Source organism: Echiichthys vipera (assembly GCF_963691815.1).
Source record: "Echiichthys vipera genome assembly, chromosome: 13".
NCBI lineage: Eukaryota > Metazoa > Chordata > Actinopteri > Perciformes > Trachinidae > Echiichthys > Echiichthys vipera.
The window spans coordinates 10,959,040-11,013,396 of NC_139838.1; the positions used below are offsets into that span (position 1 = coordinate 10,959,040).

The 54,357-nt window shown below is 42.8% G+C and overlaps 2 protein-coding genes across 2 annotated transcripts; both read right to left on the reverse strand.

Annotated features, from left to right (window-relative positions):
• Window positions 1–563: 563 nt before the first annotated feature.
• On the reverse strand, window positions 564–35,663 carry trit1 (tRNA isopentenyltransferase 1; the record flags this gene model as incomplete). Its single annotated transcript, XM_083926290.1, has 11 exons — window positions 564–1,150; window positions 1,866–1,983; window positions 2,748–2,857; window positions 11,477–11,554; window positions 11,707–11,819; window positions 15,849–15,960; window positions 16,134–16,276; window positions 18,187–18,341; window positions 18,642–18,740; window positions 21,247–21,387; window positions 35,505–35,663. The coding sequence occupies 11 exons, from the start codon at window positions 35,661–35,663 to the stop codon at window positions 921–923; spliced, it is 1,458 nt and encodes a 485-aa protein (XP_083782416.1). The 3' UTR covers window positions 564–920.
• Window positions 35,664–36,459: 796 nt separating this feature from the next.
• Window positions 36,460–43,759, reverse strand: myclb (MYCL proto-oncogene, bHLH transcription factor b). The gene is made up of 3 exons (XM_083925035.1): window positions 43,558–43,759; window positions 42,048–42,740; window positions 36,460–39,686 (listed from the first exon to the last, which is right to left on the reverse strand). Exons 2-3 carry the CDS (start codon window positions 42,694–42,696, stop codon window positions 38,896–38,898), a joined length of 1,440 nt encoding a protein of 479 aa, XP_083781161.1. The 5' UTR covers window positions 42,697–42,740; window positions 43,558–43,759; the 3' UTR covers window positions 36,460–38,895.
• Between the last annotated feature and the right edge of the window lie 10,598 nt (window positions 43,760–54,357).

Here is a 54,357-nt window from a genome sequence, read left to right on the forward strand (position 1 = left end):
ACTGCAGTTTTCTGGCACTTACATGTTGGCTTCCTTTTTCAGCCCCGGAGGATTTTTACCCCCCCTTATTCCATTCAATTGTCAAGCAAATTTAAAATCACACTATAGTTGTTAAAAATGAAGCAAATAAGGCACATTTCCAGCAACTGGTTTGGAGTTAATACACTAGGCTACAGCGCAGTTTGGTCAGAAGTTGGTGTTATAGGTTTCACATGGCAGGCATCCACCAGTACACAGAGTAGAAGAAGTAGAGGCTTGCACCCCGAAACAAAACAAGTCGTCTTAGCCAGCTAGCAAACCCACCTCAAGCGAGCGTCCAAACGTTTTTGCGCAATTGAGGACGTTTTCATTCAGCTTTTCTAATGCAATACTTCAAAATTAGCGTAAAGATACATTTATGAAAACACAGCTAGCGATACAAAACACATCCTCCATTGAGTAGAAACTTCAGCATCCTTTGGTTTATTGAACAATTTTAAAACCAAGTGAGTCAAGTTAAAGTGCATGGTGGTTCAGCTAAAGACAAGGCAAAGAAACTGAAATCCTGACATGCTAGCATGTGGGAAACGGAAGAAACCAATAGTATAAAATTATCGCCGCTTCATTTAAAAATAGAAAAATATACTTTCTTATTGTAAGCACTGGGAAAAAAAGAGTCCTAAAAAAATGTATATTTTTCTGCACATGGCAAGTCCTTTTGAGTCCAGAATTTTGAATCAACAACTCTACTATAAAATGAACCGCTTCAAGGACCATACTTTATTCATTCCTGTATCTACAGGGCTGAGAACTCAGACAAATAAAAAGATTTCTCTGCAGAATATACAGTTCAACTCGACTCTATGGGAAGCAAGAAAGTAGTGCAGAACAGTGGTGGAAACCTTAATGAAGATGTACGTAGTCCAGACTCTGAGTCACCCTTAAAATGTCACAGGTACTTCCTTATGTGTTGTCCTGGTGTCTTGGGAAGATTCCTGAGAGGTTTCAGTGCAGCCTGGGGCAACAACAGCACAAGAGTCTTTTGAGAGGCTTTCCACAGTCCCTGCAACAGAGGCAGGAGGAGCAGGGCTAACCTGGGATGGGTCACAGTCTAGAGCGGTCTTTCTCTTCTTCCTCACATGATAGTGATGCTTTTTGGACTTCAGGTGAGCTGCAGGTAGATGAAAACAAGCAAATGACACTTGAATATATTTGAAATAAGACCTTACAGTTTCATCTCAGTCCATCCTGAGTCCCAAAGGTGGTCAGGTTTGTCAACACTCTTTATGACACTGTGGCATTCTTAAGCACCTTGCAGGACTTTTAGCTCTTCGGAGGCTTACAAAGTAGGTTGTTTATAGTAAAACTGAAGTGGTTTGTATGACCTCTGCTTCGATAACAATAAGTAGAAATTGTTTAGTGATTTAAAGTGCCTGTCTCTTTAAGACCCCTTCCATAAAAAGCCTGCTGTTATTGGTCAGCATTTCTGAGTGTCTCTGCACCATTATTGCAGTCGGGGAATGACCGTGGCAGCACTTTCTACCTATTTACAGTATAGTTGTGACATCACAACCGTACAGAAGTCCTGACAGCTCGTTTAAAAACAGTTTCTAAATACAGGTTGTGTGCATTTCTCTGTGGATTAAGTGTTTTGATATTTTCAAAATATTTATATGGCAGCTCAACCTGTTTTATAATAGAAAAAAGTCATGGAATTCTCACTTTTATAATATGGTACCTTTAAGGTGTGTACTGTCATTATAAATAGTTTATAAATGTGAAAGAGATTTCAGAGTATACATGTTGATGACTACAAACAAACAAATTAATGGCACATGATTTTGTGTGATGAAAATGTTGAACTATGTGGGGTTCGACAGCCTCACCTGTCCACTCCAGGTCACCGATGATCACTTTGTCACATAGGTCACATGTATGGCAGCTCCGTTTGTTCTTCTGGGCCGTCCCCTGTACCCTGATAGGCTGAATAGCTGGCTCCTCATCCTGATTGATTGTGAGAAAACAGTTTTCTTTAGGGTTTTCTTGTAAGTGTCAAAGTTTCTTTTACCTTTCAATGTTTCTCACCAAAAGACATGTGTATCATTGAGGTCTGATATACATGTTGAATGCAGTCCCTTCCTTATAAAATGTTTACAAAGCTTAATTATTTTGTTTTCTTGCAAATTGTGCATGGTTTACATCCATGTCTGCTAACTAGCAGTCTTCTTACTACCAATGCTATTGTTAACATACTGTATTGCTGCCATAAACTGTCAATGAAGAGAAAAGTGTCAAACCAGTGGCAGGAGTAAGTAACGCACATGTGGTACAAACGAAATAGAAACCCAATAGCAAAATCCTAGCTCCTACTAGAGGTCACAGACTCCACAGGGTTCCTTTAATGGAAGGAAAGGTTGGAAGAGTAAGATAAAGTAATGTGAGACTCAGATGGAGATGGAAGGAACAAAATAGGGTGGAAGGAAGGAAGGAAGTAATGCAACGTACAGAAGTATAAAAAGAAAAATGAGACAGCAGAGAAGAGGAAGATGAGATAAAAGGAAGGAACGGAGGACGGAAAATTAGAAAGGAATAAATGGAGGAACAAAAGCAATGGAAAAACAACAACAAAGTAAGCAATGGAAAAGGTCAGAATGATAAAGGTTCCAGGAACAAAAGGCAGTAAAGAAGGAAGTAGACTGGATTTTATCCCCAGTAGATGGAAACCGCTAACAGGAGGAGGCGGCTAGTTTAGACTATAGAGGCCCCACCTTGCTGAGACTGTCCAGTATCTGCAGTGCAGGGTTCAGCACGGTCTCCTCCCACCTCGACACATCTGTCACATCCAGTCCATACACTGCTGGCACATTGTCTCCTGGTCCTACACGCACACACAGGTCAAACACACACCGTTAGCAGATAATATGCATTTCACGAGGCCAACGCGCGTTGCCAATAAACATAATTAAGGTTCTTTCACCGCAGCGTCAGTGCATCTTCCCTCAAATCAAAGAGGTTGATGCACACGTTTGATTCTTAATGTGGTGAGATATATTGACTAGCTAATTATGCAGTTGATTATTTTACATCTAATAAGTAACAAACGGGCTCCCAAAGTGACTAACGTGATACCAGAGAGGATGAGGTGGACTTCCAGATGAAATTTACAGTAGCAGTGATGTGCTGGAGCCGCACCCTGAAGCTCCGTCAACCTGCTGACTCACACTGGCTCGATAATGTCTCTCCCTCCTTCCTCCCACCCTTCTCCCTTGTGCACCATCCCTCTCTTGCCATCAGTCTGGCTTCGGCTTTCACTCACCCTCTCGTTCTCTCTCTCACTCCCTCCCTCTCTGTTTCTATTTTGCATCAGTCAGCAGACTCTGAGCCAGGCCTCAGCACTAAACAGCAGCACCAGTCCCTGCCCTGCTTGTCTGTCTGTCTGTCTGCCCCGTCTGCATCAAGCCCTGCATTGAGTGAAGACACACAGATGCACAGGAAGGATGTGTGCAACTTGTGGAGAAAGTGACTTCAAAGCAACCACAACTTTGTGCAAACAAGGTCAAATGTATGCATACCTGAAGAATAAAGTGAAATATAATGTCCGTTAAGGTTCAAATACACTAAATCATTTCAAGAAAACAGGACTTAAGCCGGTTAATACGTCTACATTATGGGGTTACCTTTGTGTGCCGGCTATGAAGCAATGCTGTGCTCACATATTTCATCTGTTTATAAGTCTTATATCATCTATGAAACACTCGGTGGTGTGCAGCGGTGGTGATAGCTCTGTGTGAGGCTGTAGTTCTGCTTCAAGCTAAATGCTAACATGCTCGAAATGACAGTGGTTCTGATGTTTAGCAGGTGTAATGTTTACCATGTTCATCATAGTAGTTTATGCTAGCAAGTGCTGATTGACGAGTCACCTAACTCCCAGCTAATCCAAAACTGGATAAAGAGGTAAAGCGTGAATGGAGCTGAGGCGGGCTAAATGAAGACTGCAGTCTATGCTAGCCACCTACAGGAGGAGCACCTACCTGCAAAGAAGCCATGCCCTCAATTATACAAAGATTTAAGCTTTAATACAATTTAAACGTGTGAGTTATATAAAAAAATGAATTCCCTGTACAGTTATTATGAAGAGGAAATTAGCTATGGAGACCAAAACTGCTTTTTCTACAAGTCTGTTTATTTCTGATGTAAAGTTTGGCAATTTAACATGGGGGTTTAGGGGAATGCCCTGCCTTTGAAGCCAGCCTCAAGTGAGGCCACTTCAACATTCACTTCATTTTCCAGCCACGGAGGTTGCCGCTTGGTTGGCACTGAGCACAAAGCATGGTTTTGATGAAGGAGGGATTTTTTGACCTGATAGTGCCAGAGGAAAAGTTAGGGAACCTTCAAAGTCCGGAGACTATGAATGAACAAAATATCTTGCCAATCCATCCAATAGTTGTTGAGACGCTGATGCACTGATTGACTGACATTGTCATCAACAGAGCCATGCTGCTAACGTGGCTATACATTTTTTTTTAAAAGAAGCAAAGATGGATCTAGTCAGGAGCCGTTTTCATATAATAAAAATGTGCTAAGAACACATTGATGTAAATGAATCCCATTAACCTGTAAGGCACAACTCAATTATAGCTTAATCCTTTCCACACACAGAGTGGACTGTGGAGTTAAGGGCAGTAGACACCCAATAGACTGGACTTACAAACTCTGCTGGGAACTGTCTGGGACTCGCATCATTATGAAGGAATACAGAACAGTAGCTGTATAGCTGGTCAGCTGTATAACTGCATTGCCTGTGTCAGAGGAATGAGTGTGTGCTGGAGTCTTTACACACCCACACCTAAATTTCGCCCTGGTCCTTGGCACAAGCCACATTCCAACTCCCTCTAGTTTTAAATTTGCATAAAACGTGATGCATTTCATTCATTTCCTGCCGGGGCCAGCTTTGCTTAATTGAATTGCTGACAAAAGTGAAATAAACACAAAGATCCTACAAAAGAATCGTCTGAGCTCTCCTGCACCTGCATCATTTCGCCTCCAAGTGTGGGCTTTCACTATGTGCACCACTAATCCTGACACCGCGTCTGGCATGTGTGTTTACACAGTCAATTTGTAAGTATGTGTTGCTGTTTTGTTTTTTTTAAAGAGCAGTGGATGTTAATCAAAGCCTCAGGTTTCAATGGTGTGGTGCGGTTCTCTCAGAGGTGAAGTCTTTTGTGTTTGTGGCACAATAGCAGGCAGGTGGTGGTGGTGAGTGTCACCTGGCATACCTATACCAGATGCAGAGTTGGAGCTCTCTCCTTTAGGTGCTCTTATAAATACTTAACTTCACCAGCTGCCCTCCTGTGCCCTCTGTTGCTAGCTCTTTCGCCTTACTTTGTTCTTTTATCGCTCTCAACACACACATCCCCCTTCCACAATTCCCTTCTGCGGCCACCAACCCGCCCACTATGCAGAGTGGAATGGTGGTAAATAAAAGGGAGATAGTGTATGGTGGGTTGCCAGATGCTAGATGGAAGCCCTCCAAAACATTCATGTTTGAGATCTGGTGAAATTTAACTCTGCTAATCCACTCTGTAGTGAATGAGGGTTGATAAGAAACATTAAAGGGACAAAGAGCAGGGTGGTCGACGCGCACACACACACACCACACAACACACACACACACACACACACAGAGCGTTGACTTTCAAGCACACAGGGGAGATTGCTTTGCCAACAAGACAGAGCATCCCCTGTTACCCGACAGCTGCTTGCCAGTGTTTTGTGTGTGCGTGTGAGTGCGTGCATGTGTGTTTTTGTGCGTGTGTGTGTGTGTGTGTGTGTGTGTGTGTGTGTGTGTGTGTGTGTGTTGAAACAGTAGTCCACCTGTTGCAACAAACAGGAGTCATTTGCCGCGTCATCTTTGTGTTTGCTGAATGAGGATGTGCGCCTGTGTGTGCTCTGCTATAAAAGCTTAACCACCAGCCTCAGTGCGGCGTCCCCTGGCCCAGCTGTGCTTCTTTGGCTGTCGTCCACACTGGAACATCACAGCTGCTTCTATTCACTCAACAGCCTCCTTCCTCTTTCCTATAGTTCCTCTTCCACTTTTTGTCTCCCTTACCTCCTTCGTTCTCTGTTGTTCATATTTGACATTTCTGCAGCGGGTCAAGTATAGGTCAAGGATATTTCTGTACAAATCAGCCAAATTGATGATTCATTTCATCTGGCTGTTTGGTGGGCTACAATTGGAAGAATTCAATCCTTATATCTATGAACTGGGGTTTCACTCCACCCTCCATTATGGAGTTTCTTGTCCTTCACTCTAGAACTATTACAGCTGCTATCATCAGTGTTTATCATCGTGATGAAGAGAATAATAACAGGCCAATCACGACCATCTATCTCATGTGGGGCGAGTTTAAGACAATGTTCGAAATTTAGTGACTGAAAGTAACTGAGGTTCTCAGTCCAGCGCAGTTCACCAGGCTCAAGAAACTCCGATCAAACTGTCAAACAAGCAGCGCGCCTCCATTATGAATTAAGATTCTGTTGCCTATATTGGCCTCTATTGCCTAATTTCTCACCTCAAATGTTTTCATAAAGATATTTTAGTGGTTGCTCTGATTGGTTGCCAGGCCAGACAAAAAGTTCTGAAAATCAGATACACTACAAACTCAGCATTGGAGGGTAGACAGAGTTGAAGACCAGCTAAAAACGGGAATCATTCAGTACCTAAAGAGCCATATTTTGACCTCATGGGTAGGTTAAGACCAAAAAAGAAGAGTGAATACTGGACTTATATTCATCAGGTGAACACAAACACGACTCCAAATGAATGATAATGTTGCTCATTAAACTCCTGGATGTGTAAATATGCAAGTTCACCATATGAATCTAAAAGGTGATAATGTGTCAATGCTACGTTCACAGCCTCTTTCTGCTAAAGTAAATACAAATTAGAAGCTAATTTGGCAAAATAAAATGTGAATCGCGAGTTTCCACCAACCTCAACTACCTCTGTTAGAATGTGTTTAAGAGAATTGAAGATTTTACCATCAATGGAGCAGCATTAACGCTGCAACATTTTGGAATTTTCAATGCTGCTTGTCACCTGAGATGGCAGTTGTGTTTTTTAATGAATGACTTTGTCTCGCTGATTCACATGTACCCTGTGGTTTTATCATAGGCTGCTTTAAGTGATAACCCTAACACTACGACACCCCTGCTATTTTTATTCTTTATTCATGTAGGTTCCTCGTGGAGTGACTGCCTTTTTGTCTTGATTTTTTTTGTCCTTCATTTTTTGGCAATTCCACTCAATGCATGGCTGTAGAGATACCTTAACACTGCATCTCCTTTAACCCTTGGTGTCATTCTCATCTTATCCAACCTCTCTCGTCTCTCTCCCCCTATTGGAGGTGACAGAGAGGTCTCAACTCTGCACCCCCCCCCCACCCCCAACCCCACCCCCGGGAGGGGGTTGCATTTGTGTGTGTGCGTACATCAAAGCTTCACACTTGCTAGAAAACAACAGCGTAAACTCACCCCACACCTGTTACCCCAGCTGGATCAGATTACCTTCACTCTCCATCTACCCAGCTACCCATGTGTCGTTCCTGTCTCTCTCTGTCTCCTTCCCTCCATCCTTCACTCACAGACCCCTGTTACTTAACACTCATGGGGCCTGAGTCCAACTACACCTGTGTATCCCAGTGACAGACAGTGTTTGTGCTTTTGTGCATGTCTTTGGGGGAATTAAATAAAACTCTGAGGGGGCTGGCACTTATTAACATTAATGTAACCTGAAATTACCATTTTCTTTATGCGCAATTAAATCTACTAATTAACCAATCCCGACACACACACACACACACACGCACACACGCATACACACGCACACACACGCACACACACGCACACACCCTAAAGCATACTCCCACATACAGACGCACTTAAAGGCAAGACAAATTAAGAGTGATTTAATTTAAGCTGGCTGACCTGGTGCTTAAATCCCCACAGCAACCAAAGTTGAGTCTTTCAAGAACCACGTATCTAGCTGAAAAGTATTTCAGACACTGAACGCCCACCTGCTCCCTCACTGACGATCGCTGAAATCTGTGGACTGTAAAACTAGGTTAAACTTGTGCCTTCGCGGCATGTGGTTCTGTGTTGTGTATATTTACATGAAGCGTTCAGGTCGCTTTCTAGCTCCTCTAACCGACTTCATTGTGTCTGCCTGACTGAGGCTCTGTGTCATCTCAAGTTCGCCTTTCTCTTTGAACCACCAGTCTCTATATGCTTGGGTTGGTCTGTGTAGCCCACTGTGACCCTGTTGCCAGAGTTTGTGTGGTCGGGGGCAAATTCCCAGGAGGTCTGTAATGCTTCAAGAGATTAGCCTGCTCAGCTGAGGCCAGTCGGCGTCTGCGTGAGTGTGTGTGTGGGGCGAAACTGAAAAGAGGTCAGCAGTCACAGCAGGGGGGGGGCGAGGTGAACACTGACGATGCAGATAGAAAGGTGGGATGAACGGGTTTAAAGACTATAGATTCATATTTTTCACAAATTAGACATTTTCTGTTTTAGAGAAAGCAGCACACCATTATAGGAAATTGACTTGTTTGTAAGGAATAACTTTTGCTACGGTCACATTTCAAGCAATACTAGATGCAAAAAGGAGAAATAACCATAAACCTATGAGTATATTATTTGGTGTAACTATTAATTATCGAGGCAAAACACTTACATTAATATTATTATGCATTAATGGATAACATCTGCAATTCATGCAGCTTGAACTTTGCTATAGCTGCGAATAATATATAATGCTAAGTTCACTGCCTGTGATCTGTCTGCTGAGAACAGCCTCATGGAAGTAATATTTACTATATGTGATATACTGTGTATATATATATATATATATATATATATATGTTTACTGTATATACGTATACAGTATATAAGTATATACCAGTGGTCACGCAGCTGGTTACGGAATGATGTGATTTGGGATTTCTAATAAGGGCATGTAATAAAAAGTAGGCTATTTGTTGTTATAACATAATGGGATTTGTTGGTATCTTTCTTTGACAGTAGCTGACGGTATATTTAGAACTGTAGTTTCACTTTTACAACGCTGTATCAGACTGCCGGACTGAGCCGCTAATTTATTAATTCCACTGAAACACTTCAGCCGTTGTCTTAGTCACACATGGAGCGTGTGTGTCTTGCATCTGGTGTGTGTCTTGCATCTGGTGTGTGTAGACTGGTCTGTGTGTGTGTGTGTGTGTGTGTGTGTGTGTGTGTGTGTGTGTGTGTGTGTGTGTGTGTGTGTGTGTGTGTGTGTGTTACAGTTGTCGATTTAATGAAGAGAGAAACAGTCTATGACAGCTCACCCCTCAGCCTGTGAAGTGCATGATTTATGACACCGTGAGATAAACGATAGAGCAAAGTATGAAACAACAGACATTTTTCTATCGCCATAAGAAACATATCGTCATATCGCACAGCTCTAGCTGAGAGGGATTACTTATTATTGGCCCAGCTGGAGCTGCTGCGCCAGTCTACTAAAAAATCGACATGCCTACTGTGAAGTGTGACCACCTGTGAGTGATCGTGACGGGGGAAAAGCTCCGTAGCTGCCGCTGCTCGTTGGGGAAAGAAACCGCAGAGTGACAGAACAGGGTCTCCAAACACAACGCAAGTCGTTTTTAACAAAGACAAAGTCTCTGGGGATCGGTAAAGTCTCTGGATCAGTTCAGAACAACGAAATAAAAAACTTGGAAAATGCTCCGGTGGATGTTTATTTTTCAAGATCGCTGATTCGCTCATTTAGCTGTCAATCACAAAAGGATTCCGCCTCAGACAGCTTATCCAATCATCATGCAGAAGCAGAGCATCCGGGCCAGCACACTGCCCCATAGACCCCCAGAGACGCTGAGCGTCTGATGGACGGGACAAAGCCCAGCATTTATCCAATGAGTGTCTAGTTTCCCTGCAGTGGAACAACCCGCTCTACGCTTCCCCATTGAAGTCAGTAGAAGCTGAGCGTCCGACTTTGTAAAGCACTGTGGATGAATGAGAAGGAAGTTGCTCCGGTTACCTGTGATAAGTAGATGATTCTGAACAAAAGATGAAGGCTTTCTAGTGCGTATTTAGTCAATGAAATGTACACACAGCAGTACATATTTCACAACCTTTTTTTTTTTTTTTTTGCTGACATTTTAGGGGAAGCTGAGCTTCCCTTGCAGTCATAGAGCAATCGCCACTGCTTGAAGGAGTGCCAACACATACTATATCATAACCAATAGTTGTGCTTTGATACTAAGTATTTCCTGTGAGAGAGAACTGTCTTAATAATTTTTCTAAATCGAGTCTAAGCAGGGTCTTCAATTACAACACACACATGCATGCGCAAAAGTACAGACATGTTCAGACAGATTAATGCATATGTAAATGCACAGGAACACATGTGATGAAGACCATATGGTGTGTGCAAGGCAGTCAGAAAGAGGGGTTTTGAGGTTTAGGGCCTGGCGTGTCCTAAGCCACTTGGGCCTAACAGGATTAGGTTGCTGGGTTACTACAGGGCATACTGCTGGTGGTTCACAGAGGTCAGTTTTCCATTTGGGACACTGAAACACACTCGCCTTTATATACATTTTGAAACATGTCTGACATCCAGGGGTTGCAACGAAGGTGGGAAATCACCAGCTGCCAAACATTCGTTGATTTTGGCAATGTTGGATACATATATCCATCCTGCAGTGCCAGAACCAACCACTATAGTTCATTTCTATGCATGTGGCACCACAAGGGACTTGGTGCTGGAAAAAAAACATTCAAGGGTCTTGGTGTATTTCGGGGAAGGATCTTGAAACATCATCCACACTATAACTTCACTGCAGCTTACACATACTGCATAAAATCAAATCAGAGTTTGTGAACAGTTAATAAATTAATCTAATGGTTTCCACAATTTGAATGTAGTGTTATCAAATGTTCATTTATTTCTAAGGAAAGAATCGAAATGCCATTTTGAGATATATGGAACATTTCATTTACATATGGAACTTCTCGTTGTGAATAACACTAAACTAATAAAGGCTTGTTTTGAAAGTGACATCGTGCCCCAGTCCTGCTGTACACCTAGACCATGAATATATACACACACTACACTCTGTACCCTGGAAATAAAATACGGTGTCTGAGAGGCTTATTGCGTGTGTAATGGAGTGGATGAATCTCATCTTGTCAAGAGAGTACGGTTTGCTAAGGAACTGGACTGTGACACACACACACACACACACACACACACACACACACACACACACACACACACACACACACACACACACACACACACACACACACACACACACACACACACACACACACACACACACACACACACACACACACACACACACACACACACACACACACACACACACACACACACACACACACACACACACACACACACACACACACACACACACAGAAGTGCACTCACGTTTGAGGAAGCGGTTACGGACCCATTTATTCTGTTTGCGGGCGTAACGCCTCGTAGCAATCTTCAAAGCTTCTATACCTAGAAAGGGTTAAAAGAAGGCTGTTATAGATGAGAGGGAGACAGTAAAAAAAAAAATCTTTAAATAGATTCTTCTGGTTGATCAGTCAAGCAGTCCACCAAACGGTGAATCTACCACCATCTCTGTGATTTTGATCAGGTATTTCTCTGACCTTTGTCTCGCAGTGAGTCTTTCTCCTGCTGGGTGCTGCTTTCAGGAACGGTCAGGTAGTCATGAAATTCCTTAAATCCGATCGACTGGAAAATCCCATGTTGATAGTTCTGACTAGGAGAGGAGAGGAGATGAGCAGAGAAGGAGAGAGGAGAGGAGAGGAGAGGAGAGGAGAGGAGAGGAGAGGAGAGGAGAGGAGAGGAGAGGAGAGGAGAGGAGAGGAGAAAAGAAAACTTTAGCCATCAATAAAAAAAAAGATTCAGTCTCCGATTTGACATTTCTAGACACCCAGTGGTGACTCATTCCACCTTCTCCTCCTCCTCCTCCTCCTCTAACTCTCCTTCCCCAGAACAAAGAATATCAGTCTGAGCAGCTGTGTGGCCCTTCGGGGTACAAAGTGACAGAATGACATTAAATGGAGAGCAGAGGGACCTCCAGGGTGCCGAGACTCAGCAGCCTGACCGGAGTGACATCAGGTTGAGGCCCACTGGTTACCTCGTCAGACAGTAAAGACAGAATATTTCCATCTATGTCAGACCATATCACCCCTATTTGAGCATTACTCCCTGTCCAGGCCCATCTGTACCTTTTCAGATTTAAGTAATAGATCCACAAGCGGTGTGTGGGTTTAGTTCAATGACCTGAACCTTTTCTGATTTTTTCTGTGATTGTAAAAGTAGTAGGGGTCAGCTGTTGAGACATTTTTTTTGCTATCGCTACAAGAAAATGCTCCCCACCCCATCATAACAGTTGACTTAATGGATGAAAGATCCGTCTGCACTTATTTAATGGAGCACAATTGTGCTTTCAGTAGGCTTTCAGATGGTCTGGAGCATCAAGATTTTTTTGGGGATGAAAATCTGAAATCCCTTGGAATGCACTTTTAAGTCCGTCCCTAACTTCAGCTAACTGATTGGACTGCATTTATATACAGTAGCACCTTTCTATCTCACCTGATAAAGCCCTTTACAATACAATTCTGTCTCTCATTCACTCACATTTTTACACAGTGTCTTGGTCAGAGACACACAGGAGGAGCCGAACCACCAACCTTGTGATTAAAAGGTACGATCTGCTTTACCTCCTGAGCCGCAGCCCAAAAATCACCCGTCTACTGTCAAGTCAGGCAAAGTGACAGGCTTCACTATCAGACCATGAGGTAAAAACCACGCCTTCGCTTTATCCTGCACTGCCCAACAAATTCTGGTAAAAAAAAACCTCGAACTGATCAAATTTTGTTGATGATAAACCACACCCCATGTTTGAATATTGAACTCATACCTGTGCTTTAAGCCTGTAGCCTCAGCTGCTTTGTCTGCTAGCACATCCTGCTCACATTATACTGACAACCACTGCTGGATTACTGTGATACTAAAGGCAAGATCTAAAGCTGTAAAGGAGCGCCTTTTCTGTGATTTACAAATCAGGGGGATTACTGGAAACGTGTGGATGCCATTTGCATACTGTATGTTTTGAGCGCATCTGTTCACACCAAAATACTACTTTCATATATTTCTTTACATCCCTTATATAAAGAGCTATTTCAGAGCAGTCGGTCATGTTCCCACAGTTCTCATTGGAAGAAAATCGCCCCATTTAAAATTGTACCTTATTGAATTTCTTCAGATAATTTCACAGAATTCACAGCTGTGCGATTATCTGCACAGTTTATGATCATTCTTGGTTGATTTTTACTGCCGTCATGGGCGGGATGCACTTTTTACAGATGATGTATTGTGATAATGTTCTGGTCATTACACTGAGCATGTAAGGTGGAAAATGACTTAGATTGACCTGTTTTCAGTTTTTACCCTTAATACACAATTTTTTTTCATCATCTTGTTGTCTCTTTGTAGAGCACTTGATTGTGCTTCTTAACAGACTGCAGGAAAAACATTATAATAAAAAGAAATTGCCATTTTTGGTCCGTAACATACACTTGTAACAGAAACAAGTGAAGGAAATAACAAAAATAAATCTGGCTAGACGGGCAGAGACAGAAATTTGAGAATAGCAACAGAGCACAGGAAATGTAGAGTCAATGGAGGGAGAAAAGGAAAGACAGAGAGGGGAGGGAGAGATTTGACCTTGATGTCTGGCCACAGCAGCCAGCCGTGGATGGAGACATGAGGGTAAAGGAGAGAGAGAGAGATAGACAGACAGAGGGGTGGGAGTAAAGTGCTTGGGTGATCAGATTGCTGAGAGGGCAATAGTGCCAGAGATAGAGAGAGAGGAAGAGGAGGCGGAGGGCAAGGAGGAGGAGGAGGAGGCTGGTGCATGAGGTGAGGGGGTGATGAAAGAAAGGAGGGACGAACGAAGGGAATCGGAAGCTTCCTGGGCACCGTTCCACCAATGCATCAACTCCCCGCAGCCACACCCCATCACACACATACAATATCAATATCTGCTGCCAAGAGAGACCCACAGCTGTGTTCACACACTGTATCTGTTTCAGACAGCAGTGACACACACATACATGTTTATACATATGTCATGTCACATACAGACAATAGAGAAGTCTTAATCAAATTGGTCAGATTCCCCCGGAGTTCGGTCTGTTGTAAGTATTACCAATCTGAGTCTCCATCCATTACCTCGACGAGTGACGTAGCTCTAGTGTGCTACTGGTCATGAGGTTACTGCTAAGAAAATGCCAGGGACAACATGGTAATTGTGTAAGCGATCGATCTTGATAATATTAACATTATCTTCAAATGGCAGCTGTAACAGAAAACATAGCATTGTGAGTCATTTGTTCCAAGGCCAACAGAATGTCCATTCAGTGTTCGGCAGACTGCCCTGTTAGTGCTATTGCCCTACAGAGGGGGCTTATCTCTGCAATTATTAATAATCACTAGACATCCTGAAGAAATATCAGTCCCATCTGAACCAAATTCACTCCAGTGTGGGCTGTATCTAAATTGGTCTGCAGGCCTTTTGGAAACGACAGCGTACAGAGCAGAACGACCTGTCAGAATGGGAGGAGAAATAAATAACTGGATAGCTGCTTGGCCCGAGTTCACTTCCCTCCTATTGCCCTGGTTACATGGAGGGGAGGAGTCAAGTCTGAGACTGCATGTCTGGATCATTCATTTAGATAGGAATATGAGAATGCGATCTATTTGCACGGACAATGAACCCTCGTAATGCTCAACAGCAATGAGGACGGCCCGGGCCAAGTATGACACACGTTTGTGGCTCAGACTCCAAATCTAATTCTGTATCTTTTGGCAAATGCGTGTGTTTCTGGATTTTGGTTGTTTTTGTCATCAAATACGGTAACATTTAGAAAGATAAAAAAATAGTGAAGAAGGTAGAATTGGGGCAATTGTGACATCGGCAGCCTTGTGTGAATGTGTATGACTGCTGTATGTTTGAGGAGGTGGTCAGAGGGGCCGTAGGCGCTGATTAGCAGCCACGCTTCCGTCAGCAGACTATGTAGTTTACCACCACCATGTATGTCTGTGTGAATGAATGGAACCTGGACTCTGTAAAGCGCCGTGAGTACTGAGAAAGGCACTAAATAAATCAAAGCCATAAAAATTGAATGAATATATCAGATATCAGTGATGGCTGAGTACATAGCTGGTTGTTGTTTTTTGGGGCTATTCATTTTATTTTGGTTATTTTTGTTAATTAGAAACAAGCATCAGCTCCGCAGACAGCTGCTCATCAGGCAGCAGGGAAAAACAGCATTTATTGCCAGTATATTTTTACACTTTATTCTGCGAATTAAAGGCGCTGTATTTGACCTTCTGAAAATGAATAGAGCAGTGAACAACTATTTTCTATGTAGAGATATAGTGGAGTAATGCCATCCCGAGCTGAGAATGAAGTTATTCTACCTCTGTGCGTTGTAATCCAACTTTCTCTGTATCTTTTGATAGACGGTCCAGCCACATGTGCATGTAAGTGCAAGTGGCCATTAAAAAGATGTTGGTGACGTATTGAGGTGTGGCATGTGAGATGCACATCTAACAACCCTAATATGTAGCCCACATGTTTTTTCCTGAAGCAAGACAACCATCCAGACAGAATGTGAAACAATGACAATATCTGACAGCACAAAAAGATAATAATTCAGGATCGGTTTGATTGTGTTCCTTCAGAATGGTGGACATGTTTTGCAGCTCATTTGCTAACCTGTCATCCTGGACTTTCTGCTGATTGTAGAGAGCATGGAAGTCTCTGAGCTCCTCTATGAGTCCAGCAGACAACATCTCATCTACACGAGCATCCAAACGCTTGTCTAGAGCTACAGGGGAACAGAGAGGATAAATAAAACAGGGGCACCATCAAAATAAGACACACACACATAAAAATGATCCCATGCTGCGCTGAAGCTGCCACAGCAACATTGTCATTTCTGTTGTTATGATAAATAGCAGTGACAGTAACATGTAAATCCATACAGTGCTCCCTTCTCACCTTCCATGTCAGCATACAGCCAGAAGATGCAGGGGTCTGGGTATCTCAGTGGCCCCCCCAGTCCATCGCCTCCATACTGCCCCCTTTGTTCCTCCAGCCAGCTGCTATGGGACAAGCCTGTCTCCTCATGGATTTGAAGACTCCTGTAGATAACACATATACAAGCAGATATGTTGTGGTTAAATAAAACAGTCAAAGTTTTTCACTGTGTAGACCCAATATATTTACCAGTCACGACAGCGTGGCTAGTATTGGTTTCACCTTGTGAGTGAGTGAGTGAGTGAGTGAGTGAGTGAGTGAGTGAGTGAGTGAGTGAGTGAGTGAGTGAGTCGTCGTGGCAAAATGTGGTCCTGGAGACAGCTACTGTAGCAGGAACCAACATACTGTAGAGGCAGTTTTGAGTATTATGCCAGATTACTGTCTGTGGCCAGATTTTGTCACCGCAATAGTGTTGCAACCATGCAAGATGCAGTCACAAAACATTACAGGTGTGTAGTTGAAATCAAAATGAAGGTTTAAAGTTTAAAGCTGTTGTCTGAGCAAAGGCACCAAATGTAAAAAGGCAGAAAGTAGGTAAGCAACCATTGCCCTAACCACTTTACATCTCTGGCCCGATTTGGCTTCACGGCTGGTGTGATACCATCATAAGATTGTCTCTAGTTATTTTTATGCTTGATAAAAATTTCGTATGAGCTCCAGTATATTATGAGTTTATGTCCCAGTCACTGTATGTCAAGCCTCAGTGGGTAAACTGAGATTAGAGGAGTTAAACATCTCGTCAATTAAATCCAGTGTAAATGAAACTCTGCAATCTCCCTTCTGAGGCAATAAATTCACAAGACAGGTAAGAAAAAAAGATTAAACAAGTATAAATCATGATGAAACAAGACATAAAAACTGTTGTAGGAAATCAGTCTTTTTCTCACAAGCACACAGTTAACATTGAGCCCGGGCTGAACTAATTTTAGAGATGATGAAATTCAAATCCAAACCAAACCCTTTGGCCGTGCCTCGCTGTACTCGGAGGTTATGAAGGACAGATGATTCCTGTCGTCTCTTGTCATTTAGAAGAAAGCGTAACCTAACCTGCTCAAACAAAAGACTAAAGTGCGCTGACTGCTACTCATCAAGCCGCGTGTGTGTGTATGTGCGTAGACAGACACTCCTGTCAGTGTAGTTCGGGTGGAGGCCATATACTGCGACTGTCAGACCTTCGGGGCCTCATACAAAATGAGAAATATCATCAATATTGTGAGCCACTCATATCCACACAAACAAGGTACCACACCCACAAACCCCATATCATCACAAAAGCAGCATTTTCCCCATTCTATTCTTGTTGTTGAGTGCTGTCGAGGGTGGCATAAAAACATGTACGGGTGTTAAAATGTTAACGGTATTTAAAATGAATAACAGAGAATTATGTTCCCAATGCAATGTAACTTGGACAACGTCAAAAAAAGCTTCATATAAAACACTTGCGCAAATGTACATGTTTTAGTTTAAGTGAAATGAAAGATTTTTTGAAGTATTTTGTTTTGGGCAAGAGCACAGTTGGTGTCTCACTCTTACATAATATACCTTAAAAACTTTGGGGTGTGTTTGGATAATATTTTGTATTATAAATACATAGAATTTCATGATTGCGTTACAATTTAAAATTCACCCGCAGAAAAAAAACAGAGCAAACGAAAGAACATCAACTTACCAAGGCGCTAGTTGGCTGTTGGCTAGCTTTAGCTAGCTGCTAACCCATGGCTATTTGTTGTTAATCGGACACCACAGGGTATTTTAAGGAACTGAACAATTCCCAGCCCCATTTTTCAGTTATGTTGCTATTAGATATCTAAATAGCTAGCAAGAGCAACCAATTACCTCAACAAATCATAGCTAACAAAAATCAGTAACAGTGTAGCAGGACAGGCCTATTTATCAATTAGTCATGGCTAATGATAGCTAAAAAATGGGTATGTAATTACGTCATGTAGCTAACATTCCTACACATACTTGCACTGTTTTAATACAGTTTTGAAGACATTACCCGCCGTATCACCTGGCTATCTTGCGTTTGTCATTGGGGTGCAACATGGCAGCCATTTTGGGGTCCACCTCCGCCAGGCGTTTATGTAACTCAGCTCCTCCTAGTTTCTCCAGCTCAAGTTTCCTGTTTGGAGGCCCATCTCCTCCGTCCCCTGGCTCCTCATCTTCCTGCTGTGAGACATGTTTTATTTAGTGTTTTCAAGGTGGCCAAAGCTACCTTCAGGTGTTCTCTTAAACTTCTACTTTCAGACCCTTAACATATGAATATGTCTTGTTCTGGCAACTGAGACATTAAACCAAAGTCATGCTTTTTATTACAATATCACTGAGCAGTGAAGGCAGCATACAGGGGCCTAATGTAGTGCTTGTTTTTTACGTATAAAAAGTGGGTGACGAGAAATCACTAAGGAATACATAAATGAGATCAGCAGTATCAGAGAGGAATAGAGAATTGAAGTGTTTACTCACCCCTGTATCCAGCAGGACTCTCCAGAGCAGGGACTCAATGTAATAGTTTGTGCCTCCTACAACGACTGGCAGTTTCTTTCTGCTGTGCATGTCATCAATGTTGGCGGGTGTTAAGGAGGAAACTCTTCTGTACTCATTTAAATAAATGACAGGGTGTCTTCACTTGTTGCCGATTTGAACACTTTTCACATGAATGCACCACAATTAAAACAATTTTGAAATGATCCGTTGAGCTCATTGCATCCACATCTTCATCATGGCAATAAAATCAACTCCAGCCGGTTCTAGTTTGAATCTGTCACATGGAGAGGCCGACAGTCGCATTTAGGTAAATTGCATACTACAACAAAAGCCTCAGCAGATAGTTGATAAAGAAGAACAATACCACTTCAGGTCAATAACAGACTGTAACGTTATGAAGAGGGCTTCAACAGCGGTATTACCAGCAGTGTATTGAGTATCAGTGGATTTCTTCTTCTTGTCAGCATTTACAGTAACTGAGAGCACCGTGGCTGATAGGATGACACACTCTTGAAGTCATTTAATAGACCGTGTGTATAAGATGTTATTTGAATACATTTCCCAGACCTGACACGGTTAAACTATCCTATATTTGACACACCAAAAATACTTTTGTGTAGCCAAACTTTGTGTGTTTGACGTGTTTAATCATGTCATGACCCCTCTGATTTATCCTGTGACTCACTACAGGGGTCCTGGCCCCCAGGTTGGGAATCACTGTTTTATGGTGAAGTATAATACGTTTACATGAAATAAACTGAATGTATTTGGCTTTTGAACAGTTGGTCGGACAAAAGACACAATCTGAAGATGTCAACTTTGGTATTCGTAATTCAGTTTTTTCGAAATTGTTACAGACCAAATTAGAACTCGATTACAGAGCTCGACCGACATAAATATATTGATATCGCTGTATATGTTGTCCAATATGACTCCTTTTTTCTTACAGAACAGTCTAATTTAAGTGTTTTCTATTTACTCTTTATTTATATGGTCAGCAATTGACTGACAGTGAACATACAGTACAGTACTGACTTTATTTTCTCAGTGTTCATTTAAATAATTGCTTCAATCAATTAAATACGCTGGATGCATAATGTATAAAAATGTGTAATATTCTTTTATAAAGTTGTCTGTTTAAGAAAGCAGCCTTCTGAGCACCTTTGCATTGTCATACCAGTGCACATAGAAAAGGTCTACTTTCATTCATTTCATTCCCTGTATCAGCCACAATATAAGTAATCAGTGAATTTCTCCACTGTATGATCGGTATTAGTCTCAAAAATTACATATCGGTCGGACTCTGATTGATTAATGGCTAATTAATAATTTAAAAAATCATTAACAACAGGACAAGAGTCAATACTGCCTGTTTATCACAAACTCAATATCAGCCAACAGTTTGGTTCACCTCCTGAATCAACAGAAAAATATCAATATTGGAATTTAAAAAGACCTTGCTGCTCACACACGCAGAGCCTGCCTGCCTGCCACACCTCATCCACCTTCCTCACTCCTTTTCTGTCGCATCTGCTCTCATCTTGCACCTTTCCTTCTCTCCTCCTCCCTCGCCCACCTTCTCTAGGGTAATCGAATAACCACTCAAACAAGATAAAGGCTGATCAGCTGTCGTCACTCATCTCCCCTTCTCCTGCACACGCACACGGTGGAGAGAGGGCTGCGTCGCTGTGTTTGCAGAGGCGAGGAGCAGGAGATGGAGAGAGGGGGGACGATGATCGCTCGGAAAATTTTATGGAGGGAAAACAGTAAGAGGGCTGGAAGATTGAGAGCCGTAATGGAAAAAAAACAGAAGAGGGGGGGGTTAGACAGAGGACGTTCATGGGAATGGCATGGTTAGTGAGAGATTGATAGCTGATGATGTGTCATTAAGTCCTGCATCTTTGAGCTTCTCAAGCTTGTCAACCCTCTCTAACTACCCCCCCCCCCCCACACACACACACACACAACCCTGTCTCTCTTTCCTGCTCTACACTTTAAAATCCTCCACGTCGCTTCTATCCCTACTAATCTGTATTCATCTCTTTCCATTCCCCCCTCTTCCCACCAGCAAGCTCGCTCTGCACCGAGCCTATTCTTGGAGCAACCGCAGCCCCTCGCCGCACTGGTGACTGAGACTGTGTATGTGTGTGTGTGTATGTGTGTGTGTGTGCGCACATGCCTTCCTGATCTATTAATACTGCCTGTAGTTATCGCCTCCTCTCTCCACATCTGTGTGACGGCCGGTGTCTGCGGGAGGGTGTGACTGCCCAGAGTGTGTGTGTGTGTGTGTGTGTGTAGACGCACAAACCCCTCTATAAATATCGTCTCCAGTGATCCCGCTCTTCTCTTTTTCAGCGCAACATCTGCAGTGAGACATGCTGACAAAACGAGGACATGGCAGAGCTTCTTCCACACACATACACACCTCCAGACCAATTAGTAAAAGTCAGATCGACTGCACTCTTTCCCTGTTACCACTTACTAATCTGAGAGGGAAGATGTAACCGGGGTGATGGCATCGTGTTGAAAGGTGTTACGGAAAATATTGTTCCACTGCTTTCACATGTTTTTTAGGAAAGGATATTAGAGCCAGGGCTTTGTTCCTGAAGTCCACCACCGTGTAGTTGCTAACCAACGGGTCGACAAAGCTGATCATGTGATGTCTGCATCGGGCGCCCTCCTCAGCTGTCACCTTATTGGTGATGATGTCGAGGCCCCGGTACACCTGAAGGGGATGCAAAGGAACCACAATAAATAATATGAGAACATATATGATAGGAGCTAAAAAATAGAAATTGCAAAAATAGAACAGCAATTGCATGCAGTTCTCAGAGTCTACAATAACGCACTCTAAGAAAGGAAGTTTAATGGAAGTTCTTTGTCCTAGAAAGCATGAATCCCTGGACAACACTGGGAAAAAAAAAAACAGCGTCCATAAAACCAATCAGGCAGGAGATTGAAATCTGTGCTTGTGTGTGTATGTGTATTTGTCAATGTCAGAAGCATACTTATAGTGGAAAGAATGAGGAGGGCTGTATGTCGTCCATGTGAAATTGCTTTGACCATTCCTGCAAATTATGATACACACCTCCTCTGTCCATTTTTATCATCACCCAGCGAGCGCTCGTTCATGGAATTTGACAGCCGAGTGCCATACAGCGGTCTGTCATGATTTTCTTACTCACACACACAAACACACAGAAGAGTGGAGGGAATGGATTTCCCAGGGTGCAGAGAACTTTCTAACTTGTCTTTCTAGAGGCTCTTTTCCATCCTTCAAAAAGGTCCCTCATTGTAAAAAGTGAGATTTCCATGTGTTTTTTTTTTATTAGAAAACAGGTTGAGGTGCTACGTAAATACTGTGAAAGTTTCAAAACGCTCAATCCACAGAGAAATGCACCCAGCACGTATTCAAAAATTGTGACTTAAAACAAGACGTCAGGACTTCTTTACAGTTGTGATGTCACAACTATGCTATACTATACATACATATATAGAAAGTGCTGCTACGGTGCTTTTAAAGTCATCCCCCGGCTGCAATGATGGTGCAGAGAGGGCAAGAGTGTAGATGCAGAAGATGCCAAAAAGCTGACCAGTCAGAACAGAATGGAACTTAAAGAGACTAAAATAGCGCGTTTCAGACAGAAGGTGAATACAGATATATTCAGACAGACAGTATGAAAAAAATAATGTGGTTTTCTAACATCAAAGCATGAAAAAAGCTAAATATCAACTCCCCTCAGTTATCATGTCAATACACCTGGTGGTGGATCTGTCCTCTCTGCAAAGCATATCTGTGTAGTCTACCATCAACCATTTAAACTATGTGTGTGTGGCTCAGAAAAATGGTGAATCAGCCTTGTTGATTGCCAGGAAAACTTTATGAAACGACCCTGAGTCAGAAACTTCACAAACAATTTTACCAGTAGGCTGAAACCTCTGGTTGGATTCATCCTTGAATGAGTGTGATGAAGCCCTGTATTGTTCACTAATTCAGAGTAGGAAAGTATAACCTTTAATCATGAGCAGTCAGCTGTGGCTATTGGGACTGCAGCACAGTTACGGTTATTTTTGCAGCATGAAAGAATGGACAAATGAAGTCACTCTTGACTTTAACTCATGAGCTTATTTTGCCCACTGTGAAAATGATGAAAAGACTTTATTTGGAATCTGTGCGGTTACGGAAGGCCAGCTGACACGAGTCATAAAGAAGGGAAGATGAGAGAGGTCAGCATGTACAAGTATGTTTCTTGGAAATTTGAAAGCACACCTGACTGCAAATTGAGTGCGTCGTGTGTGTGATAAGAATTGACCAGTTTGCCAAACCAAACAGTGGCCGTCCAATCATGCCTTAGCTACCATAACTAGGCCTGTCAAGCCTTGGAGTTGTCCACAGTAGCAACAGAGCATTAAGGATCTTTGAAACACAATGCATCAGCGGCACCACTGCCTTCCATTGTTTCCAATAGTAACAAAAACGCAATTGTGTTTGCAGAATTACGACCAAAACGGGTCTTCTTGGTAGTGATGTTACTTGCCATTGCGAAGTCCTCCCTTTGTTTAAAGGTAATGCTCTGTTATTGTTGTTTTCTTTCACGTTGTTTTCTGCACCGTCACTTCCTGGTTTATTCTTTTCCGGGTCAAAAGCCACTGCCGCGGAGTGCCGAGCATGCGCAGACGAGAAACCCGATAATGATCCAAGAACGCTGTTTACATGCATGAATAATGGGGGAACTGAAGTTCTCCAGGTCTAGTTAACCGGGGTATAAAAATCTGATTTTACCCAGGTTTACATGGTGTTTAAGAAACCGAGGTACGCCCTTGACTCGATTATTATCGTGTGTTTAAACTGCATGTAAACGCACTGACTGCTGATTGCTCCCTATGGCTTGGAATCTTACTTAACATGGCTGTACACCTTGTGCAGTCCACTTAGCAGGGATCTACAAGGCGATTGGAACACATCCAAAGGTTATTGTAGTTTTTACATGTTCCTTCCTGCCTTGTTTTACCTACTTTAGTACTGAGTTTAGTTTCAGTATTTTGTTTTTTTAGAAAGAAAATTCTGTTACAGTTTTTCTCTATTCATTTGGCCCAGACAGTGGAAAGACATTCGCTAGTGTGAACTGTCTTTTATTTTTATACATACGTGTATGTTATTTTGTCAAATGTAAGCGAGAACCAGACAATACATTTTTATTTTGTCTCTTTTTTTCATCTTAGGAAATATTTTGTGTTGCAAGGCATGCCCACATCCTCTCCAATACCTCCTAAGGTTGTTACCAAACATCTTCTAGTAGTCTTAAAATCTTACATTTCAAGGCAACAGCATTACAGATGGTTCAACCCAACATACATGCTTGGGCTGATCGATACAGCTGTGCAGGTTATTGATCTCATCCTTGGTGAAAGTGTGTGTGTGTGCGTGTGTGTTGTGTGTGTGTTGCGTGTACTTCACCAAATGTTCCTCAGCACCGCGGCAAGCCAAGAGTGGGGAGCAGGGCAGAACAACCCAGCCAGATAAATTATTCACGGCTTCTCTGCACGACACCACTGTCAGCCAAAGGAGGGATGGGTGCATGGATGGGTGGATGGACAGATGAAGAAGATGGAGAGCAAATGAAGGTTTGGAAGGTGTTGTTTTTGGAAAGAAAAAGAGTGTTGGAGAGGACGAGAGGGAGAAAAAGAGATGAACAGACAGGAGAGGAGAGACAGAAGAGCGCTGTGTACTTGTTACAGAGAACAGGATGCTCGGTGACAAATTTGCACACATTATCCAGCACCGCTCCTTTGGCATTACTGCTCTCTCTCTCACACACACACACACACAGATTGTACAGTGAAGACAGAATGACAGGTAGCAGAAGGATGGTGAGAAATTTATAGAAAGAGATGTTCGGAGATACGGGTTGCCATTGGTTTGTGTGTGTGTGAGGGAGAGAAGGAAATAGAGACACAGTGAGTAAGGGTCATCTGTGTGTATCATTTTGAGCCGCACACTTCTCAGATACACACACACACACACACACACACACACACACACACACACACACACACACACACACACACACACACACACACACACACACACACACACACACACACACACACACACACACACACACACACACACACACACACACACACACACACACACACACACACACACACACACACACACACACACACACACACACACACACACACACACACACACACACACACACACACACACACACACACACACACACGAGGTTCCATGACAACAGGGCAAACTCCATCTGGCGAAGAAGATTGTGTGATATACGGTAACTGACTAAATGGTCCTTTTTTTTCACTCCTCTCCTTTCATCTCCATCCTTTCTTCCACCTTTGGCAGCCCCTGGATTTCCCAAAACTGGCCTTTCTTTCTTTCCAGCAGTCGTGAAGTTTTCCTCTCTTCCATCTGCCCTCCTCCTCACAATCCCTCTCACTTTGTCCATTCGTACCTGCCAGCCTGAGAGAACCATAGCAAACGGTTACCTAACCACTCCTCACTGTACTTTTGTGTTCTCATGCAAGAGCTTGTGATTTTAATTTTGCCTTAACGAGGACAAAGAGACCCGAGAGTAAAAGCAGGCAGAAGAAGACCGGAGAGTAAACCAGAAAAATGAAAAGAGACACTTGAGTGGAAGATATGAGGAGAAAAATGCTTTGCGGGGGGAGCTGCATATGAGAGGGAAAAAAAATGACTCTCGGTCAGGGCAGTGGAAATGAGCTACACACTGCAGCGATGTTAAAGCTTAGACTCCGAAAGGAATCAAAGAAACAAATCAACATAAGCTTATCATGTTTACAAATGTCCTCCGGAAGAAAATGTCCCATTAAAAGGAGAATGAACGACTAACTGTCAAGCATCGTTTTGAGTAAGCATTTCAAAATAAAACGGGACATTTTTGTATCATCTTAGAAACAAAAAGATGATGAAAAGTAGCGGGACAATTGATTCATGCCCAGTTGTTATTTGCTTATCAGTTTTCTATTAATGATCAGTGTGGAAATGCCAGCGTGCGCAACATTTCTAACATAAATGATCCGGTCTTTATGCGTTGTGTCATTATCAATGAAAAAAAACTCAAGAAACAGTAAGGCCTGTTTTCTGGGAAGTTGAAGAGGAGATGTTTAAGAAACATTACGCTCGTCACATTCAGCTTTTCTTATTTCATAACTTATAATTCATGCCAGTGTTCTTCAATGCAAACCCATCTAATGTGGGTTCAGCGGCCTACTCCTTCCTGTCTTGCTTTTAAATGGATGTGAATGGATGTGACCATGTGGCTCCTTGTGTGCGAGTAAGGCAAGAATGGGTGTGTGTGTGTGTGTGTGTGTGTGTGTGTGTGTGTGTGTGTGTGTGTGTGTGTGTGTGTGTGTGTGTGTGGTGTGTGTGTGCGTGCGAGACAATGAGCTCAGTGTTCGAGCTCTGCAGAGCCTGCAGCCGGCCTGCCTGGCCAACCTTACGCCCTGCACGAGACAGCTGTTCCTCTGCCACATAAATAAGGGGGAGTGTGGCAAAATGAAAGAAAGAGGGCAAGAGAGACAGAGAGGGGTGAGGGAAAAAGAAGAAAGAGACAGAGAGAACAAACAGTCATTGAGACATGAAAAAGATTCAGAAAAAGCCAAACGCTGATAGAGGGATAAAGCAGACCTTTCAGAATAGGGTCAGACCAATGTGTCGTTTTTTCCAGTTTTGGTGTTTTATTAATGTACGTGCAAACTGCCAGAGACTTCCGACCACAGATGACCAGAACAGATCATGTTAAAGATCCAAAAAGATGGCTTTATTTTATTTCCCTTGCATAATTATTTGGGGGTGCACACGCAGATACTGACATAATTGAGCAGATCGAGTATCAGCAAGATGTCTCTGAACCACATCTAGTTTTTCACTCTGTTCCTTTAGCCTACTACCAGCACCTCTTAAGCTCAATAGTTAACACACGAGCATCTGGTTTGTCTGATCTATATACAAACTAAGGTGTAAAAACAATGTTTCTTTTGGCTACAATCCCGATGGTCATTTCACTTGATACATTTGACCTACATTTTTCTGGTAATTCATTAAATAACTCGTTTTGTATACTCCTGTGTGAATTTGATTCTTATCAAATGAAAACTACTCAGTATTAAGAGTATAGGAACGTTGTGTGTGAAAGAATCGCAAGGTAAAGCATCACCAAAATCACCTTTGTATATTGCCGTAATGCAGTTTCGCTGCGGTTTTTCAACGTCCCAGAGGAAATAATACAGAAAATGTGTATTTATATATACATACATAGATTTCTATGCCGTTTTGATCATATACATCATCATATTGCTCAGCCTTACCAAGAGAGGTTTACAGTTTTTAAATTTGGAGAAACAATGTATTACTGGTATCGGCATTGGAGTTTGAGGATCAGAATCAGTATTGGGTGAGAAAAAGTCAGTCAAAAATATCAGTGCAAAAGTAAGTACTTCACCAAAGACCTAATATGTGCCACAATTTTCATTTCATTCAGAAATGTGCCAAACACGTTGGAAGCTTTGATCAAAGACAATAGTGGTCTGCTGTCAGTCGACTCAGTACAGGGAGACATTCTGTCTACACTGTAACCCTGGACACTCTACACTGCCCTTTACATGTTCAACAGCCAAACTGGAAGCTGCACTGCTTTATTTTCATCTTTCCCTCCATTACACTTACCACAGAATACCCATCTACTTATCTTCTCTTTGTACCCCTGTTCTCCTTCCCCCTCGAATCACCATCTTCCAACAGTTCATCCCTCCATCTTCCTCTCCTCTCTCTGTGGGGAATGGCCCAGTAATGCCAGACTAATAAATCATTCATGGCGTTGCACCCCCCCCCCCTTCTTCCTCCTCCATCCTGTCATCCTCCTCTCCCTCCCCGCTTTACTGTAGGGGTGACCGCATCACCACACCCGCAGACTGCCTATATTTACACACACACACACACACACACACACAAGCACACAACAAGAATAAGAGTTAATCAGCCCTCTTTATTTGGCTCGCTCCTACACAAGCTTAAATTGCTTTAAAAAGATGCGTCATAAATCGGATGTGGGAGGCAGCATAGCCTGAATTACAATACAAACAGATACGTCAAAGCCCAGACAGGTCATAGCCACACCAGACAGATAGAGAGACAGTGGGAGAGGGTGAGAGAGAGAGAGAGAGAGAGAGAGAGAGAGAGAGAGAGAGAGAGAGAGAGAGAGAGGAAAAAAGGAGAAGGGATGACTGCAAGCAAATTAGAGGGATATAACACATAGTTGCACAGTATTTGAGTGTAGGATGTGTTAAAGACGTAGATAAGCAGTTGGTCTCAGTGTATGTGTGCAACAACCTCTGGGCAATAATGAGCAGAACTTCTGAAAGAATGAGCCCCACTCACAGCGGTTAAATCAGTTGGCTTCATGACCACTGCATTGCCAAATTTACGACTTAAAAGGAAGTAAGCCCTTGGCGTTTTCACAAAGAGGACCTCCTTCACTCCACTTTTATGGGACTTTAAGGGTCAAGATGACACAAGACGATGGCTTTCCTGCTGTTAGGGCCAATTTCTCACATTCAACACAAAACCACAAGCCTGACAAATTGTCTTCCTTTGTTGCAATTTTCACTGCTCATGTCGTGGTTGAGAGAATACAACCGCTCCTTCTTTTATATATGAAAAAAAGCAAAGGGTCACCAGCAATCAATACCTCCAACAGTCCCACGAGCTAAAGTAAGGGTGCATACATGTGCATGACCTGTTAAATTGCCCCTCGGGACCTCAGATGACCCTTCCGTATGATATGCCTCAGCCCCACCATAACTCAAACTACACCCTTTTTAGACACTGCAGTGAAACAATTCCTTTTGTGGCAACGATGTGTTATCAGTTAATGCAATGAATGATTGTGTGAGTGAGTAAGCAGAAGAAATCTGCTCATGCACAAAAACATTACGTTCACACACATTGTATGGGGGGTTGGAAAGTGTTGAATAATTCAAATCTGTCGTGAAGTATTAACAGAATCATGCTGGTGGTTTTGTGTGATTTAGACAATTTACTCATAATCTGAGTAGACTTTGCATTGCTAATGATCAATTTAGATGAATTACCTACCTTCAACTGTTTTCCATTTATTTTACAATTCAATGTAAAATCAAACAGAAGCCCCTTTTACGAATGCACTGCAAATCTGAAACTACCTAGACATTACCCGGCGGAGTCGCATGTGAAAACACAAATGTTCGTGTGAATGTTCACCATTCTTCTTCAACAGCATAGGTCTGGTCTGCAGAGCGCTCTGTGCAAGGTATCGCTTGACGCAGCAAAACTAAAAGCTGTAGTTATAAACTTGACAAAGGAAGAAGAAGAAGCAGAACCAAACCGTACCCTTCTGAAATAATCAATGAAGCTGCGGTTCCTGGTGCCCAAATGCAAGAACCCTCTCTCTTAATGGGGACGGGACACACCTGCCTAACCAAAAATTAAGCGGTTTGACTGCAGCAGAGGACAGCAGCTCTGCTACATTTATAGAATGTAATTCATATTTTCCTTTATTTAACTTTTATTCAACCCGCCCCCACTGCAATCCACTGTTAATCAGAATGTTATTATTTATGAGCCAACCCGCTCAATGCCCGTGGACATAACTGCAATCCGTGTATCACTAGTGACCATGGTGTAATCTGTGTCATGCCCTGCCTCCTGGACACTCTACCAAGGCGCCACCCCTTGCCTGAACCAAACAGAGTATTTCCAGTAAGTGAGAACGTTTCTGACACAGACAATCTCCTGTTGTGTGCTGCATGTGTGAAAGGGCAACTCCAGACAATGTCCACACCTGATTCATCTGACATTTTCCAGAGAACATGTGAGAAAACGGCTGAAGACCGTTTCTTAAACTCTTTCTTGCTGGTGCGTTCAAGTGTTAGTGAGAAACGAAAAGTATCTGAGACTCCTAAATCTAAAATGATTCACAATGTTACGCATATTTAATTGCTCAGAACCTTCAAATTAGTAAGTAAGTAACTTTGGCTGCATGTGTCAACACTGTGTCATAAAGTCCGAAAAGCGAGAGACAAGAGGATGAATAAAACACGGACAGTCTCCTCACTGGCAGTGGCCTAGCTCAGTAGCTGCCAATATCCGTAAAATGAAGAGTGAACTCCACAGTGTATCTCACTGATGTAATGTGCAGCAGAACATAAACAAGGTGGCGTTTGAACGATGATCACAGCTCTCCTCTGAGTAAACTGGTCTATTGTTTCAGTCGGAGCACTCCTCCTCACATGAATCACCTCTTGAAGTGCACTCACTCTATCCCCTTTACTGTCACAGCCCATGTCAAATGTTTCTTAATACCTATAATGCTGTGCAAAGTGGCACCGCCTGGAAAATGGTCCTCTCCCCTGAGGTGACACTTGATTAACAAATGTCTATCCATTACAGCTCATCAAAAGTCTGGTTCAACCAATTAAAGCATACAATTTGTGCAAGGAGTCAAGCAATCAGTGCAACAGGAACTTGTGACCTTGATGTGACACACTCATACATGGTGCACTTTGACTTTAAATGTTTCACTTGCTCTAATTTGTCAGTTGCCCATATTCACCCAGCAAAACAAAGCCAGAACTGTTCCATACACCACACGTATATATTTTAACTCTTACCAGAATTTTACAGTTTTCGCATGCAAACCTCCAACCCTTCACAAAAGGAAGCAACCCACACAAACCATATTATACATCCTAGACATTCATTTAACATCTCCCACCAAAGCAGCCCATGGATACAGGTTATCACTATCAAGACTGCTTTCCTGAACAAATAACTTTATCCAAGGACATTTGACATTATTGTACTACATTTTCAACCAATTCTAGAAATGAACACTGAGAAAACAAAGAATACAGAAAAAATCAAATAAATAGCGGTTCCTGCATTAGATGAATGCAGAAAGTATGTCCGACCCTCCTGGTCCAAACTAGCATCCCTGTTTCAGGTGAGTTTAAACAGCTAAAAATAAGCCTCTCAAGAGCTCTTTACTGCTACCTGTTTATCTTTAATGCTACTATTATGCTATTAACCAAAGGCTATTTTACAGTAAACAGCAAACTAAACAGAGACAATGGTAAAAGGCAATCTATTTTTTTTTTACTAAAACTGCACTTCCAGGAAAGGAACCTCTGGGAATTAAATGTAAAAAAGACCAAACAGTTTAGATTTAGTAACGCATACACTGTACTCTACTAGTGATTCAGTTCCAGATTCATGTAATAATTGGGAAAATGGTGCACAGAAACCAAAGACTTTAAATAACTGGCTCATTTGAGACTTTTCAGACTCACACCATGCCCACAGACATGAGCAGAGCTGATGGGTAGTGCGGGCTCTGGAACCTGAAGTCATACTGTACACGTACAGATTTTCCCAGAATCTCAACCTCTAAAGAGTGAGAGAACAGTGACGTTTTTGCTGGAAGCCTCTGAAGGGACCCCCGCTGATCTCCGGACCCCCACTTTGGGAACCACCGGTTTACACTATTTGGCAGTGCCTCGTTCACTGACAGTACAGCTGAATTCTTGTGTGTGTGCCATAGATAGCATGTTCATTTAATGAGTGAATAATATCCCCCTGCATGTCCAATGAACTGCGGGTTGAGGGCATGGGCCACAGGCAGGAGGGGTTGATAATAACACAATGGGAGTGTTAGGGAGTGTGGGAACCAATTCTCCCTGGGACAATAGACACTTCCCAGTGGCCACAGCGTGCCCATTCACTATCAGCTGCTGGGCCGGCGTAGCACGGCGCTGAATATGCACCAGCTCAGCACAATGCTGCTTTCTCCCAAACAAGACCAGACTGTTTCCTATCCCAAAGACAACACAGGCCAGCTCTAGCCTATACACAGCCTCATTCTCACATAAGCAGTCTCTTTCTCACTCAAACTATGTCTGCGTGTCTCTCTCGCTCTCTCTTGCTGTCACACACACCAACAGGAGGGTAGCAACAAGGCCAGGGATTGTGGAGATTTACCCAGTACCAGTTGACTGGAAGAGATGCTCCCTGCAGGGGGACACACTCTCAAGGACAATGCTCACTAAAGAAGAAGGGGGAAGAAAGATGGTGCTGAAACAGGAGCAAGGTGATGAAAGGGTGAACAAGATGTGATCAGGTGAATCCTGCACTCACTGCTGGACACTGCCTTTCTGATTTGGATGAGGTGGAGTTACTGTGTGTGTTTCATTTTTTGTGTGCGTGTGTGTCCACCCTGTGCTCTAATGTGACCCAGACTCAAACCTGTACCCAACCTTTTCCTTTGTGTGTGCACCCTTTGGTTGCTGCGGCAACGGAGCCTGAGAACCAAAAGGGAGGGCGGGGCTAAGACAGCGAAGAGACGCAAGCCTGAGAGTTTTTTTAAATGTCACTGCGGTGACACACACGCACGCACACATGCACGCACACATGCACGCACACATGCACGCACAGTATTACCCTGTGATTCAATTCAAGGCAGTCATCTGTCATCATACAGCTCCAAGATCTCACCCTTTATCATATAAACCTACTTCCAGCTGAATATTATTTTTTTTACCTTAACTCTAGCAGTAAGACACAGTGATGGAATAACCAATGAAAATAAGCATTAAAGTATTAAAGTTATACAGTATCAAAGCCAACTGTAACTGTATTTCATGTTGCTGTTATCTGCAGACCTGCCTGATAACATTCATCAAAGCACAATTTTTAGATTGAGTTACTAATTGCAATGTATTTTCTCACTTGAACAGTGATCATTTGTCCACAAACAAAATGAGATTGAAGACAAATTATAGGTGAAAAAGATTTATTTATTTAGTATCTACTAAGTATATTTTCTGCTATTTTCTCTTTTTTCCATCCATTCATCCATCTTTAACCACTTGTCCCTACCGGGGTTGCCGGAGCCGATCCCAGCTGACACCGGGTGTGAGGCGGAGTACACCCTGGACAGGATGCTGGTCAATCGCAGGGCAATTTAGAGTCATCAATTAACCTAACACCTGCATGTCTTTGGACTGTGGAAGGACGCCGGAGAGAACCCACACAGACCCAGGGAGAACATGCAAACTCCACACAGAAGGGCCCCAGCCCCTATTCTAACCAGGAACCCTTGTACTGTGAGACGACAGTGCTAACCACCACCCCACCGTGCTGCACTATTTTCTCTTTTTTGAATGAAATGATTATTATTTCTACAGTAGTGTGTTAACTGCAAAACAGTACATATTTTCCTTTCTTTCTAAAAGTGTAACTGAACATATATTTTGTTTTAAATAAAAAAGCAATAATTGAATTTGAAGAAAAAAACTAAGGATTTCCATGTTTTTTTAAGAAACATTTTCAGGCGGATCTCTGAGATCTCTGCACCTTCACAGAGTTCCTGCTGTCTAACCTTTCACAGGGACAGAGGTGGAAATTCTTTGGAGTCAACTACAGAAAACTGCCTCATATAAACACCGCTGCACATCGTAAACTCGTTGGCTCCTGCTCTCCTGTTGGCAAGCGGGGGTTGAGCTTCTCACTGTGGTGTCGGTTGACCTGTTTGTGTAGTTCATCACTCTTGTGAGATACTGTACGTGCACACCGTTTTTCTCTGCTCTGTTGTCTTCTCACCTTCAGCAGGAAGCCAAAAGGATGCCACACCTCCGATTTAAAGAGGCCCTATTATGCTAGTTTTCAGAGTCATATTTGTATTTTTTAGGTCAGCTACAATAGGTTTACATGCTTTGATCTTAACAAAAAAAAGACATTATATTTCTCATCTTGCCCATTGCTGCAGCACCAGAGTGAAAAGCTCAGTGTGCTCTGATTGGTCGGCTGGTCCGCTCTACTGTGATTGGTCAACCGTTTAGGCTGTCGGAAATGGTACGCCCCTTATCATATAGGGAAGCCCTATATCGAAGCTAGCCATATTAGCCGTGCAACATGCAAACGTCAGCTTTAACAGTTGAACCTCCAAAATAAACACCAAAACAGCACAAAAGTGACCAAACCTAGCTCCCAAGTAAGAAGTTTGGTCCCAGACAGCCAAAGTAACAGTTACAGTTACAGTTTAGAAAGTGACTGTGTCACATACAGTTACTGTACCCTTGTTTGGAAGTTTACAGTCATTGTGAGGACATTTCAGACAAAAATCCAAATAACGAAATCCTTAAATATAAAGTTAATCCACTGGTTCTCCACCTCCTCTGATGATCGGACTACATGAGGGCTATGCTGTTTGAGTGCATGCCTAACTAACTAGCAGGCGCGCACAGCCGGGCATTCTGGGACACAGCATGACATAAAAGTAGAACAGACGTTAACACAAAAATGCTATTGAAGCGTTTAGGCAGGTGAAAGAGAAGTGCTGTCTGAGGGAGACAACCATGGAGAAAACTCCATTTGGTGTGGAATATTGTTGTTGTTTTGTTTACTTACACCTTTTGCATGCACAAACTATATAACACACTAAAGGACAAGAAAAACCTGAAAAGCATAATAGGGCTGGTGCATCCACAATTTCTCTTAGTACATCATGATCTTCACCCGCCATCTTGGCACAGCTGTCTACTGATCTCTTCTGAGTTCACAGTACGAACTTGCATGATGATGTCACACCAAATTAAATTGTCACAATGTTTCATATAAACGGTTTACCCCTAATAAACATGCTCGCTGTCATTAATTTAGATACTAAAACCTTGCATCTTCAGATCACACAAGCCGAAAATATTATAATATATCTTATTATAACTATAGCCTAGTCCCATCTGTTGTTGACAAGATTTTAAAGTCTTCGCCATAACCAAGAGAGTGCAGAAGACAAGGGAGAAGAACAGCTGTCATAAATAAACTGATACGAGTTGTTTTGTCTTAATGTCTCCTTCCTTTGTGTATGTGTGTTGAGGTGCCATAGAAATACTGTTAAAGTATAAAAGCACCTAATCCACAGAGAAATGCACGCAGTCCGTATTCAGAAACTGTGTCTTTAAACGAGCCATCAGGACTTCTGTACAGTTGTGATGTCACAGCTATAATATAGGTGAAAGGGGCTGCTACAGTGCTGTTAGACATTCCTCGGCTGCATGGATGGTGCAGAGATGCCCTTAGCTCAGACGCATAAGACCCGGAAACACTGACCAATCAGAGCAGACTGGGCTTTTTCACGAGGGGCTCTTAAAGAGACAGGCGCTTAAACGGAGCCTTTAAGACAGAGGGTGAATACAGGTATATCCAGGCAGACAGAACGTGAAAAATAATGTGTTACATTAAAGCATCTAAACATGTTCCAGCAGAAACGCCGAATGCAAGTATGAACGTGAAAAAGAGCAGGATATGTCCTCTTTAAAGCATTAACCTCTGGAGAAAGACAGGCAGAGGATGTGTGTGAGACGTGTCGTGTTGTCTCCAGCTGCTGCGGCGGACCTGAGGTAGGTTTAATGCTGGGTACGAGTAGGAGGAGACATGTAACTAATTACTGTATAGGCATTGTCGCATTATAATGATAACTTAGTGCCATTTTTACATGCTGACTTGCGATTAAGCTAACGCCTGCTATCTCGCGCATTAGCATTTAGCTGAATACAAACCCGTCCTTCAGGAGCACACAGTTAGATGACAACCGGATAGCTTATATTCGGGTCTGCAATCATTTGACTAGGCAGCATATGTTTTATTCCGTTTCTTATTATCATTATGATTATTTCAATCTTGTCGTCACGAGCATTATGGCTGCCATATCAAGGACTCCCCTGCGCATTCCCTCGTGTTAACAGTCGGCCTACCTGCATGGAGTCGGCGCTGATTATTTCCCCCTGAAGCCTTCTTCCGAGCTCGATCGCCAGCTTCGACTTCCCGGTGCCGGTAGCTCCCAAAATCACCACTAAAGACGGGACCATCGCTCTCCGTAAGGCACACTGCACGCTACCAGCGGACGCCGCCATGATGCTGCTTCCTCAGCACCCAGCTGACGGGAGCGCACATGCGCAGTGGGCATGGAGAGGAGAGGTGGGCTCTGTTACTAGGAAACAGGCAGCCGTTACTGTGGTAACATGATGAATGAGGGATAATATGGAGCGTCTAAAGGGACTAAATAAATACCATTATGTTTAAATTTGACTGATGTAAATGAAACGATCTGATTGGTTCCTACAGCGTCACGTGTTAATAAAATGGATTAAAACCAATCCAGTTTAAAAAAAAAAAAAGGAAATAAGGTGTCTGAACAGATTTTTTTATTTGTGAAGAAATCAGATTTATGACGTATATGAAATGCATTTGCATCGAGGGTTGCAGCATTGGTAATTGTTTCTATGGAAACTGTCAGACCTCTGCAGCAGTGAGCAATGGTGCTTGTTGCCACAGCAAAGATGCCAGGATCAGTTACCTTGGAGACTGCTCAGAACAAATGGCAGATGGGGAGAGGAAGATGTGTTCACTCATACAGGTGGTTTTAATGGAAAATACAATAATACTCTGATCCAGTTCATAATACCGCGCTGGATTTAACTGTAGCTACGTCCAGCTAATATGAACGAAATGCATAGTGTGTTTTGTGTGTGAAAGAGACAAAAAGAAAAGGCAAACAGGTCATTTATGATGTCAAACCATGAATTTATTATTTTTCTGACTTACTCTTCATACATAGAGGCTTATGAGGTACAGAAAAAACAAAGTGCTGAAACAAGGCTTCAAAATCACCATAGTTAAATTCCCAAAGTAAGTAAGCAACGTCCACTGCTAACGTTACAGTGCCGACAGCAGACCAGTGACCAATACAAGTCAAACAAAAGAAAATAAAACAACAAAGGGGGCAAACCACTGCTGTGGGTGAATCTTGAGAGAAAAAAAGAACAGGGCTAATGGTGGTTTGTGCTGAATAAATAAGCAGAAAATAATGCAGCTAGGGAACATTAATGATATCTTTGTTCAAAACATCATGGTTCCCCTGATCGAATGCTCCGTGTGTGTGTGTGTGTATGTATGTATGTATGTATGTGTGTGTATGTGTGTGTGTGTGTGTGTGTGTGTGTGTGTCTAGTGTAATGTTACAGCATATTATAGCAGGGGGTGTTTTCCTCAAGCACAGCCTATGGCCCTATCACAAGAGCTACGGGCTACGTGGGAGTTTCCTGAGTGCTGGTAAGAGCAGAGCATGCCACCTGTGACCGAGTCATTTACAGTACTAGTTTCAGGGCTACAGTGTTCTCTATTGCATGGCTTAAGGGAACAATAGTGAACCTCGGGCTTGGAAAAAAAAAAAGCAGAGAGAAAGCACTAACATTAAGGTCACCAAAGGCTACACACAGCCAGGAGTTTAAATAGGTAGATCCTCTTAAGTCCCCCCTCCTTACACCACCATCCGCACCAGATTTAAGAGTGCTACAGCTACAGTGATTGGATTGAATACAGGAGCATTCAGGTGCTTTCCACCCCAGAGAGAAAGCACACCACACGTGCCAATCTTCAGCACATAACCACAAATAAAAGCCCTGCCAGCTACAATAACAAAAACAGTCATTAGCTCACACTGAAACACAACTCTGTAGGAAAATATAGTATAAAACTTTTGTCAACTTGTGACTTGTACAAACAAAAGAAACCCAAGAGACCAAATGAACAGTAAAAGAAAACAAGTAGGCAAAAAATAAAAATGTGGTGACAAAGTGTCTCGTGTAATCAATGTCCAGTAAGTGTTTTATTTTGACTCTTTTATAATTATTTTATTAACAAAAATAGAAGCTTTGAGTTATCTTTGAAAAGCCAGCAAGCTTGGCCCAGGTTTAGGACACAGGGCCGAACTAAAAACTAGGATGTAGAGTAGTAGACAGCTCTGGTTTTGGTTTGGAAGGGACTGTACAGTAAAGGTACTATATACATAACATCCAACAGGATAGTCTACGTACATTGAAAGGCTTCTATAGGCATTACCTCAAATGCAAAACAATTTACAAATATATCAGACAGCAAGATGAGAGAAATTTACAGTTGGACCTCAGTGGGCTTCATCTCAAAGCAAATGGTTGGCATTTTTAATGTTGCCTATACAGATTCAATTAAAGCCATTCTCTTACATTTTCTTTTGATTGATCATTTCAAGCCGGCATTCACCTTTGGCTGGTCTCCATGGCACAACAATAATAATAATAGAGTGAAATCTCAATAAAGATCTTCAACGTGTTTTTGCAGATATTAATTGAAAAACAGGCTAAATCTCAGACAACGCCTGTATGTATGGCAACACATTTTCTCCAAATAATGCTATAAAACTGGTCATTACTGCGCATGGTGCTGCTGTTGCAACATTTATGATGCAAGAAGAAAAACACTGAATGGAAACCTGCGGGCACAGCAGTTAGGACTTAACCTGAGCTATTCCAGCAGTGCAGAACATATTGTATCCAGTTGTCAAAGCACAGCTCAGTACAGTCCCACTACAGCCCCACCTGCATTCCCATGATCAGCGAGCACAAGCTAGAAACTTCAACTGTGTGAAGAAAACAAGGAGAAAGCAGGGAAGAGGAAATATGTTATGGAGAATGAGAGGAGAAAGGAAAGAGAAAACAGAGCAAAAACTAAGGCACAACTTGATAACAAACATGTGCAAGTTGTATGCCAAGCGCTAAGGAGAAGGGAACTGTAAAAACACAAAATTTGAAGGGGAGACTACAGAGAAACGTTAGACTGATGAGAGAGAAAGGAGCCAACGCTGCAGTGGCAGCACACCAAGCCCTATCAAAATCAAGGAAACGTCTGAACGGACCATGCAGCAGGTAGACAGCGCGGTCGTAGCAGTTTATCAACTAGAAGCTGCTGCATTCACAGAAAGCCTTCCTGTAGCAAGCAGCAGTTTTGAACATTTTTCAGCAAGGGGAATTACAATAATTTGACAAACCCATATTGAGTAACCATGGACTTAATCTGCTCTTTAAGGTAAGGGCAGATTAAAGATCAGTCCCTAGCTTGCTGTCCTGACTGGCTTACGGCCTTGTCAATCACTCAGAAGCTAATGTGCAAACCACAAAAATAGAAAAAACAAAACAAAACAAAAATCCACCCGCACTACTCCAACATGACCAATTCAAAGTGAACATTAGTGTCTTTTCTCCTTCATGTAGTTCAGTTCTGTGAGTGTACGTGTGTGGTGATGGCAGACCCACACCCCCAGTCAGATGCTCAGGAGCGTTTGAGCAGCGCCAGCCTCTGAAGCAGCTGCAGCTGTCTGCTTTTCAGCTGCTTCCTCTCCTGAGCCTTCTGCCTCTCGCTGATGTGCAGCTGCTGCAGGTACTCCGTGGCGCGTGTCAGGATCGCTACCTTTGGCGTCTTGGGGCAGTCCGCTAAGCCCGGGATCACGTCCCGCAGCGAGAGGAAACGCGAGCGCAGGTCGTTCCTTCGCTTGCGCTCCAGGAAGTTGTGCGCCTTGCGTTTGTCTGTGTCCTCGCAGTCGGAGGACTGGGGGCTGGAGAAGTGACAGAAGGAGTGGGGCTTTGAGGGAGAGCTTTGGGAGTGGGAGGAGGATGATGATGAGGAGGAGGAGGAGGAGGGGGGAGGAGACGAAGGCGATGTGGAGGAGGTAGGAGAGCAGGCTCTGAGGTTAGGCGACTCGGACCGGACTCCTGCCACGATCACATGAGACTTCCTGTCTAAGTTCAGAGGGGTGTGGCCGGCCCGGGGCTGGTGGTATTGAGAGTTCTGGTGTGGCTGGGAGGACGCCTCCTGCCGGACCCTCTTCCGTGGGGGTTCAACAGGCGGAGGAATCGTGTCCGGGGAGGGAGCGGCATAGTTGTGCTGCTGTTGATGGATGGAGATGTGGAAACGCTTCATGCCGGGGTCCAGGGGGTCCGCTCGCACCGTTATGGTCACTGGTTTGCGAGTGTTGACCAGTCGGCGAGGTTTGCGTTGCTGCTTGTGCTCCACCGTCACCACGTCGATCTCTTCTTCGTCCTCATCATTGTCGTCTTCATCATCTGAAAGGGCAAGAGAATGTATTCAATTATGTGTTTGATGAGACAGAATACCATGTGATGACTGCAGGTGACAGCTGAAGTCACCCGGCCTCCTGCCTCCTTAAAGGGATAGTTGGGATTTTTTGAAGTGGGGTTGTATGAGGTACTTGTCCATAGTCAGTGTATTACCAACAGTAGATTGTGGTCAATACGCCCCCAGTTTGGAGAAGCAGGCAGGCGTGGAAGCTAAGCAATGTACTGCTGTGGATGGGGGTAGCAGCTAAACATATTTTAGCCACCAAAAGAAAAAAAAAAAAAAAAAAAAATTAAACCTAAATCCATTTCAGTTTAAGTGTACATTATATTTCACTGCTTTACCTTGCAATTATACAGCCCTGTTTAGGTTTACACAAGGGGAACTGAAGCTGAACAGGACACCGGAGTTGCTGGTCTATCACCGCCTCGGTCAGTTATTTATTTCGTTTTTATGGTGTGACGCTTGTGTTTAAATGGGTTAGGAACTTACAAAACTACTACAGTAACTCCTGTGTTCTGTGAGGTAAAATTACTCTTTATGTCAATGGAGTCTGGTGGCTTTGACGAGAGCATAGAACAGCTTCAGTTACCCCTGCGTAAATGAACACCAAATGTATAAATATCCTAAATATAACGTTAACTTAAACTGATTTTGATTGCTTAGCTTCCACAGCTGCCCTCCTGTTCCCTACCTGGGGCGTGCCGATCGTCATCTACTGTAGATAATACACTGACTAAGTACCTAATACAACACCACTTCAAAAAAAAAAAAAAAAAAATCAAAACTATCCCTTTAAACCGATTAAATGCTTCTGTAAAAGAATTAACTGCACACATCCTCATAAAATCTACATAATATCACACGCGTGTGTGCGCACACACATATTGATGATCACTGCATTTCCTCTCTTCACACATGTGGGGAGGGTGTGGATGAGTGGTTAGGTTAAGAAGCACTCAGGTGCAAATCAACAACTCTTCTTGTGAAAAATCAACCCACTAATATTCAACCCTGCGCACGTTTGAAACCATTTGCTGCTCCACTTATTAGAGTGGAAACAGGGTGTTAAACACGGAGGGAAGGTCTTATCGACTTCATTCTCGCCGACTGACAAGACTCCTGGGAGATTCTTTATACTCTTGTAAATTGAAACACACTTTTAAAGTAATTGCACCTCTGTGGATTTGACTGCTCAGAAAGAAGTAATCTCTCTAAGAATAACACAGTAAAGAGGGGATGAACAAAGAGATTTGGAGGGAGAGGTGCCTGCCCATTATTTACAACAGCTTTTATATGACAAAAGGGTGTCATCTTATATTACAAATGGATAGGATTGATTCTCGTGTGGAGCCCTATAATGGCTCTTTATTGGAGCTTGAGCATACGCGTATATCCAATGATTGCTCATTCTCCCCCTCTTTGAGCGCATTACATCCCCTGAAATGGTGTGAAATAGTGCCTCAACCTCACGTCAAAGAATTGTGCACGCCTTGCCGACCTCCTGAACGGCTAATCCCGCTCTATTCACAGCTCAGGCTGGCTCGGACCAAATCCACCCACTGACACAATTGGCGCTGCAGCCTGTTGAGTGGAGGAATGCAGCAACAAGTTCCCTTTGTGACATTCCACACACCATTATGCATGGTCCAAGCTCAACATCACATGGCCGCCTACATACCAATCTCAAATCATATGGGTTCACCAAGTGGAAATAGAAAAAGATTGGTTCTGGAAAGATTTTGGCTAGACATGACTAGAAAACAGGGTTGATTGTCCTTGCCCTACGTGTTACATAAAGTTCTAACAATGATGAGTATTGAATTCATGTCAAATGTGAACCCAGGGAGTGTGGAGAGGATATTGTTATCATAAGTCAGACTGGAGGAACAGGGGAGAGGTAGCAGCTGGTCTGCTGGAGCCCGGCCAAGCAGCAGATGTTTCAATGGGCGTGTCTCTCTCAGGGCTTGAAGCATGTGTTGCATGCACCAAGGTAACGCAATGCAGTCATCATGAGCCATGCCAACCCTTATCGCCAGATAATGGCTAATCACAGCTAAACATTTGCTAAATGAAAGAGAAAAGCATGACATTTGGGGTCAAATACAGTCATAAATCAACATAATGTTGACAGGCAAGTAGAGAGAAAATACAGAGGGGATATTTTGAGGGGGGGTAAATGAAGATTATTGAAATACCGTGATTGTGGTGATCAAATTGCCTTAATGAGTATTACACATATATATGGGATGAAACAACCATAAATCTCACTTCCCCAAAGACAAACTGGAGGAGCCAGTATAGTAACATCATTCTCTTGTATGTTGCATATTCCATCTGTTACTGACCTGATGAGTCGGTGTGAGACTCCGAACCAGAGGACACTTGTTTCTTGCATCCACCGGTTAAAGGGAAAGTGAGCACTGCAGCCGGGTCCACACAGTCCGCCGCTAGTCCGCCGAGGGCTGATGCGTCAGCGGGGGCATACTGCGTCCTCCCCGGGGATGTCACAGCGGAGCCGGCTGCGATTTTGGCAGGGGCCCCCGTCCCGGGATGGGAGGCGCATCGCTCCCCTACAACTCTCTCCAGCTGCTGTCCGGCAGAGAAGCCACTCCACATGCAGTCCTGGATGATGATGGAGCTCAGGTTCCCGAAGGAGTCATTGGCCGCTGTCAGCTTGCAGGGCAGGTCCTGCTGCTGCTGCTGCTGTTGCTGCTCATCCTCCTGCCCTAAGAACTGAGAGACCCACTCCAGCTTGTCCCCCAGAGACGGGTACAACAGTCCGACCCTGCCAGAGTCTTCCACCGCCCGGATAGGGGACATGGGCGGGGTCGGTACGAGCTCGAATTTCTTCCATATGTCCTCGCTGGGCGCTGTAGACTTGAAGAAATCCTCGTCCGGGTCGTGGTGGTCGTCGTAAAAATAATGTTGGTAGTGGTCGAGGTGGTCCATGTCCCAGTTTTCATAACGAGGCGCGGTGGAACTAATGCCCGGCATGGGGGCTGCAGGCTGGGGGGCGAATCACTCCCTGTTCCCTCGGTCTGCAGAGAGCCAACAGTTGGATCACAATTAAGCCTTATCCTCATCAAAATAATCACACCCCAGTCCGCAGACATGTGGCCCTCTGGGGGGGATGGGTTGAATTTGTGGCTATGCATATTGGATACATCACACTGGTTAACTTCTGTTGTATGTTACAGCTCATATTATCCTAACTAAGAGAGAGAAATCACCCACTGAGGTGTAACACGTAAACTAAGTGAATTAGAACATGGTGTACCAATTAAGACTACAACGGAGCCCTTATAAGGTCAATGAGAACCAGACACACATTGGGGGAAAATGGTGACTTTTTTTTCTTTTTAAGTTTAGATTCAAAGTAGGATACGTATGCTGAAATGCTGCAAAGTTAAAAGTTAAACTACTCCGTGTTGCTGCTGAGAAGTTCAAGTTTCGCAACAGTGTTTCATTACATAACACTGCCTCAGTAGTATACTGTGACACAGAGAGTCGAGGAGGGCTGGGGTTTCTATAGATTGCTTAAATTAGACAGAAATAGATTAATTGGATAGACAGGTGCTCGATCTGCCCGCATATTAACCTGCTCGGGCGGACCCGTCGGTTATGTCAGGGATTTTTTGGGCTGCGCATCGGTTCAACTCGTTATCAAGCTCAAAGAATTCAGCTGCGACTGTAAAGCGCCGATCAGTCAATTAAACAGCAGGCGCGCCGGGGAACTGCAAACACTAAACTTCAAGCGGCTCAATTTCTTGTCAGAAACCTCCAATCGTGTGCCTGTGTTAACACCTTCCATTGAGATAAGTTGCCGTTAGAAATAATTAAAAAAAAGACTTTTACCTGGTGTTGAGAGTGGAAAACCTGCCTGCGTCTTCATAGATCCGCCGTGCGCAATATAAGTGTCCCAAAACAGCGGCAGCCACAATGATTCCTTACGTGTAATCTGACTCAGTGTGAGTTGTTCCGCTGAGTGTCTTTTTCCCGGTTGTAAACAGTCGTTGAGGTAAGTGAGTGCGTTTGGTCGCAGTCCCAGCGCGCACAGGGCTGGATAGGCTTTGGCTGTGGTCACTTTCTTTGCCGACTACTGCACTATGATCCGGGGGAAGGAGAGTTGGCTATTATGCATAAAAGGCGGGTCGTAGTAGGGGAGCCACGCCTGCCGTTTAAAGGTGCAGCGCATGATGCTCTGCAGAGGGAATCTTATGAGAGCCGATTATGACACTCTCATGCTCTTGTAATCGTTACGCAAACACAAAAAGAAGTTGTGCATGTGTGTGAGAGTGCAAACGCACATGTAACTGTGTTTTATCATCATGCTCCCAAAAAAAGGCTGTAACAAGCAGGGCCTCTATATAGGCATCATACATTTTTATATTCCATTGTTGCGCCATTGTCATTTTTATACCACAATTTTTTACAACTTTTATTCCTCTGTCTTTTTATTGGATATATTGTTCCACTTATTAACATTTTAGTTCTCTGTTATGGTTTGTTTTTAATGCCGTACTGTAAAAGCACTTGAACATTGATGAATTATTGGACGGGCCTAGCGGGCACAGGCCCAGGAGCCCAAAGTGTCAGGAGCCCCCTCTGTCCTTCACCTGCAAAATGTCTCATGAAGGGATATGAACCAACTAACAAAATGAGCCAAAGATGCTCACAAACAAGCATTAAAGGACTATGGGATGCAAAGCAACCACAAAGAGACAAAAAACAACCACAAAGAGACAAAAAACAACCACAAAGAGACAAAGAACAACCACAAAGAGATACAAAATCCTCACAAAGACACGCTGAACAACCACAAAGAGACACAAAACAATACAACCCCAATTCACGTGAATTTGGGATATTGTGTAAAACATAATACAATGATTTGCAAATCCTTTTCAGCCTATATTCAATTGAATATACTACAAAGACAAGACATTACCGTTTAAACTGATACACTTGCAAATATTCACTCATTTTGAATTTGATGCCTGCAACACGTTCCAAAAAAGCTGGGACAGGGGCGTGTTTACCACTATTTTACATCGCCTTTCCTTTTAACAACACTCAATAAGCGTTTGGGAACAAAGGACACTCGTGGTTATACCGAGCAGATGCAAAACAACCACAACGAGACACAAAATCACCACAAAGGAACAGAAAACAACAACACAAAACGGTAAAAGCATCACAAATTGTGCGTGTCTCAGTCCTTTGTAGAAGAGGTGGGGCCATTTGCATGTAGGGGACCATTGTCTTATAATCCGCCAATAACTTTGAGCAGCACTTCATGTATGAAAGATGGTATACAAATAAAGTTAATATTTTTATTATCAATATTATTACTATCATTATTATTATTACTATCATTACCTCTACAACATGGGGAGGTAAGTGTGTGTGTGTGTGTGTGTGTGTGTGTGTGTGTATGTGTGTGTGTGTGTGTGTGTGTGAGACACGGTCACAGGGATTTCATGAGAACATATGGCTGCAGTATCTGATGACACCCATGCATCTCAGCCTCTGTAATCAATATCAACCTTATGATGTCGATCCCACCCTCTGAGAGAGTCAATATGAAGCAATGCTCTACGTCTGCCATGTCATGCGCATGTCACCTCAACAGCTGCACACACACACACACACACACACACACACACACACACACACACAGATGCAGTTGCACACCAAAACAACTGCTGACTCTTGTTTTTCTTGCCACACGAAACCCTCTCTTTCTTGCCTTTTTTTTCCAGCCATGAAACCATGCCGCAGTAAACTTTGGCACACTCGCTCTTGAGGATGGTGAATGAGAAACATCGTTGCTCCTCTGAAGTTCCCCCTCCAGCTCGGCGGCAAAGCAGACAGCGTGAAATCCTTGTCTGTCCACCTCATCTTCCCATCAAACTCAGACACCCACCTCCTCCTCCTCTTTCCCTCAAACACCATCTTCTGTCACTCATCCTCTATTCTTCTATCCTCAGTTTTACTCTTGCCTTCTTTCCCTCCCACTCTCCCAGCACCCCTCTTGCGCTTTTATCCTCAGTCGCCCCTGATCAAAAAGATCTTGACCCTACATGAAACGAGGAGACTTTAGAGGGTTATAGCCCCATTTCCCAGGAGAGAGCCTACAAAGACACACAACTAACAGACTGGAGAAACAGAAGCGGCAATCTTTCAATTTCCCCATCTGTATCATTTTCTCTCTCTTAGCTCGTCCTACGTCTGATCTCTCTTTCTCTCTGCGCTTTTATCTCCTTCCCCTCTGTCTTCTGCCTTGTTACATACTTTGAAATGCTTAATCTGACTCCCCGCTTTGAATTAATCATCAAAAGTGAATGGGTGCAAGGACCTTCTCCTTCAAATGAAAAGAAAAGAAATGCCTTTTTAGATAAAATAAGTGAGTTCAGCCCTCATAAGGAGCCCAGACTCTTTAAATCATTTATTTGTACAAAAAAATATGCACTTTCCGATTAAAAGGCAACATTTCATTGATATTTAAATGTTATTCTGGAAAATGTTGTTTCCGTGCAGATCCTTACGTGGATGTGTTGTGGTGGGGCTTAGAGGGAAAATGCTCATTTACAGGGATCCCCCTATGGATTAGGGATCCTTATTTGCATGAAAACAGGAGGGGTACCTTGTGATGTGCGCTCAATCGCTGTTCTGTTTCCCTCTGTTTCTCTTCTCTGAAAAACACCCATACAGTACAGACATGCCAGAGACAGTCTCATAGGATTAGTGAAACATTATCACCCATGAGGTACCAATTAGGTGCTATCTGCTCCCAGAATAGAGAAGCCGATGATGTTGATTTGCACTATGCATATTAATATGTAACAATATACTGTTGGTGTGCAGCAACTTAAAGAAAAAACTCTTAAAAACCCTGACATAATTCAACATTTTGGGAAATATGAGTATTCGCTTTCTGAATGAGTTAGATGAGAAGATTGATACCACTCATGTCTGCTGGGTAAACATGAAGCCACTGCAGCCTGTTAGCTTAGCTTAGCACAAAGACGGAAAGAATGGGAAAATAACACAAACAGCAAGCCTTTAAAAGAAATCGAGCTACCAGCACCTCTAAATTCCCCTAATTAACACGCTCAGGCTGTTCCTAGTCACTGTTCATACTTGTACGTACAAAAATGTATGCACTCCTGTATTTGTATAATCGTGAGCCAGGCAAGCCTCTAAAGATGAAGTCGGTAACAACGTATAAAGAAGGGAATAGGTCAGTCTATCAAACAAACACACCAAAACAACTGTTGTTCATGTCCAGTGTGAAAGCAAAAGTCAGCGTTGACCTATTTTAACTTATTTATGTATACGTACTTAACTAATGCCAAATACGTACATTACGTAACATACAGTACATACTTATTGTAACCCAAAATAACCCACAATCCTTCCCTGAACCCAACCAACCAACTGCAGGGGTGTCCACTTGTGTTGTTGGACATTCATGGGATAAATTGTGCTTAACCTTTTGTAAGTTATCATATAAATTATATCTCTTTTGTTAAATCGAGGCAAAAACTGAAGCATTAAAACAAGGTTGTGGTTTACGTGAGGTTTTGGAAACAATCCTTCTTATCTCATCTCTATCAGGACTGCATTCAGACCAACCTTAGCACAGCGTGAAAAAAACGCAGCACTCTGATCCATTTCGGCGGAAAAGTGGGAGTGCCGATGCAATACAGCCAGAAACCTGCAACGCCTTTCTACTGTCTCATCTCATCTTCAGCCTCTTATCCGGGGTCGGGTCTCTGGGGCAGCAGCTTTAGCAGGGGACCCCAAACTTCCCTTTCCCGGGCCACATTAACCAGCTCTAACTGGGGGACCCCGAGGCGTTCCCAGGCCAGTGTGGAGATCTAATCTCTCCACCTAGTCCTGGGTCTTCCCCGAGGCCTCCTCCCAGCTGGACGTGCCTGGAACACCTCCCTAGGAAGGCGCCCATGGGGCATCCTTACTAGATGCCAGAACCACCTCAACTACTGTTTACCTTGTAATTTTTGCAACAAAAAACTTTCTAGAATTGTAAACTCTTGTCTCATAGTAGGTAATATAAGCCGCTTTGCAGTGTTTTGCCGCTTAATAAGCCATCATATTCATGGATCTGTTACTCCAACTGGACTACACACACTACACACGCACCAGTTTTCAGTTGTGAAGAAAGCACATAAGTGTAGTTCCCAAAATGCCAAACTATTCCTTTAACAGACAGCAGCAGGGATAAAACTTCCCTTCATTGCCCATTATTTTTCACAAATCTCATTTCCAGAAATCTCAGGGGATGCAGCTCAGTTTGTCAGTGGAAATTTGGTCTCAAAGATTAAAAACGATAACACCCACATACAACAGTTTCTGTTTTCCTTCCGTACTTCCCCTGCAGCTTTTTAAAAAAAACATACTCTGCATAGAATTGTGTTTCATCGTAATGTAACGTAGAGGCATCCAATTATTACATTAGATTAGATCAAATGAAGCTGTAATGATCCTCATGGGGTCGTCACAGCGCCAGCAAAATGCAGATTATGATAAATGACTTTAATACACAGAACACTGCAGATGATGAAAACAATCACACTTTTTATGTAAAGAGAAAGAAAAGTAATACCATAGTATGATCATTCTAATAATAATCCATCTTCCTGGGTCACCCTTCATGTCACTCCTCCAACTGCCCCCGCTCCGCCCGACTCTGACCTTCCAGACTGATCAATGAACACCTAGTCTGGGACCCACCCATCAGTGTGTTTGTGGTGTCTGGGCCGCCACAGGTTGGCTTCATGTAATCTGGGAGACTGGAGAGGAAAAGTGACAGCTGCTACCCACTGGATGGTGTGACCTCCTACTGACACGCAAACCACACACACATGGTAAGGGAGAGGATTGCCTTTCAGGCCAGATGCTCATCATAACATCACACTATTGCACACTGAGCTGCACACACACACACACACACACGCACGCACGCACGCACACACACACACACACACACACACACACACAATTTCTATTTCTCTGTCTAACCCTCCACCTCATCCCATGCTACTTTTTTAAAGGGTCACTTATTTTTTATTTACACGATTGACCGACTTCGCCATAACCTCGGTTACATAACGTCACAATTTCATAACCGTAAAACATTTCATATTGTGACATCTCACTTTCATATTTGATCAGCACCGCCTAGTTCCTAAGTTTAATCTGAGTTTTATGAGCCTGATAAGATGCGCTGGACGGAGAATACCAGCTACAATCATTAACTACATAAACATCCGATTATTTACACTATCACTACACTATTGATTTTTTTTTTTTTTTTTGCTGCAGCTGCTGCTGCTTCCGTCCTCAACAGCTTCTGTGTCTTTTCCAAACTGATGTGATAACCTCATCTACTGTAGTTAATACACTAAATATCGATAAGCATACCCCCACTTCAAAACTTACAGATTCCTCTGGGTTTGAACATTGGTTGAAACGTGGGATAATGTAAGTACGTAACTCGACAAAATAACACAGGTCTATTTATTCTTAGACACTTTACTATAATACGTGAATGTTACATTATATACCTTTAAACTCTTGAAACTCATAAATAATACCTAAAGAGTCTAACATTTGATTGTCACTTATTTAATCATGAGTTATTTAACGTTATAGAGAACTATTTAGGAATTTTAGCCCAGTTATAAATCTGTGTGGGACCTCTCGAGTAATGCGTGGGAGAATTTTTTACATTTAACAAGAACACCAAAGCAGAATAGATCGATTTTCAGAATCAGTCTCAGAATCATAAATACTTTAATAATAATAAAATGAATAATTTGATTTAATAATAATACAATTATTTGCATCACAAAAGTCCAGCTATACAAACAACAAATATTAAATATATATATATCATTTATATAACTATACATATGAAATATCAAATGTACAATATTGAAGATGAATTGAATATATACATGATCAAAAGTATAATATTTAACTCTACTTTGCAGTACATCTTTGGCTCTGTTACCTGTGAAAATCCTCCTGTGGCATGTCTCCGTACATGACGGCGTGTGTGCAAAAGAAACAGCTGTGTGTAATCAGAATAGAAATTGATTTTAATCAAACAGCAACAACGCTAATGATTAGCGGTTATAGAACAAGCATCAAAGTGGCAGGAAATCCATTCAGCCTGGTAAGAAAATGGCTGAAAGCTGAATACCAAGGGTGAGCATACCTCATTGCTTTCACATAATGAACACACCGTCTCTCTCATGTGTAGACAGGTAAATCAACTCTCTACCCAAGTGCGTGTGCGTTTGCATGTGTGTGCATGTGTGTGCATGTGTGTACATAGACAGCCTACACACACATCAGCAGCACTGATTGACAAGCTACTCAGTTGCTCTTCTCCTTTCTTCAGTGACTTTTATTGCATTCAGGATAGTTCCTCAATTCTGGAGGAACAGGCTGTCGGTACAGACTGTACCCTGGAGAGAGAGAGAGAGAGAGAGAGAGAGAGAGAGAGAGAGAGAGAGAGAGAGAGAGAGAGAGAGAGAGAGAGAGAGAGAGAGAGAGAGAGAGAGAGAGAGAGAGAGAGAGAGAGAGAGAGAGAGAGAGAGAGAGAGAGAGAGAGAGAGAGAGAGAGAGAGAGGTAAATGTGTGTGTGCGTCAGAAATAAGGGAATAACAAGTGTCTGCAAGAGAAGGTGAGAAGAAGAGAGGGAAATGGAGGAGAAAGATGCTGTGAAAAAGGGAGGGGGGGGGGTGAAGAATGTAGAAACGACTGGGGAAGGGAGGGTAAAGGTATCATATATCAAGGGAGTGAGGGGGAAAGAGGGAGGATCAGAGGGGGGAGGGAAAAGAGAAACCGATGGAGATTTAGGGAGGTGAAGAGATAGCAGTTCACAGGAACAGACTTGAAGAAAACGATGCAATTACATAACTGATATTTGGCAGGCCAACATTATTGAGAATTCTTGAAGCATTGCATGCTCTGACACACACACACACACACACACACACACAGACAGATATATCACACCCACCCAGCCACAGAGTACAGATAATCTCACGTATATGCATACAAAATGTAGTAAATACAAGCAGATAGTCGTCTGCTCACATTTCCTCTGATAAACCACCTGCTGTTTACATTATGTAAAATGTCTGGAAAATGATCAGTGTGTGTGTGTGTGTGTGTGTGTGTGTGTGTGTGTGTGTGTGTGTGTGTGTGTGTGTGTGTGTGTGTGTGTGTGTGTGTGTGTGTGTGTGCATGGCTCTGTGTACTGGGTTGACTGAGCTGATAGTTTTGAATGTGTCTCCAGAGTGAGGATGCACTTCTTCTGCTCTGTTGTTCTTCCTCCGTAGCAGCAGGCAGGACAGTTGTTTTGAAGAGGACCAAGTAGGGCGAATATTGATCAGGTCTCCAGTTACGTATGAAGTCTTCATCTAATGAACCCATCATTTTCTGTAAGGTCATGTTCAACTTGGAGAAAAGTTTCTCCTTTTGGTCATCTGGCATCCTGCAACGTTAACAATTATCAATGATGCAATGATAAATGTAAAAGGGGGCACATGTGGCATCCAGCTGGTGATGGTCAAATCACTTTGCAAACACAAAAGCATTCAGTAATGTGTTTGTGATAGAAAGGGACTCTTTCCACCATGTTTGCTTGTAACAGCTGCCAAATCATATGTTAAAGGTTCCGTATTATACTCATTTTCAGGTTCATACTTGTATTTTGGATTTCTACCAGAACATGTTTACATGTTTTAATATTCAAAGAACACATTATTTGTCTCACATTTTTCTCATACTATCGGAATACGGGATATACCTGTATTCAGCCTCTGTCTAAAACGCTCAGTTTTAGCGCCTGTCTCTTTAAGACCCCCTACTGAAAAAGCCCAGTCTGCTCTGATTGGTCAGTGTTTCCGGGTCTTCAGCATCTGCATCTTTAAACCTGACTAACTGCACTGCACTGTAGCAGCACTTTCTACTGATGTACAGTGTAATATTTTTTTATAGAAAGTGACGCTACAATATTATATATAGTTGTGACAACACAACCGTGCTCATTTAAAGTCACAGTTTCTGAATGCAGGCTGTGTGCATTTCTCTGTGGAGTGAGTGTTTCGCTACTTTCACAGCATGTTTATAGCACCTTGACCTGTTTCATAATAAAAAAATAAACATGGAAATCGCACTTTTTACAATATGGGACCTTTAAAGGAAAAACACTATTAAAACATTTTAAGCTTCATTAACTCGTGTTTTAACTAACTGGGAGCAGCACACAACAAGCTGTAAACACAACAGTGACATTTTCCCCTCAAAAAGTTGTTATATATTAAGTTCACACATCCGACAGTCACAGTGTTATTTTCAATCCATAAATTCAACATAGAAGTGATTTAATATTTAACCACCTCTACAACCTTTTAAACCCAAAATCTAGTGGTGAGAACTAATGGTCTGACTCCTGAATGCTTGACGCACTGGAGAGCGAACTCAAAATACCCAGAGACAGCAGTTTTCATCTATTTATTTTTCTAATTCGAGCTTTCATAAAAGCTTTTATTAAAATTCTATTTCTCTGTGTTTTGTACATGATGTACTAAATGTGAACCGAACCCAATGAGGGGCAAATAGTTGTCAAAGCAGCAAAACACAAAAAGTCTTATTTCTCTGTGTACTTTTGAGCGAGAGCGCTGTGCTAATTCATTCAAAACTTACAGACAAATGTAATAAATGTAGCTACATCCTTGAGACTGCTCTCTGCCTGATGACAAGAATGAAGACACTTGGCTTTTGAACACTGTGAAAATGTAACCTTGACTGGCTGATACAGAACAGTACATCTTGGCCAACACATGTAGAGCAGATGTCGAAAACTGCCTGCACCAAAAGCCTCTCAAATAAAATGAACACCATAAAATGTCACAATTACTCCCTGTGTCTCCGCCGATCTGCATGCATTTTGGACTGTTGAAGAAAATCCACACAAATCCCCTCTTGCTCTGAAGGGACAGTGGCTGAATGGGTTGAATGTCAAAGTGTAATGTGAAAGGGGTCGCTGGTGGAGACAAACTCAGAGAAACGTATCACCTGACTGTGCAGGTCACCAGTTCTGTGTTGCATTTTAGCATCTTTAAGCACATTGGGTTTTACAGCAAATTCTTGTTGATTATGGTGTTGTTTTCAGCTGCAGCAGGCATTTGTTTGGTAGATAAAGCTCTCACAAACCTATTGCTCACAAACCTACCCAGCATCAAACAACAGACAAAGTATTTAGGAGATAAAGAGCCAGATATTTACCTCAGGAGTTATGGAGACCAACAATATATTGAAATATTGGACTTACAAAGACACATCCTCAAATTAATGCTAATGTCCCTCTATAGGGGCCTGAAAGGAAGGCGTGTCTGGGAGGCATTATTTTATGTCTAAAGATTGAATTTTTTGTGTGGCACCACCCGATGGTGAGGAGTCCGGTGTTCCGCGGGGAACTACATAGCTAAATTCACAAGTTGAAGTTAACTAGATTCTTTAAAGCTGCTGCTTTGTACAGATAAACAGCATTTGTTGGGTGAGGCAAGATACAGGATTTATCTTGTGTGTACATACAGTAACTGACAACAAAAAATAACAGCCTGTAAGCCAATCAGGGCAAATCTCTAGCGTCTCAATCAGAATGAGACATTTGTTCCACTTTCTGATTCAGCCTGGTGTATTTTAATTTATTTATATATATTTCTAAAAAAGCTCACCTCTTGCTGCTTTAAAGAACGGTGGGGGTGCTGACTACCGGTCCTGAGCTGGTCTTGTAGCCTGGAGGCAAGAGAGGCAGGCATATGTGGTAACCTACAGATGGGCGCCCAGACACAGATGGGCACACACACACACACACACACACACACACACACACACACACACACACACACACACACACACACACACACACAAACACACACACAGGGCCCTGTAGCGAGATCAAAAGAGAGAGCGTGGCTTTGGCTTGTCAGCAGTGAAGACTGACGGACGGAGGCATCTGTGCTGGTTGGAGAGTGGAGGAAGTTGAGAGAGGAAGTGCATTATCTTCCACATTAACGTCACATTCACTAAATGCAAAACAACATCTGGCTTTCCTCGAAAGTTGCGAAGGAGTGGCTGACTTAGCAGAACTAAAGTGCATAATAAAATAAACTGTCAATCCTATGTAGAAAAAAACAAAAAAAAATTAAAATAAATTCCCATTGTGATAGTTGGATTGGAAAACCACGTCTGTTTTCTTTCTCTATAGGCTCTTGTTAGAAATGCACAAGCCCTAAATACAGGTGCCCACACAACAGGGGAAGATAAGTGGAGATGAAAGGAACCTAGAGAGACCCCTCGCCTCACAATTATTCCTCATTAAGATTAATTGCCTTTTGAAGAGCGAGGGTAATTCCTGTGGGTGTGATTTCCCACACAATGATGATTCAAAACAAAACAAGGTATCACATAGATCGCATCAGCTGTTAGCATTGTCTCATAGTGCAGTGGCTAACCGAACTTCTGGAAGCACGTTTGGCAGAGTGACCAGTATAATTCAAACCCCCAAAATGGAAAGAAAGTAGTTTATTTAAAGCTGCTGTGATCCAT

What these genes read in the sequence shown, in the direction of transcription:
- myclb (XM_083925035.1), bottom strand. Translation starts at nt 42,696, where the DNA reads ATGCCGGGCATTAGTTCCACCGCGCCTCGTTATGAAAACTGGGACATG. An exon ending in GTCTCACACCGACTCATCAG is followed by an intron (nt 39,687 to 42,047) that starts GTCAGTAACAGA and finishes TTGCCCTTTCAG; the next exon opens with ATGATGAAGACGACAATGAT.